At 44.4% G+C, this 71,619-nt stretch overlaps 2 protein-coding genes across 2 annotated transcripts; both read right to left on the bottom strand.

The window, feature by feature from the left end:
• Positions 1–7,874: 7,874 nt before the first annotated feature.
• LOC131409625 (olfactory receptor 2V2) lies at positions 7,875–10,470 on the bottom strand. Its single transcript, XM_058547154.1, is given in 4 exon segments — positions 7,875–8,463; positions 8,466–8,838; positions 8,840–8,917; positions 10,394–10,470. Coding segments are annotated over 3 exon segments (945 nt in total). The 5' UTR covers positions 8,894–8,917; positions 10,394–10,470; the 3' UTR covers positions 7,875–7,945.
• A 26,066-nt stretch (positions 10,471–36,536) lies between these two features.
• LOC131410304 (butyrophilin-like protein 9) lies at positions 36,537–57,702 on the bottom strand. The gene is made up of 11 exons (XM_058548399.1): positions 57,362–57,702; positions 52,935–53,066; positions 50,799–51,158; positions 49,172–49,453; positions 46,532–46,660; positions 46,377–46,409; positions 46,083–46,103; positions 44,694–44,714; positions 44,445–44,471; positions 41,477–41,503; positions 36,537–40,633 (listed from the first exon to the last, which is right to left on the bottom strand). The coding sequence occupies exons 2-11, from the start codon at positions 53,044–53,046 to the stop codon at positions 40,002–40,004; spliced, it is 1,644 nt and encodes a 547-aa protein (XP_058404382.1). The 5' UTR covers positions 53,047–53,066; positions 57,362–57,702; the 3' UTR covers positions 36,537–40,001.
• Positions 57,703–71,619: the final 13,917 nt, after the last annotated feature.

The following is a 71,619-nucleotide window of genomic DNA, read 5'->3' as shown; positions in this document are numbered from 1 at the left end:
GATGCCTCTGCAGTGCCCCTGCAGGCATTGCTCCTCCTATCTAGTTACAGGAGCCCTTGGCCTGGGCCTAGGACACAGCAGGAGTTCAGAGGGGGAGCTGTCTGTCATCAGAGATGTCCCAACCACTGGCCCCCTACTCCGAGCTGGGACAAAGCTGGCCATTGTCTCAGAAGGACCCACTTGGGTGTCCCTGGGAGGTTTTGGGAGACTGGGCCCTCCACCCACTCCTATTAGGACACAATCTGAGTGAGTTTGCCAGGAAAGTCCTTCTCATCACCTAGTCCTCCAAGGCAAGAATTCAAGGAGCAAAAGTGCAGTTGACTGGTGTGAAGTGCGCAGTGAGCACAGCAGGGGCCTCAGAGGTTGTATTTCAAATGCCCACAGCATCGCCTGCCTCCAGTTTTCACAAGTGGGGAAACCAAGAGTAGAATGCTAGGCTGATCCCAGACCGCCTCTCTCCTCCAGTCTCTGGGAGGACAGCGGGGGAGATGGTCCTCATCTGACCCTCTTTCCTTCCTGATCTCCTGCCTCCAGGCCCTGATTAAGAAACACTGGTTTGGGACTTGAGGTCCAGAGCTGAACAGACTCCTCAGTTCATTTTTGTTCTGTGCAAGATTGGTCTGTGCAAGGCCCTTCTCTAGTCTTTAAATTTATTTATTTCATTAAATTCATTTATTTCATCTCTGTTATACCATGGCCCACTCCCCGTACCAGACATTCTGTGTGCTAGCAGGTCCGTATACTGGCCCAGGGTGCTTGGATTTGTAATAAGCCATCCAAACTTGGATTTGTAACAATGGCATCGTACCTTCAATCTCATCCCATTTCTCCTTTTCCCTTGTGTGTCTTTCAGCTCATCCACGTGACTGTCTGCTCCCAATGACCTTGATCATCCTGGTCCCCGCCCCACCCTGCAGAGTTTCTTGGGAACACATACCCTGGAGAGCGTTTGCTGGGCCTTGGCTGACCTCTCACTGCCTACTGTGAAGCCTGCGCTCATTTTTCCTGACCCGATGTTCCGGCGCCTGGTTCCTGCTCCCGTCCCAGCCAGCTGCACCTCCGCACATCCAGAACCTCAGCTGACAGACCACTCACCTCCTACTCACCATTCTCTTGACCACTTCCCCTCCTTCTGGAATGGCCTCCCCACTCCTTGCCCCGCATGTGGGTTTGGCCAAAGCCTCTACACCCTTTTGGGTTTAGGGACTCTCAGGGACGGAAGCCTTCGTGGGCGCCCTCACCCCACCTCCTCCCTGCAGCTGTCTTCGTCGGGTGCTGTGAGCTGCTGAGGGCAACGGTGATGTTCATTTTATTTTGTGTAATATGTAGAGGTTTGTGTGTCACCCTCAGGTGCTAGCTCAGGACAACACACAGAAAGAATCAAATGAGTGGAGGTGGGGACTGCTGGGGGCGAATTTGCCTGCTCCTCAGAGAAGCCTGGAATTGCCTTGCCTGGGGGGGGGCCCAAGTGGAGGTCGCCAGCCCTGTGGGTCTCTGACAGCTCCCACAGTGGGTCTTTAGGAGGTAAATGGCCATGCCGCAGTCCCAGGAAACCTAGGAATGGTGGTGGCTGCTGGGTAGAGAGAGGAGCACCTCAGCCCATTAGGACACCCTCAGCAGCCTTTGGCAGCTTCCCCGTTCCAGCCTCTTTCTCTCCAGTGTATGCTGTCCAGACTCCTTCCTCAGTCTGGTTCTTGAGGTCCCCACAATGGTGATCCATCCTCTGTGCCTGCTTGGGTTTCCTATTCCCCTCCAAAGTGCCCATTCCACCCAGTCCTCCCAGCCCCTTCCTCACAGTGTGACTTCACTGAGATTAATAACAAGAAGCTATAATATATAATAAACTATAACTATAGGTTAGATATAGGAACTGATACCTCATCTTGCTATGGGCCCAGCCTGTGCTTACCTTCAAGACTTGACTCATTTACTGACACAACAGCCTTCTGAAGTAGGTACTACTATCCTCGTCTTACAGGTGAGGATACCAAGGCACAGAGGGGCTAGGACTCTTGTCAAAAACAGCAGATAGGAAGGAGGGGAGAGTCTAGACTCCTGTCTCCTTTCTGTTCCATCAAACATTAGATCTGTCTTTCCAGGCCCAGCTCAAATCGCTGTGAAATCTTCCCTGGCTAGTTCAGACCAGTGTAATAACACTTGTAGCATTTTAATAACAGCTTAAAAACCCCCAACAACTCTACTACTCGTGTCTAATCTTACCTTCACCTTTTTGAGGTGAATAAATGCCTTGCATTTATTCAAGAAAAAAACAAAAACACACACAGTGTCCACCCCTTATTGCCCCTGGTGGTCAGGCTCCTGGCTCTCTGCTGCTCTCCTGGGCCTGTTTGTTTTCCTGGGCAGGGAAAGATCATCTCTGATGCCACCTCATTCACAGTGGCAGACGCTGGCGTTAAGAGGGTCAGACTGTGGGACACTGTATGAATACAACAGATACGGTCTCATTGTTTAATAAACTACTTTAATAAACTACACAAACACATACACAGTTTTTGCAACTGCAAGTGTAATGCAATTTTACATATTTGTTAAAAAAATTGACCTACCTGATTATAATAGAGATTTGCCACATGCATGCACAAAAATCCCCAATGGAAATTTGGCGGGAAAAGATTTAATAAGGCAGTTGGCAAAACCCAGTGGCTTGTGAGCATTTTTAATTGTTTATTATAGAAAATTTCAAGCCAGGAAAGTCCTTCAAATACACAAAAGTTAAACAAGTATTACCAATGCCCACGTCTGTCCTCCTCGGCCAGATTCCTGCTTCTTCTATTCCCCTATTCTCTCATGCATATTCTCTCTCTATTACTTTATTTTAGCAAATTTCTCAGTTTGGAGTTGTGCACAGTGAGACTAGTTATGAGATGATCACAACTCTTGTTTCCTAAGGAGCATCAGTTAACTAAACTGTGTGCCTGGGCATGAGGCAGTGCTGTGGGACCCTGTGGGCCAGCACTCCCCACAGGTCTGTGCACTAGCAGGTGCTCGGTGGATATTTGTCACCTGAAAACCCAGTCCTTGTCCAAGGAAATGAATTAAGGGCACAAAGTCTATGCCAAAAATATGCAGATGAAATGAAATAGGAATTCCCCCATCACTGGGCTAATTAAGAAAAAGACTGGTAAAACTTGTGTTTGGGTGATTGTAGTGCAAATTCCTGCATCTTTGGACTTGGCTGGATTAAGTCTCCTCTGAATTTTCTTCCGATCCAGCAGCTCAGTGGTTATAGATAAAGAATTCTGGTTGAAGCACTCAAGATACTTATGGATTGAGGGGAGTAGAATCCTGGAGAGATCTGAGTGGGCAAGGATTTAAACAGAGAATGCTTCCTGGAAGAGGAGACTTTGGACTGAACTGAAATTTGGACAAGGCAAAAATGGGAGATAAGAATGAGGAGACTAACCAGAGAGAGATTGAATATTTTGGAGCTTAAAATTAATTTGGTAGATGGGGCACTATGTATCAGGAGGGGATCAGTAAAATAAACTATGGCCCATTCACACATGGAAAACATTGCAGTCTTTGAAAAGAATGAGGGAAATTTGTAATAGTGGTTGCTTTGAACTTGAACTAGGTAGCAAGAGGAAGAGGTGAAAAGAAGACGTACTTTCACTATGTATATATGTTTTGCATTTATTACCTTTTAAAAATTTGCTTTGGGGCTGGCCCCGTGGCATAGTGGTTAAGTTTCCATGCTCCGCTTCAGCGGCCCAGGTTCGAGGGTTCAGATCCCGGGTTTGGACCTATTCCACTCATCAAGCCATGCTGTGGTGGCGTCCCACATACAAAATAGAGGAAGATGGGCACAGATGTTAGCTCAGGGCTAATCTTCCTCACCAAGAAAAAAAAATTGCATTAATAGTTAATTTGGAGAAATGTGGGCAGAGAATGGCAGGTTTCATAGACAAAGCAAAGACTCTTCTGTCTCTGCAACTATTCCCTAGGTGATTGTCAAAGACAAAATGCACCAGACAGTTAAAGAGATGATTTCATTCAGGCTATTGTAACAGGAAGGACATTTGCTAATGAGGAAAGTCTCAAAGAAGAGGAAGAAAGCAGGAGGTTTATAAAACAAGGGGGTCATTGAGGAGAGATGGAGGCAGGTCTTATCTTAGACTGTGCGAGAGCAGGGTGGTCTTTTGTGGTTAGCCTGTTGGCCCTTTCTGGGAACACAAAAGGGCCGGGGGGATTTCTTAACCATTCCTGTTTTCAGACAACTCAAGGCTCATAAGCTATCTCATCCAGTCTCAGGGCTTTAAATTTCATCTGTACTCTGAGTTAAGAAAAGTTATCCAAAATTTGGAAATAAAGCTGAAGGATGAATGCATATCCTTTCAATGTCATTGTTTCACAGACTCAACCAAGGGTTATAAATACTCTAGGAGAATATACCTATGTTTGACTTTGCTACTTACCATTTGATTAGAGCTCAGACACTGTGAGATTACACCATTAACTTGTAAATTTCTGTTTGATGAAAAAAATATTTCCACATATTTAATATACTATCTTGTAGGTCATTAACCAGTTTTGTACCTAACTTGGATTTTTATTCTATCCTTCCTTTATTAGATTGCTTATAAATTCTCACTCCTCAAGTGCTCTTTGAACCAGTTTAACCATCCTATTCGTTGCTTCATTAATTACTATAAGTTGAATAAAATCTTTGACACGTTTATTTTATATTTATTTGAGCATCAGGTTTTTACCTTTCAAAAATTATAGTTTGATGGCTTTAGATGTCCTTCCCAGTTGCTTGGGTGGACTCACCTCAGGGAGCAAGTCAACTTTGCTGAAGAAGTGTACGTCATGGCTGCTTAAACCCAAGTGCGTGTCATCCTGGTTCCCAGAATGATTCCCGAAGGGCTAAGGACTCTATATTATTGAGTCTCTAGTTTTTTTTTTTTTTTTTTGGTGTTCTGAGTTTGTGTCTTTGTTTTTGTTTCTGGTTCTTGGGCAAGTGCAGTTCTGGCTCTGTGCTGCAGACAGCAAAGAATTACACCTCATTGGCGGCAGCCGTGATGAGAATCATGGTCTGACCGTTCAGCGATGCCTGTCAGATGGATGGTGGGGAAGAATTATCCTCTGTGTTTGAATTTGCAATTTACTGTTTGATTTGAGCCTAGGCACTGTGAAGTTCCATGTTAACTTGCAGATTTATGTCCAGTAGAAAACATGACTGTAAGGTGGTGGTTTTACCGCCTTATAAGACATTAATCATTTTTGTATCCTAGAAATCTTTTTCTAACATTCTTTGACTTTTAAAATAAATTTTCTGGAGCCAGCCCTGATGGCCTAGTGGTTAAAGTTCAGCGCTCTCACTGCTTCAGTGGCCCAGGTTCGTTTCCTGGTCGCAGAACCACACCACCTCTCTGTCAGTTGCCACGCTGTGCCAGCGGCTCACATAGAACTAGAAGGACTTACAACTAGGATATACAAACATGCGCTGGGGCTTTGGGGAGGGGAAAAAAAAGAGGAATATTGGAAACAGATGTTAACTCAGGGTGAATCTTTCCCTGCCAAAAAAATTAAAAAATTAAAAAAAAATAAATTCTCTGATGGCCTATATAAAAGCTATCGCTCTAAGAACTAGCTTAACTGTCTGATTTCCTCATTAATTAATGAGTGACATTGAATGAGAGTTGTGTTTTTAACTGTAAAAAAATGAAACTTTGACAAGCTCATATAGAAAAGGGATATATGATCAGTCCTTCCCTTTATTTATCAGTTTTTATGATAATGAATTATGAACAAACATTTTTAAATGTCTGATGACAGAGATAGTAAATGATCATATTCAGAAAGGAAAAATGTTAACAGAAACATCCCAATTAATGACACCAGGAAGGGCTGGAGAGTCAGGGGGCACATCCCAGTCTGAAGCCCTGTGTTCTTGGTGAACAGACTCCACCACCCAGGAAGGGCTGCTCTGATCAGTCAGTTGGGTCAACAATGGGGTCTCTCTCAGTGCAGGGAAGCCAGTGCACCTCCATCTCTTTGAAGGAAATGGGCCTGAAATGGAAGCAGGAGGGACCTAGGAACTGTAGAGAAGAGAAAGAAAGGCTTTTGTGTTCAGAACTATTCTGGAATCTCCTCCTATCCTGTGAAAATAGGAGTTGACTGAGGTGCTTGGAGCATTCCCCATCCACAGGGAGGAAATACAGAATGCCTTCCATGAGTGCTGTGGGAAGGTTTTCAAGAAATGCATTAGGATTGGTTAAAATGGAAAGAAAATGTGTTCTGAAGGAAAAAACAAAGAAAAACCTGGAAGAGAAAGCTCCTTGTTAAAACCCTGTCAGAATCTTTAGGGGTTAAGAAAAAGCCTTCCAGAAACAAAAATTAAACCACAGAGGCATTGTATATCCTTCGTCTATAAAGAGAGCAAGGAAGGAGTGGGCTAGACCAGGAGGGGACGGGTTTCTTGCTGGGAGCCAGTAGGGAGGTCTTATCTGTGGAAGAGACCCCTCACTGGGTCAGGGCCAGTACCAGGGTGAGGGGTTTTATTTCTGCCACTCCTCACTCCACCACTGTTCTCTCCTCTGCTGTGACTAAGGGAAGTTGCTTCTATTTTCACAAATCCTTGGAGACTCCTCTGCAGCCACACCTCTGTCCCTAGTCTCTGGCAATTAAAATTCAAGGGAAGGGAGCCTCCTGAAAAGTTCTCTGCTCATCTCAGCTCCACCAACAAAAAAATTTTCTCCTAAGGGGAGGTGTAGAGGAGAACTGGGGAGTGAGGGCAAGGGACGTAACTAGTCTGAGCCCCAGGGTCCTCATCTGTAAAAGGGACATACTGATGTTCACCACAAAAATGTTAGTAGTGAGAATAAAGCTGAACAGACAATCTAAAGTCATCTTCCCATGGTAGGTCCTAAGAATCAGAGCTGCTATTAGTGCTTCTGCCCTCTGTTCTCTCCAAGCCTGAAAACAGAGGAAACACCTTTCTGTGGTTTAGTCCAACTTTCAGAACCTAATTCTGTCCTCTCTTTCTCTCTATCTTCAAGAAAGATTATTTTTTTCCAGGTAAAGATAGTTTTACTGCAAATGTGTACAAGATACTGGTCAGAGCTTAGATAGATGGAAACAAATACTATCAATAGTTCAAATACAAATATTTGAAAACATTTCAAATAACACCAAATTCTGTCATTTATGTTCCAATCCTAATCCAAACAGAAAAAGTATAACCAATTTTTCTGTTACAGAAACTGAAGAGATAAAAAGCGACTAATTTTGCTTGAGGATTGTATATACACAGAACTTTCATGTGTATTTCCCATGTGCCTGATACTGTGAATATGCAAACAAGCAAGTTTTTACCCCTATCCTTATGAATCTCAAAAACTGCATTTTATTCTTGGAAGAAGTCTTTATAGAGGGTGAAGGGTGAGCACTCTCTAAAGAGAATTTTACAAGCTTGTTTTTTGTCATCTGGAATCTTTTCACCTAAGACACTAGTGCAAGACATAATATATATAGGAGAAAAGTGATATCTATATATACACATAGAGAACATAGCATGGTGCTTAGCACATAGTAGGCTCTAAATAAATGGTAGAGATTAGCAATAAGAATTAAGAAGTTAAGCTTAGGGCATCCTCTGATAGTAGATGTAGTTCCAATTTTGAATAATAAGTAATAGCAATCCCAATGCGTTACTTCTGCACAGATCTTAAGTTCACAAAGTCCTGTATTCCATTTTAATGTATTTTACAAAAGAATTAGTCCAAAAAAGACTGGGGGGAAAAAGCTGGTTTTTCATCAGAGCTAGAGAGTACTGCTTTAGGGTTTAAAAAGACCTCTGCAAGCTTTGGGTGTCATAATCTTCATTATTAATGAGGAAACTGAAACTCACATAAAGTAGATTATTTACCCAACATCACATAGCCAGGAGGTGGCAGCACCGGGCACAGGATGCTCTGGACCTTCAGGCCTGCCTGCCAACCCTGCAATGGTCCAGCCCCTTCCTCGGGGTCCCCATCACCTCCCGGTTCCTCAAGCTATAAATGAGAGGATTGAGTATAGGAGTAAGGACCGTGTAGAAGATAGAGACCACCTTGTCATGGCTGGGGGCCCGGTAGCGCCTAGGCCTCAGGTAGATGAACATGGCTGCCCCATAGAAGAGGGAGACAGCTGTCAGGTGGGAGGTACAGGTGGCCAGAGCCTTTTCACCAGCCTGAGCAGAGTGCATCTGGAAAACAGCCCTCAGGATGCGAGCATAGGAGGCCAAGATGATGGAGAAGGGAAGGAACAGCATGAAGACACAGCAAGAAAATATCACATTCTCAAAAAGGGATGTGTCTATACAGGCCAGCTTCAACAAAGATAGCATCTCACAAAAGAAGTGGTCCGCCTCCCTCAAACCACAGTAGGGAAAGGTCATTACTACTACCATCTGGATCAAACTGTCTATTATCCCAAAGGCCCAGGAGCTCCCAACAATCCCAAACAGATTCTCTGACTCATGAGGATGGGATAGTGAAGTGGGTGGCTAATGGCCACACAGCGATCATAAGCCATGAGTCCCAGCAAGAGCCCCTCCGATCCCACAAGACAGACAAAGAGGCCAATTTGTATGCCACAACCCACAAAGGAGATGGACTTCCTGCCAGACAGGAAGTTGACTGCCATCTTTGGCGCATTGGTACAGACCAACATGAGGTCCATGAGGAAGAACTGACTGAGGAAGAAGTACGTGGGTGTATGAAGTCAAGCATCTGTGTAGGTTAGGAAGATGAGGAGGACATTCCCACAGAGGGCCACTGTGAAGACTATCATGATTGCTGAGAAAAGTACAAGGTCAGTTGGACTGTGGGAAAAAGATGCCCAAGGGGACAAAGTCATCTGTGGATGATTGGTTCAACCACGTCTCCATGGCTCAGTTGACGTTTCCGGTAACCTGTGAACACGGACAAAAAATATTGGTTTGACTGACATTTCTTTAACCTCTGCATTCCACATCTTCAGCTAGCTGTTTTGTTTGTAACTCGTGAGGCCTCAGCAACATAAGCTTTGGGACATAAAAGAGGACACTCCTTCATATCCCTATGACACAGCAATAGGAGTTCTCCCAGCTCATGGAATTGGACCACATATCTGGACTGGTGTGTATCCTTATCTAGATGAGTAGAAACTGAGTTATTTTATGTGTCATGGGACCTTTGGACAATCCCCTTTAGCAGGCAAAGTCTTGGCTTTATTGTATGATACAGAGTCTACTATCTGAGACCACATGGACTTGGTAAACTATCTTTAAGAGGGCTTAGGCCATTTCATTCCCATGAGATAATTTATGTGTTATAGAAAGGGAAGGGAATGAAGCATAATTTTCTCTTTAGTCTGTATATCTTTCTGTATGTGCTGAGAGTTTATCATGCTGGCCACTCTGTTATGTTTGTAATATCAATTATGGAAGTGCTCTCTAGTGCCCCACATGAGAAGGAAGAGCTGCAGTTGGATGCCATTGTTGTCAATATTGGGTTGACAAAAAGTCACAATCCAATGGGGAGCAACAGTGACTTGGTTCCCAAACCTCTTAAGAACAGTGAGGTCTTTAATTATGCTGAGACTTTTAAATAACTCCAGGATCAAGGCTTCAGTATAAGTGGGCTGGAATCAAGTACAGTTAATACCTACTTACAAAGTTACTTTTAGTAGAAATCAAAGAGCCTTCTTTATAAAAACCTTCTGACTGAAAACTTGCACCTGGCTTTCTGAACCTTTTACTCACTGCCTTATAAAAGTTTCAATCAATTTATTTGGAGCGTGTCACTGAAAAGGGATTTTCCTTGATCTTTGGTCAAGAATTTTTTCTAAGCATGTTACTATGGAATGGAACAGGAGGCATGGCCTGATTTTATACGGACAAAGCTAAATCGAGAAATAAAAGTCATGCATATTAAAAAAGATAAAACTCCCTTGATGCTATGATAGTTGCAGTATCTGAACCCAAGGCAAATAACAGAATAAATAATTATAAGCAACTGAGTGGAAAACACTGCCATTATTCAGGCACAACTCTTTTATTGTTGTCCTCACACTCACCCAGTGAACCTTGTCTTCACTGTCTAAGGCCTTTACGGTTTTTATAGGATTCTCTCTCTTCTCTCTCATCAGCCTCCTTCTAATTTCACTTGTCTCATTATCCATCCAGGGCTGCACTATCAGGCATTTTCATGGTTCTGAAGGTAGCACAGCAGTGAATATTTTTTCCTTAAGTTTGTATTAGCTATCTACTGCTGTGGAACAAATAGCTCCAAAATTTAGCAACTTGGAATAAAACAGGGAACATTTGTTATCTCACAGTTTCTGTGCATCAGGAATGTGGGTGCAGCTTAGTTGTTTGCCTCTGGTGTTATGTCTCTCAGGAGGTTACCGTCAGCTGTTGGCCAGATGATAGTCCTCTCAGGGCTGGACTGGAGGAGGCTCCACTCCAAGATCACTCGTGCGGCTGTTGGCAGAGCTCAGGCCCTCTTCAAAGGCCCCTCACAGCATGGCAGTTGACTTCTCCCAGGGTGAGTGATGGAAGAGAGAGGGAGAGCAAGAGCACCCCACACAGAAGCCGTGGTCTTATAACCTGGAATTGGAAGTGACACTCTGTGAGCTCTGCTGAATTCTAGTCTTTAGAAATGAGTCGCTAAATCCAGCCCATGCTCACTGGGAAGGGAGCCCACGAGGGCATGAATACCAGGAAATGGGGACCAATGGGACCATCTTAGAGGCTGTCTGCACAGCCTTTCATGTTCTAGTCTCATACCCTGATTGCTGATATAAATAAATGGGACTCGGATTAATTTTAACAAGTGATCTTGTCATGTAAGAAAGATGGTGCCATGCAAGTTGCCTAGAAAACAAAGAATCAAAGATTTTGAGTTTGTCAGTCTGTTTCTCATCTGCCTGGTCTAGTGACAGGCAATACACAATCAGTAAAAATAATGTTTGACTTTTGCATCGCACAGTGCTCATACCTATTCCTCATTTGACCTCATAGTGATCCTGCAATGAAGGTACAGTGATTATTAAATTAGCCCCTCTTTTACAAATGAGGAAGTTGAGGCTCTGAGGAGCTGGCTGGATTGTCCAAGGTTACATGGTGAGTAAGTATGGGCCCCTTCCCAAAACTTGAGAAGGGGCCTTTGGAATGTAAGTTCCAGATACTTTATATCTGGCTGTTTGAGGGAAAAATATCTTTAGAAGGGCAAGCTACCTTATCTTGGAGAAATTCTCAGATAGGAAATTACAGTTCCCTTTCTGTAATTCTTAGCTCTCTCAGCAGGCTTCTGATCCATAATCTGTACTCTTAAACATTAGAGATCCTTTTACTAAAGGGCAGTACTGGTTTCCTTTCGGATGTAACTCTCATCACTGTTAAATTAATTAAACAAGGAGGCCAATAGGCTGAGTGGCTTTAATGCATTACTATCCTACCAAGCAAACCAAAACCTAAGCCTGTAAATGTCTCAAGACAAAGATATCAAAACCTAAGGACAATCAACCAAAAATAGCCAACTAGGATTTCCAATAAGTCAAATGCTTAAGTATAGCCAATCAGATAACTTCCTTGCTTTTCTTCTGCCTTTTCTCTATAAAAGTCTTTCCCTTGGTTCCTGTCAGTGGAGCACTCCTAACCACTTCCAGTTTGATGCTGCACAATTGGAATTGCTTTTTGCTCAAATAAACTCTTAAAATTTTTAATGTGCCTCAGTGTATCTTTTAACATCACAAATGAATACATGATCATTTATGGTTAAGTTTGTGTCTTTTGTGTTGGTTAGTAGAAGTGGAATTCATAATCATAGATGAAAATCACAATTACATTTCTGGCCCTGTGAAACTCAGGGAAAGATCTCAGGATAATGACCATGAGGCTGAGGTGGAGGAGTCAGAGAATCTTTCTGTCCTCCTGTCTCTCCAAATGAGACCAAAATCCCCATTGGATCCCAGACACCCCTCCCAAGCCTCAGCCCCAACCCCAACTTCCAATTGCCTGCGGAATATATGCAATCACATTTCTTGCTGACACATCAAACAGAAAACAATTTAAGCTTTAATTCTTACCAGCATATCCCAGAAAAACAATATTTCCCATTCCCATCTTATTTCTTTAAAATGATACCTATTGCCCCATTCAAGCTCAATAAGATCCATGCTGGCTACCCCATGTACCCCAAATCAAACACTCTCCTGGTCCTGTTGGTTTGTCTTAACACAGACTCTTGCTTCTTATAACCAGCCCTCTGTTTTCATCCTTGGTGTCACCACTGTGTTCAGAGCATCACCGTTGCCAGCATGCATGTAATGGCCCTGACTGTGCCTCTCCTTGCGTACTGCAGTGTACTGCAGTGAGTACTGAGAGCCTCTCTGTGGGTCCCTTCACAGCTCAGACTTTGAGCCCACGTCCACCTCTAACGGATTGAAGTTCCCATGTGGTCCCACTCTCCCTTTTCAGCTTTTCAACCCCAACTCCCTCTAAACAAGCCCTATATTCCAAATGATCTGACACCTGCAGCTGCCAAATACAGCTTTTGTTTGACCTTTTTGGTTTGCTCATGCTGTTCCATTCACGTGGCATATCCTCCTCCAAAGTCCTCTAGTCCTCTGATCGGGTAAAACTTGATTGCATACAACCAAGAAACAGCTTTACTTTTAGCTAGGACCACCATAGAATCTCCTTCCCTACCAATTTTTTTTTTTTTTTTGCTTAAAGACACTTTATGTATATTTTAATATCTGATAAGTCTACTCGTCCTTCATAGTTTTTCTTTTTTAGTATTATTTTATTGAGGTCATATTGGTTATAACATTGTGTAAATTTCAAGTGTACATCATCATTATATTTCAGTTTCTGGGTAGACTGCATTGTGCTTACCACCAAGAGTCTAGTTCTTAATTCGTCACCATACATATGTGCCCCTTTACCTCTTTCACCCTCACCCCACCCCCTTCTCCTCTGGTAACCATGAGTATGTTCTCCTTATCTATGTGGTTGTCTATCTTCCACGTATGAGTGAAATTATATGGTATTTGTCTTTCTCTGTCTGACTTATTTTGCTTAGCATAATACCCTCAAGGTCCATCCATGTTGCCACAAAAGGCACAATTTTGTATTTTTTTTATGACTGAGTAGTATTTCATTGTGTATATATACCACATCTTCTTTATCCATTCATCGGTAGATGGACACTTGGGTTGCTTCCAAGTCTTGGCTATTGTGAATAATGCTGCGATGAACAAAGGAATGCATAAATCTCTATGAAATGTTGATTTCATGTTCTTTGAATAAATACTCAGAAGTGGGATAGCTGGATCATCTGATATTTCTTTTTCTTTCTTTCTTTTTTTTTTGAGAACTCTCCATACTGTTTTCCATAGTGGCTGCACCAGATTGCATTCCCATAAGCAGTGTGTGAGGGTTCCCTTTTCTCCACATCCTCTCCAACACTTGTTATTTCTTGTCTTCTTAATTAAAACCATTCTGATGGGTGTGAGGTGATATCTCATTGTAGTTTTGATTTGCATTTCCCTAATAATCAGTGATGTTGAACATTTTTTCATATGCCTATTGGCCATCTGTATATCTTCTTTGGAAAAATGTCTGTTCAGATCCTCTGGCCATTTTTTGACCAGGTTGTTCATCTTCCTGTTGTTGAGTTATAGAAGTTCTTTATATATTTCAGAGGTTAACCCCTTGTGGGACATATGATTTGTAAATATTTTCTTCCAGTTGATGGGTTGCCTTTTCATTTTGCTGATGGTTTCCTTTGCCTTGCAGAAGCTTTTTAGTCTGATGAAGTCCCATTTGTTTATTTTTTCTTTCGTTTCCCTTGACTGAGTAGACATGGTGTTTGAAAACATACTTCTAAGACCAGTGTCAGAAGTGTACTCCCTATATTTTCTCCTAAGAGTTTTATGGTTTCAGGTCTTACATTCAAGTCTTTAATCCACTTTGAGTTAATTTTTGTGTATGGTGTAAGATAATGGTCTACTTTCATTCTTTTTTTCATGTGGCTGTCCAGTTTTCCCAACACCATTTACTGAAGAGACTTTCCTTTCTACATTGTATGTTCTTGGCTCCTTTCTCAAAAATTAGCTGTCCATCAGTGTGTGGTTTTATTTCTGGGATCTCAGTTCTGTTCCATTGATCTATTTGTCCGTTTTTCTGCCAGTACCATGCTGTTTTGATTACTATAGCTTTGTATCATATTTTCAATTCAGGGAGTGTGATACATCTCACTTTTTTCTCAGGGTTGTTTTGGCTATTTGACGTCTTTTGTTATCCCATATAAATTTTAGGATTCTTTGTTCTATTTCCATGAAGAATGTCATTGGGATTCTGATTGGGATTGCACTGAATCTGTAGATTGCTTTAGGTAATATGGACATTTTAACTGTTTATTCTTCCAATCCATAAACGTGGAATATCTTTCCATTTCTTCATGTCTTCTTCAATTTCTTTCAGTAATGTCTTACAGTTTTCAGTGTATAGGTCTTTCACCTCCTTAATTAAGTTTATTCCTAGGTATTTTATTCTTTTTTTTTGCTATTATAAATGAGATTGTATTTTTGACTTCTCTTTCTGCTAGTTCATTATTAGTGTATAGAAATGCAACTGATTTTTGTATATTGATTTTTTACCCTGCAACTTTACTGTATTTATAGATTAAGTCTCATAGTTTTTTGGTGGATTCTTTAGAGTTTTTTATATTGAAAATCATGCCATCTGCAAATAGCGATAGTTTTACTTCTTGCTTTCCAATTCAATCCCTTTTATATCTTTTTCCTGCCTAATTGCTCTGGCTAAAACTTCCAATACTGTGTGGAATAAGGGTGGCAAGAGTGGGCACCTTGTTTTGTCCCTTATCTTTTTTTTTGAAGTCTGTTTTGTCTGATATAACTATGGCCATACCCACTTTCTTTTACTTGACATTTGCTTGAAGTTTCATCTTCCTTCCCTTCACTCTGAGCCTATGTTTGTCTTTAGAGCTGAGATGGGCCTCCTGGAGGCAGCCATTGTTCAGTCTTGTTTTTTCATCCATCCAGCCACTCTGTGTCTTTTGATTGGTGAGTTCAATCATTAACATTTAGAGTGATTGTTGATATATGAGGGCTTACTGCTGCCATTTTATCTTTTGTTTTCTGGTTGTTCTGTTTCCACTGTTTCTTTTTCCTTGTGTGTCTGTTGCCATTTCAGTTTGGTGGTTTTCTGTGATGCTTTTCTCAGTTTCCTCTTTACTTATAATTTGTGACTCTGCTCTGATTTTTTGTTTCATGGTTACCATGAGGTTTGTATGAAATATCTCATAGATGAGATAGTCCTTTTTCTGAGGATAGCATCTTATCTCCATTAGCCTATGCAGCTTCCATCCTTTTCTTCTTCCCTGTCTATTTTTCTTTTTCTTTTCTTTTCTTTTTTTTGCGAGGAAGATCAGCCCTGAGCTAAGATCTGTTGCCAATCCTCATCTTTTTGCTGAGGAAGATTGGCCCTGAGCTAACATCCATGCCCATCCTCCTCCACTTTACATGTGGGACACCTCCCACAGCCTCACTTGACAAGTGGTGCATAAGTCCATGCCCAGGACCTGAACCCATGAACCCTGGGTCACCGAGGCAGAGCATGCAAACTTATCCACTATGCCACCAGGCTGGCCCTGTTCTATGTTTTTCTTGTCACAAATTATCCTTTTTTGTATTGTGAGTTTGTTAGCAAATTGAAGTGGTTTTAGTTATTTTTGATGCTTTCTTTCTCTTTAGCCTTTATGTTATTATTAAGTGTTTACTAACCTATTCTGATATAGAGGTGCAATTTTCTGATTCTATCTATTTTCTTTTTTGTTTCAGTTCAGAGGGATCCTTTCAACATTGCTTGTAAGGCAGTTCTAGTGGTAATGAAATCCCTCAGCTTTTTTTTTTTTTGTCTGGGAAAGCCTTTTTTTCTCCTTCATATCTGAAGGATAAGTTTGCTGGATAGAGTCTTCTTGTCTGAAAGATTTTGTCTTTTGATATTTTGGATATATCATTCCATTCTCTCCTAGCCTGTAGAGTTTCTGCTGAGAAATCCACTCATAGCCTGATGGGAGTTCCTTTATTAGTTATTTTCTTCTCTCTTGCTGTCCTTAATATTTTTTCTTTGTCATTGACTTTTCATAATTTTAATATAATATGCCTTGGAGAAGGTCTTTTTGCATTGAGATAATTAGGAGTTGTATTAGTTTCAGGTACTTGTACATCCAGTTCCGTCTCCAGGTTTGAGAAGTCCTCAGCTATTATTTCTTTGAATAAGCTCGCTGCTCCTTTCTCTCTCTCTTCTCCTTCTGGGATATCTATTATCCTTATGCTAATTTTCCTAATTGAGTCAGATATTTCTTGTAGAATTTTTTTATTTTTTAAATCTTAGTTCTCTCTCCTCTTCCACCCAAATCATTTCTAGGTTTCTGTCTTTGAGCTCGCTAATTCTCTATTCCACATGGTCTGCTCTATTTTTAACACTTCCTACTTTATTTTTCATTTCATTGATTGTGTTCTTCATCTCCAGAATTTCTATTTGTGTTTTTACAGTTTCAATTTCTTTGGTGAAGTATTCCTTCTGTTCATTAATTTTATTCCTGAGCTCATTGAACTGTCTTTCTGAGTTTTATTGCAACTCAATGAGTTTCTTCATGACAGCTATTTTGAACTATCTGTCAGTTAGATTGTAATCTTTTTTGACTTCACATTTGGTTTCTGGAGAGTTGTCATTTTCTTTCTCTTCTGGTATATTACTGTAGTTCTTCATGGTATTTGATGAGTTGATCCTCTGCTGGTGCATTTGTGGTAGTAACCACCTTTCATAATTGAGGAAGGCTTTGGTTTCTTTGATTCTGAGCTGCTTCTGATTGTATTTGAGTGCCTGCACTTTACACCCTTCACGCCTCTGCCAGAGGATTCATTAGTGCCCTCCTTGTGCTGCATGTGCCTCTGAGGTTGCTGTTCCCGTGGTACTTACAATGCTGCCACAGTCTCAGGTGTCACCATTGGGGTCACCAGGCTGCTAGGAGTTCTGTTGCTTCCAGGGTTCTCTGGGTCTCGTGTTCCCCCACTGGCTCTCCCTGGGCTCTCCTTGGGTTTGGGTGCTGCTGCCCCATGTACCATTTGTGTTGCTGCTCCTGGGTTATCTGGGTGTGCTGTCAGCACAGGGGTGCTGAGTTCATGGGTGTCTCTTTCACTGCTGGGGGCTCAGGCCTCTGCTGCTGGTAGAGCCAGTGTCAGGAGTGCTGCCACTGGGGGCTGGGTCATGGGTTCTGCTGTGGCTCCTGAGGCTTCAGGTTGCAGGTGGCACCTGCCACTGTTTGGGTTGGGGCAAGGGCTAAGCTGAAAGTGCCATTGCTGCTCCTGTAGCCTCCTTTCACTGGCACCTGCTGAACTGCCTTTTGAAACCTCACATCAGGGCACCCCGCCCCTGACAGGGAAATCTGCATTTTGGATGCTGTCCCCACTTTTGGAAGGACCATCGCCACTACTGGAGGAGGGGGAGGGCACTGGACTGCTGGCACAGTCTGTGTCCTGAAGCCTCAGGAGGTGTGCACCACCCACCACCACTGGGGGGACAGGGGCTAAGCTGTGTCATTGCTGCTTCTCAGCTTCTGGTCACTGGCACCCACTGGTGAGCTCCTTAAAAATTCTGGTCGGGGCACCACTGCCCCAGCTGGAATCATCCATGTTTTGGATCGCTGTTGCCAGGGGAGGGAGAGGGAGCTGGGTTACTGGCACCACTGTGTGTCCTGAAGCCTCAGGTCATGTGCATCACTTGCTACTGCTGGGGGGGCAGGGGCTAAGCCACAAGTGTCATGTCTGCTCCTGTGGCCTTTGGCCACTGGCATGTGCTGGTGAGCTCCTTGAAACCTCAGTTCAGGGCACCATTGCCACTGCCAGGAGCACTTACATTTTGGATTGTTGACACTGGGGGATGGGAGGGGGCTGCTCCCCTAGTTCCACTGCCTCCCGGAGGTCCAGTCCACCCACCTTCAGATGTATAGATGTGTGGATCTCTCAGGCATCTTGTTGTGCTGTGTAAGGAATACTCTGTTGGTTAATGGATGTCCATTTAGTTGTAACTTAGAGAGGAGAGACAAAGAGAACAACTCACTCCACCATGATGCTGACATCACTCTCTCAGGAGGGAATTTTTCTTGGATCTTCACTCTGAGGACCTGGTGGAGCTCTTGGAGGTAAAACTCACAAAAGTGTGGGGCCCCCCCTATGACTGGAGTCCCCTGGAGTTTTTAACTCCCAGATTGTCCACACTGAGCCACCAGCAATTTGTCAATTACTGTTCAGGTTTGCCAACTCCAGTGCTGGTTCCTGAGGTTTCTGCTTGTGAGTTTTTGCTCTGGTAAATTGTAATCTCCAAATCTGCCCATCTGACTCCAATTCTGGAGCAGTGGTTTTCCCCGTGACCTCATTTATCTGAAAGATCTAAGAAGAGTTTTTGATTTCACAGTTTGTTCAGTTTTTTACTTGTTGTTAGGATGGAGTGATGACTTCCAAGCTCCTTACATGCCAGACTGTAAACCACAAGTCTAACCTGGTTCTCTCTAGTCAGGGGAGACATCAGCACCAAGGGTGAACCTCAGGGAGACCTGAAGGTGAGGTGAGCAGGGCCTGGGAAGTTGGAGCATCCAATGGACCTTGCTTCCCCCCAGGCCAGGCTGTAACAGGTTTTGTGAGCACACTTGTGTGTGTGTGGAGGGGGAATGGGGTATCCTAAGGGGTGTGTGCAAGAGGAGTCTTTATTTTTATTTTTTTGGCAAGTTTTAAAAACTAGTCCTCATACAAGTGAACAACAAAACAAACAAACAACGTGATCAAAAAATGGGCAGAGGATATGAACAGACATTTTTCCAAGGAAGATATACAGATGGCCAATAGGCACACAAAAAGGTGTTCAACATCACTAATCATCAGGGAAATGCAAATCAAAACCACACTAAGATATCATCTTACACCCATTGGAATGGCTATAATCACCAAGACAAAAAATAACAAATGTTGGAGAGGCTGTGGAGAAATAGGAACCCTCATTCACTGCTGGTGGGAAGGCAAACTGGTGTGGCCTCTATGGAAAACAGCATGGAGATTCCCCAAAAAATTAAAAATAGAACTACCATATGACCCAGCTATCCCTTTACTGGGTGTTTATCCAAAGAACCTGAAATCAACAATCCAAAGAGGCTTATGTTCACTGCAGCATTATTCACTATAGCCGAGAAGTGGAAGCAACCCAAGTCTCCATCAACAGATGACTGGATAAAGAAGATGTGGTGTATATATACAATGGAATACTAATTAGCCATAAAAAGACAAAATTGTCCCATTTGCAACAACATGGATGGACCTGGAGGGTTTTATGTTAAGTGAAAAGCCAGACAGAGAAAGACAAACAAACACTGTATGACATCACTCATATGTGGAATATAAACTAACACATGGACAGAGAGAACAGTTTGCTGGTTACCAGGGGGAAGGGGGTTTGGGAGTGGGCAGAAGGGGTGAAGGCAGGCATTTATATGGTGACTGATAAACAATAATGTACAACTAATATTTCACAATGTTATAAACTATTATGACATCAATAACAAAAAAAAAAGTCGGCCTCATGTACCCTTGTTATTTCCCTTTCACACATCACAATCCTGAAGGAGTTTGTCATCAGGAGGGGGATTTTTTTGCCCCTTTTGCAGTCATATCTCATGTACCCAGTCCAGAGCCTGACGTAGAGGAAGAGATCTGAATGTTTGCTGAATAGATGTTGAATCAAGTATGATGCCAGTGTTAGGATAGATTGTAATTGAAAAATATCTTGAAAAACTAGAAATGGAACTGAGAATATGCAGGATCTTAGTGTATGCTAGGAAAGCACTGTCAGAATCCTTCTGCCAGTAATTGAACAAGTTGAGTGTATTGCTCATTGCAATGAGGAAGAACTCACCTCCCAGGGGCCGTGGAGCGTCTCTAAGAGGGTGTTAGAATGGATTTATCATGGGATTGGGACTCTCGTTAGTGATTCTGAGTAGTGTTGAAGGAAGCAGGACTTTGCTTGGCATTGCCTTCTGTTGGGAAGCAGGGTTGATTCTAGGACAGGCATTGTAATAAATCCTCTCCAGAAGGAGGACAAGGCTAAAGCCATAACTGGTGAAGGGCAGCAGTCACTGACATTGGCCAGCAGAACGGGGGGCATGGTGTTGTGGTTTGCACAGGGATCTTGTTTCTGCCTGCGCTCAGACAAGATTAGAGTATCTTGCTTTTCCTCACTTCATCCCAGTATCAACGGCCTTGTCTGATGTTGCAGTTCTGTGAAATTGCTGTGAGCGGGCTGATCATGCCAGGCCAATTGTGAGTTGTCAGCAGCTGCTTTTCTCTTTCCTGGTATTTCTCAGCATAATAAATGTTAAAATAATTTGTTTACTAATAGGAAATAAGCAAACCTCTTTACTTACCATATTCCAAAATGAAGAATAAGGAGTTAAAAGTAAGCAAGTAAGCTGACACCTTTCAAATGACAAGGGAAAAGTCTTTCTAACTTCAACAAAAAAAGAAATCACACAGATTTGTACTTGAGTATAATATCTGTTTATTAAGATATTCGTGTATAAAACAGATAAATGACAAATTGGAAATATTGTCAACTTTTGACCAAGAGACAGATTGATTAACATTGCCAACATATAAAGAGGGCTACTAAATAGAGACATACACTTTCACAGAATCATGGACAAAACCTCTGAACAGCAATTCAGGCAAGAAATTGAAATGGCCCATAAGGATGAAAAACTAGTATATTTATTGATTACTTTTTATTTTTTTGGTGAGGAAGATTGACCCTGAGCTAACATCTGTGCCCATCTTCCTCTATTTTGTATATGGGATGCTGCCACACATGGCCTGATGAGTGGTGTGTAGGTCTGTGCCTGGATCTGTACCCGCAAACCCCTGGCCACCAAAGCGGAGTATGCAAACTTAACCACTACACCACCGGGCCAGCCCCTGATTACTTTTTACTGTGAGATAACCAACCTTCCACTTAGCAATTCTTTCAGATTGAAAAACTAATTCTCCCTGGAGATGGAGAGGGGATGCAGCTGGCTGTTGTTCTGACGGGAGGACGGGACACAGCGCGTCTGGGGCCGGCTGAGAGTCTGCATTCATAACAGGCTCCCAGCAGATGCTGCTGCTCCTGAAAGTGATGAATGGAAGCAGTGAATCAGGTAGTGAGTGACCATCACCAACAGAAAGCACAGCTGTTTACAGATTTCATTGCTGTTGTTGCGGACCCCTCAAAATATTAAGTTTATCACTTTGAAATTATGTCATTTATTAGACCTACTGCTATATCTTGTTATTTACTGTATAATGAGTTCATATTACTATTTGGTTGAACTATATGAAATTACCATTGTCAGACTATTTTTGACATAGAAAAATGCCCCACCTAATAGAACACATTTGTTTAATTTTTGATAACCATATGTTAATATAACGGCTTCCCTTTGTAACACTATGTATTTTGTGTTTTTACAAACATTCTGAGAAGGGCTCTATGGTACAAAAAGGGTTAAGACTGCTGCTTTAGTGCAATGGTGCTCCTCCTTGGCTGCCCAGTAAAGTCACCTGCAAGCCTTAAATGCTTTTATCTGGGTCCCAACTGGGGGCTTTCAAATTAATCGGTCTAGGATAGGGCCAAGGCAACATTTAAAAGATCCCTATGTGACTCTGATAGGCAGCTAAAGTGTGGAACCATTGCTTGCAATGACCTCTTCCCACTCCCTCAAATCCTGGAGCAGGGAAAATAAATTGAGATGACCCATGAGTTCAACTGGGAAAGCAGCAGAGTGCCTACAGCCCTCTCCCCAACACCCAGTCAGCAAACTCGAGAAAGGCCCACACAGACTCTGGGCCTTGATCAGTGGGTCTCTCCGAGGTAACTGTGCTTAAAAGTCATCCAGGTTGCTTGTTGATGGTACTGACTTGGGGTCTATCTGCAGAGGTTCTGATTCAGTGCGTCAAGTGTGGGCTCAGTGGGGAGCTGGTGGTGCAGGTGAGCCACCCACACTTGGAGACACGCCACATCGGGGAGTTGTTCTTTCTCTTGGGCTTAGCTCAGGCCCCTCCCCTCTGCAAAGCCTGCCCCAGTGCCTCCTGCTCACTTAGCACCTCACACCTGTCACCCCTGGAAGCCCAGTTCCTCCCGGCCATGCTGACTTAGTTGTCTCCCAACAGCTTTCTGCTGCCTTGGGGTTGTGGGCACCTGGAGAAAGGAAAGGTACCAGCACCAGAGGGAAAAGCCCCACTGACCACCCATTACTTCTAGGAATAGCTGAGGAAGGAACAAAACCAAATTCTTCTGTCTTCTGTCCTCTTCCTAGCTCACCCTACCAGCCTCTTGTCCCTGGCCCCCAGCCCCTCCCGTCTCCTTCTCCAGCCCTCTGCTCAGGGACCTCCACCCCACCCTCTTCCCTGAGGCCCTGTGTTCTGCCCTCTCCTGCCTTCCCTGTAACTGGCCCCTGTCTTTCTCCAGCAGTGCAGGTCTCATCCTGCATTCCCAGTGCACGTGTCAGCAAGCTTGGTTTCTGCTGCCTTTATCTCACCTTCCTCCTGCTGACTGCACACCCTCATTGCCCCTGCCGACCAGCAGGAACAGTGAGTGTCTTCCCTAACTGTTTCTTTTGTTTATTGCAGTAACATTGGTTTATAACAGTGTATAAGTTCCAGGTGTACATCATTATACTTCTAATTCTGCATAGATTACATCATGTTCACCACCCAAATACGAATTACAACCCATCACCACGCACATGTGCCGAATTATCCCTTTCGCCCACCTCCCTCCCCCCTTCCCCTCTGGTAACCACCAATCCAATCTCTGTCTCTATGTATTTGTTTATTGTTGTTGTTATCTACTACTTAATGAAGGAAATCATACGGTATTTGACCTTCTCCCTCTGACTTATTTCACTTTGCATAATACCCTCAATGTCCATCCATGTTGTCACAAATGGCTGGATTTCATCGTTTCTTATGGCTGAATAGTATTCCATTGTGTATATATAGCACATCTTCTTTATCCATTCATCCCTTGATGGGCACTTAGGTTGCTTCCAAGTCTTGGCTATTGTGAATAACGCTGCAATGAACACAGGGGTGCATGTATCTTCACGCATTGGTGTTTTCAAGTTCTTTGGATAAATACCCAGCAGTGGAATAGCTGGATCATATGATAGTTCTATCCTTGATTTTTTGAGGAATCTCCATACTGGTTTCCATAGTGGCTGCACCAGTTTGCACTCCCACCAGCAGTGTATGAGAGTTCCCTTCTCTCCACATCCTCTCCAACACATGTTGTTTCCTGTCTTGTTAATTATAGCCGTTCTGACGGGCATGAGGTGATATCTCATTGTAGTTTTGATTTGCATTTACCGGATAGTTAATGATTTTGAACATCTTTTCATTTGCCTGTTGGCCATCTGTATATCTTCTTTGGAGAAATGTCTGTTCAGGTCTTTTGCCCATTTTTTAATTGGGTTGTTAGATTTTTTGTTGTTGAGATGCATCAGTTCTTTGTATATTTTGGAGATTAAGCCCTTATCAGATATATGGTTTGCAAATATCTTCTCCCAATTGTTAGGTTGTCTTTTCGTTTTGTTGACGGCTTCCTTTGCTGTGCAGAAGCTTTTTAGTTTGATGTAGTCCCATTTGTTTACTTTTTCTATTGTTTCTCTTGCCCGGTCAGACATGGTGCTTGAAAATATGTTGCTAAGACCAATGTCGAAGAGCGTACTGCCTACGTTTTCTTCTAGAAGTTTCATAGTTTCAGGTCTTACATTCAAGTCTTTAATCCATTTTGAGTTAATTTTTGTGTATGGTGTAAGGTAAGGGTCTACTTTCATTTTTTTGCATGGCTGTCCAGTTTTTCCAACACCGTTTGTTGAAGACACTTTCTTTTCTCCATTGTATGTTCTTGGCTCCTTTGTCAAAGATTAGCTGTCCATAGATGTGTGGGTTTATTTCTGGGCTTTGGATTCTATTCTGTTGATCTGTGTGTCTATTTTTGTGCCAGTACCATGCTGTTTTGGTTGCTATAGCTTTGTAGTATATTTTGAAATCAGGGAGTGTGATACCTCCAGCTTTGTTCTTTTTTCTCAGGATTCCTTTACTTATTTGGGGTCTTTTGTTGTTCCAAATAAATTTTAGGATTCTTTGTTCTATTTCTGTGAAAAATGTTGTTGGAACTTTGATAGGGATTGCACTGAATCTATAGATGGCTTTAGGAAGTATGGACATCTTAACTATGTTAATTCTTCCAATTCAAGAGCACGGAATATCTTTCAATTTCTTTGTGTCTTCTTCAATTTCTTTCAGCAATGTTTTATAGCTTTCCATGTACAGCTCTTTCACCTCTTTGGTTAAGTTTATTCTTAGGTATTTTATTATTTTTGTTGCAATTGTAAATGGGATGGTATTCTTAATTTCTCTTTCTGCTACTTCGTTACTAGTGTATAGAAATGCAACTGATTTTTGTACGTTGATTTTGTATCCTGCAAATTTACCATATTCGTTTATTACTTCTAAAAGTTTTCTGGTGGATTCTTTAGGGTTTTCTATATATAAAATCATGTCATCTGCAAATAGTGACAGTTTCACTTCTTCCTTTCCAATTTGGATCCCTTTTATTTCTTTCTCTTACCTGATTGCTCTGGCTAGGACTTCCAGTACTATGTTAAATAGGAGTGGTGACAGTGGGCATCCTTGTCTGGTTCCTGTTCTTAGAGGGATAGTTTTCAGTTTTTCACCATTGAGGATGATATTAGCTGTGGGTTTCTCATATATGGTCTTTATTATGTTGAGGTACTTTCCTTCTATACCCATTTTATTTAGAGTTTTTATCATAAATGGATGCTGTATCTTGTCAAATGCTTTCTCTGCATCTATTGAGATGATCATGTGATTTTTATTCTTCATTTTATTGCATAAGCCTCTTTGGATTGTTGATTTCAGGTTCCTTGGATAGATTCCCAGTAATGGGATGGCTGGGTCATAGGGCATCTCTATTTTTAATTCTTTGAGGAATCTCCATACCGTTTTCCATAGAGGCTGCACCAGTTGGCATTCCCACCAGCTGTGTATGAGGGTTCCTGTTTCTCCACATCCTCTACAGCACTTCTTGTTTTTTGTCTTGGTGATTATAGCCATTCTAACAGGCGTGAGGTGATATCTTAGTGGTGCTTTGATTTGCATTTCCCTGATGATTAGTGATGTTGAACATCTTTTCATGTGCCTGTTGGTCATCTGTATATCTTTTTTGGAGAAGTGTCTGTTCATTTCCTCTGCCCATTTTTTGATTGGGTTGTTTGCTTTTGGTTGTTCAGTTGTGTGAGTTCTTTATATATTATAGAGATCAACTCCTTGTCAGATGTATGTTTTGCAAATATTCTCTCCCAGCTGGTGGGTTGTCTGTTCATCTTGATTCTGGTTTCGTTTGTCTTGTGGAAGCTCTTTAATCTGATAAAGTCCCACTTGCTTATTTTTTCTTTAGTTTCCCTAGTCTGGGTAGGCATGTCATCCGAAAAGATTCCTTTATGACCAATGTCAAATAGTGTGTTGCCTATATTTTCTTCTATGAGTTTTATTGTTTCAGGTCTCACCTTCAGGTCTTTGATCCATTTTGAGTTAATTTTTGTGAATGGCAATAGCAGATGGTCCACTTTCATTCTTTTGCATGTGGCTGTCCAGTTTTCCTAACACCATTTATTGAAGAGATTTTCCTTTCTCCATTGTATGTTCTTAGCACCTTTGTCGAAAATTAGCTGTCCATATATGTGCAGTTTTATTTCTGGGCTTTCAATTCCGTTCCATTGATCTGTGTGTCTGTTTTTTTACCAGTACCATGCTGTTTTGATTACTATTGCTTTGTAGTATGTTTTGAAGTCAGGGATTGTGATGCCTCCTGCTTTGTTCTTTTTTCTCAGGATTGCTTTAGCTATTCGGGGTCTTTTGTTGCCCCATATAAATTTTATTATTCCTTTTTCTATTTCTGTGAAGAATGTCATTGGGATTCTGATTGGGATTGCATTGAATCTGTAGATTGCTTTAGGTAATATAGACATTTTAACTATGTTTATTCTTCCAACCCACGTGCATGGGATATCTTTCCATTTCTTTATGTCATCATGGATTTCTTTCAATAATGTCTTGTAGTTTTCATTGTATAGGTCCTTCACCTCCTTGGTAAGATTTATTCCTAGGTATTTTATTCTTTGTGATGCAATTGTAAATGGTATTCTCTTTTTGAGCTCTCTTTCTGTTAGTTCATTATTAGCATACAGAAATGGAACTGATTTTTGTAGATTGATTTCGTACCCTGCGACTTTGCTGTAGTTGTTGATTATTTCTAGTAGTTTTCCAATGGATTATTTAGGGTTTTCTATATATAAAATCAAGTCATCTGCAAATAGTGAGAGTTTCACTTCTTTGTTGCCTATTTGGATTCCTTTTATTCCTTTTTCTTGCCTAATTGCTCTGGCCAAAACCTCCAGTACTATGTTGAACAGGAGTGGTGAGAGTGGGCAGCCCTGCCTCATTCCTGTTCTCAGAGGAATGGCTTTCAGTCTTTCCACATTGAGTATGATGTTGGCTGTGGGTTTGTCATAAATATACTTTATTATGTTGAGGTACTTTCCTTCTATACCCATTTTGTTGAGAGTTTTTATCATAAAAGGATGTTGTATCTTGTCAAATGCCTTCTCTGCGTCCATTGAGATGACCGTGTGGTTTTTATTCTTTGTTTTGTTGATGTGATGTATCACGTTGATTGATTTGCAGATGTTGAACCATCCCTGCGTCCCTGGTATAAATCCCACTTGATCGTGGTGTATGATCTTTCTAATGTATTGCTGTATTCGGTTTGCCGATATTTTGTTGAGGATTTTTGCATCTATGTTCATCAGCGATATTGGCCTGTAATTTTCTTTCTTTGTATTGTCTTTGTCTGGCTTTGGTATCAGGGTGATGTTGGCCTCATAGAATGATTTAGGAAGTGTTCCATCTTCCTCTATTTTTTGGAATAGTTTGAGAAGGATGGGTATCAAATCTTCTTTGAATTTTTGGTAAAATTCACTGGAGAAGCCATCTGGTCCTGGACTTTTATTTTTTGGGAGGTTTTTTGATTACTATTTCAATCTCTTTATTTGTGATTGATCTATTCAGATTCTCCATTTCTTCTTGGTTCAGTTTTGGGAGGTTGTATGAGTCTAAGAATTTATCCATTTCTTCTAGATTGTTCAATTTGTTGGCATATAATTTCTCATAGTACTCTCTTACAATCCTCTGTATTTCCGTGGTATCCATTGTAATTTCTCCTCTTTCATTTCTAATTTTATTTACTTGAGCCTTTTCCCTTTTTTTCTTAGTAAGCCTGGCTAAGTGTTTGTTGATTTTGTTTATCTTCTCAAAGAACCAACTCTTTGTTTCATTAATCCTTTCTACTGTTTTTTTGGTCTCAATTTCATTTATTTTTGCTCTGATTTTTATTATTTCTCTCCTTCTGCTGACTTTGGGCTTTGTTTGTTCTTCTTTTTCTAGTTCTGTTAGGTGTAATTTAAGGTTGCCTATTTGGGCTTTTTCTTGTTTGTTAAGGTGGGCTTGTATCGCTATGAGTTTCCCTCTCAGGACCACTTTTGCTGCATCCCATATGGTTTGGTATGGCATATTTTCATTTTTGTTTGTTTCCAGATAGTTTTTGATTTCTCCTTTAATTTCATCAATGATCCATTGGTTGTTCAGTAGCATCCTGTTTAATCTCCACATTTTTGTCACGTTCCCAGATTTTTTTCATGGTTCATTTCCAGTTTCATAACATTATGGTCTGAAAAGATGCTTGTTATGATTTCAATCTTCTTAAATTTATTGAGGCTTGCTTTGTCTCCCAACATATGGTCTATCCTTGAGAATGTTCCATGCACGCTTGAGAAGAATGTGTAGTCAGCTGTTTTTGGATGGAGTGCTCTGTATATGTCTACTAGGTCCATCTCATCCAGTTTTTCATTTAAGTCTACTATTTCTTTATTGACTTTTTGTCTGGATGATCTATCCATTGATGTAAGTGGGGTATTAAGATCCCCTACTATTATTGTATTGTTGTTAATGTCTCCTTTTAGGTTTGTTAATAGTTACTTTATGTACATTGGTGCTTCTATGTTGGGTGCATATATATTTATAAGTGATATGTCTTCTTGGTGGAGTGTCCCTTTTATTATTATATATTTCCCTTCTTTGTCTCTCTTAACCTGTTTTATCTTGAAGTCTACTTTGTCTGATATGAGTATGGCAACACCTGCTTTCTTTTGTTTGCCATTAGCTTGAAGTATCGTCTTCCGTCCTTTCACTCTGAGCCTGTGCTTGGCTTTAGTTCTGAGATGTGTTTCCTGGAGGCAGCATATTGTTGGGTCTTGCTTTTTAATCCATCCTGCCACTCTGTATCTTTTGATTGGAGAGTTCAATCCATTTACATTTAGGGTAATTATTGATATATGAGGGCTTAATGTTGCTGTTTTGTCACTTATTTTCTGGTTCTTTTGTGTTTCCTTTGTTTCTTGTCCCATTTGTTTCGGACTGCCAATTCAGTTTGGTTGTTCTGTCTTATGACTCTTCTAGTTTTCTCTTTGTTTATCATATGTGATTTTGTTTTGATTATTTGTTTAGTGGTTACCTTGAGGTTTGTGTAAAAAATCTTGTGTATGAGATATTCCATTATCTGATGGCCTCCTATTTCCTTATACTAAGTCAATTCAATCACTTTCCTCTTCCCCTTCTAAGTCGTTCTTGTTATACCTTATTTTATCTTGTGTTGTGGCTGTGTGTTTACAGTGATGAGGTTAAATTTATTTTTGGTGAATTCCTTCCTTTGACCTTGATTTTAGTATTTAAATGGTTGCTAACCTATTCCGGTAAAGATCTACTATTTTTCTGAGTTTGTCTACCTATTTTTCTCCTTGCTCCAAGCTTTGTATTCCCTTTCTCTTCTTTTTTTCATACCTGAGGGCCTTCTTGAGTATTTCTTGTAGTGGGGGTCTCGTGGCCATGAACTCCCTTAGCTTTTGTTTATCTGGGAGAGTTACTATTTCTCCATCATATTTGAAGGATATTTTTTCTGGATAGAGTATTCTTGGCTGAAAGTTTTTGTCTTTCAGTATTTTGAATATATCATTCCAGTCTCTCCTAGTCTGTAAAGTTTCTGTTGAGAAATCTGCTGAGAGTCTGATGGGAGTTCCTTTGCACATTATTTTTTGTTTTTGTCTAGCTGCCCTTAATATTGTTTCTTTGTCATTGACTCTGGCTAGGCTTACCACTAGGTGTTGTGGAGAGGGCCTTTGTCTGTTAATATATTTAGGTGACCTGTTGGCTTCGCTTACTGGTATTTCCTGCTCCTTCCCCAGATTTGGGAAATTCTCAGCTATTATTTCCTTGAATAGGCTCTCTGATCCTCTTTCCCTCTCTTCTTCCTCTGGAATACCTATAATTCTTATGTTACAGTTCCTAATAGAGTCAGATGTTTCTCAGAGACTTTCTTCATTTCTTTTTAGTCTTAGTTCTCTCTCCTCTTCCATCTGGACCATATCTGTATTCCTATCCTCTAAAATGCTAATTCTTTCCTCCATATTGTCAGCTCTGTTTTTTAAAGATCCAGAGACTCCTTTATCTACTCCATTGTGTTCTTCATCTCCATCAGCACTGATTGGTTTTTCTTTATGATTTCAATCTCTTTTGTGAAGAAACTCCTAATCTCATTGAATTGTTTGTCTGTGTTGTCTCGTATTTCATTGAGTGTTTTTATGATAGCTATTTTGAAATCTCTGTCATTTAGATTATGGATTTCTGTGTCTTCAGGGTTGGTTTCTGGGTGCTTGTCATTTTCCTTCTGGTCTGGTGATTTCATATATCTTTGCACTGTGGGTCCTGTGTTGGCTTTGTTTTTCCTCATCCTGGAAATCTCTGGTTGCAATTTCCACCTGCCACCACTGTGTGGTGGTAAAGGGCTGTGTAATCTAAGCCCCTGCACTCTGCCTCGGTTTTTCTGCTGAGATCCGTGGGTCAGATCGCTTGGTCTAGTCTGCCGCGGATTGCTTGGTCTGGTCTGGTCAGCTGAGCTGCAGGTTCCGGTTTGCGGGGAAGGGGTGGCTCTCTCTTTTGCCCTCTGGGTCCCTGGTGTGGGGGGCTTCTCATTTGCCCCTCATTATCCGCTCTCTGGGGTGCTCAGATGTTGATGGTAGCCCTGTGGCTCTTCTGAGTCCTCTCTCCCCACTTCCTCCAGGGGCCCAGCACGTTCCACTCTCAGATGTGCAGTAGTGTGGATCTTTCTGATCTAGCTTTTCACTGTCTTGGATTCCGTTGTTGGTCTGTGACTGTTCCTTTTTTGTATCTTATCGGGGGAAGAGTTCACAGGAAAACTCGCTCTGCCATAATGCTGACATCACTCTCCTAGCCTCTGTATTTTTTACCATTGATCTATTTGTCTATTTCTTTGCCAATACCATGCTGTCTTGATTACTGTAGCTTTATAGTAAGTCTTGAAGTCAGGTAGTGTCAGTCCTCCAACTTTGTTTTTCTTCAATACTGTGTTGGCTATTCTGAGTCTTTTGCCTCTTTTCCAGGTAAACTTAGAATTAGTTTGTTGATATTCACAAAAATAACTTGGTGGGATTTTGATTGGGATTGCATTGAATCCATAGATCAAAGTAGGAAGAACTGACATTTTAACAATATTGAGTCTTCCTATCCATGGACATGGAATATCTCTCCATTTATTGAGAATTTCTTTGATTTCTTTTATCAGAGTTATACAGATTTCTTCATATAGATCTTGTACCTATTTTCGTAGATTTATTCCTAAGTACTTCATTTTGTGCGGTGCTAATGTAAATGGTACTGTGTTGTTTTTAGTTTCAAATCCCAATTGTTCATTGCTGGTATATAGGAAAGCAATAGGCTTGTGTATGTTCACCTTGTATCCTGTAACCTTACTATAATCACTTCTTAGTTCCAGGAGTTTTTGTCAATTCTTTGGGATTTTCTACACAGATAAACATGTCATCTGTGAACAAGAACATTTTTATGTCTTCCTTCTCAATCTGTATGCCTTTTTTTAAAATAATTTTATTTATTTTCCCCCCAAAGCCACAGTAGATAGTTGTATGTCATAGCTGCATTCCTTCTAGTTGCTGTATGTGGGACGCGGCCTCAGCATGGCCGGAGAAGCAGTGAGTCGGTACGCACCTGGGATCCGAACCCGGGCCGCCAGCAGCGGAGCGCGCGAACTTAACCGCTAAGCCATGGGGCCGGCCCTCTGTATGCCTTTTATTTCTTTTTTCTTATCTTGTACTAGATAATTGCACTGGATACAGAATTTTAGGTTGACGATTTTTTTTCTTTCAACACTTTAAATATTTCACTTCATTCAATTCTTGCTTGCACGGAATTCTGATGAAATTCTTATCATTGTTCTTCTATAGGTAAGGTGTTTTTATCCTCTGCCTTCTTTCAAGATTTTTCTTTTGGTCTTTGTTTTCTGCAATTTGAATATGGTATGCCTAGGTGTAGATTTTTAGTTTTTTATCTTGCTTAGTGTTCTCTAAGCTTCCTGGATTTATGGTTTGCTGTCTGTTATTAATGTGGGGAAATTCTTAGTCATTATTACTTTAAATATTTTTTCTGTTCCTTTCTCTCTTTCTCTTCCTTTTGGTATTCTTATTATGTATATATTGTATCTTTTGTAATTGTCCTACAGTTCTTGAATGTTCTATTCTGTTTTGTTTTGTTTTCACTTTTTTCTCTTTGTATTTCAGTTTGGGAAGTTTCTATTGACATATCCTCAAGCTCAGAGATTTTTTCCTCAGCCATATCCAGTCTACTGGTCAGCCTAGCAAAGGCATTCTGCATTTCTGTTAAAGTGTTTTTGATTTCTAGTATTTCTTTTTGATTCCTAGTATTTCTTTTTGATTCTTTCTTAGAGTTTCAATCTCTCTCTTACATTATCCATTGTTATTGCAATGTTGTCCACTTTTTCCCTTAGAACCCTTAGCCTATTAATCATAGTTATTTTAAATTCCCAGTCTAATCATTCCAAAATCATTGCCATATTTGAATTTGGTTCTGCTGCTTTCTTTTTCCCTTCACACTGTTTTTCCTTGCCTTTTAGCATGCCTTGTAATTTTTGTTGAAAACTGGACATAACGCATTAGGTATTAGGAACCAAGGTAAACTGGCTGTGATTAAGTGTGATGACTTATGTTGACCTGGCTAGGAGTTACACTGTGTTTGCTGTGGCTGTAGCTCTCTGAGAGGTCAGGTTCCTCTCGTGTCCTTGTTTTTATCTACCCGAGAAAGTCCTCCATAAATAGAGTTTGAGCCTTGCAGTCTTTTCAACTGCAGTCTGCTGTTATTGTGCAGGGGTCCTGTTGCTGTGTGGTGAGGTGTTGGGAGGGGGAGTGGCCTATGGTTCTATGATTAGGTCTCAGTCTTCTTATGGGCCAGTGCCCCTGAGATATGACCTTCGCAAATGATTCTCAGCTTTTTTCCTGCCTTACATATGACAGGAAGGCTAGAGGTGGCTGGAGTTGGCTAATCGCTCTTCCCCAAGTCAGAGGAAATAGTTTCCCTTGAGTGCTGGCCTTTGTTACAGAGAACTGGAGGAAGAACAGGGTGCTCCAGCATATTTCAAAATGGTGGCATTTCCTCTGTCCCTGCTCATAGCAGGAGGGGATTTTCCTCCAGTCTTCACAGTGAGAACTTAGTGAGGCTCCTGGAGGTAAAACTCAAGAAAGTGTAGGAGTCCCCTGGAGTTTGGAACTCTCCAGCTAGTCCACAATCTGCCTCCAGCAGTTGAAAAACTACAGTTTGTGTTCCTGCTGGTACTGGGTCCACCAGCGGACTTCTCCACTTGGGCTCTGCTCCTGGTAACCTGTGATTCTCTGTATCCACCTCTCTCCAGTGTTCAGGGTAGTGGTCGGCCCTGTGACCTCAATTCTCTGACAGATCTAAGAGGAGATATTGTTTTTTAGTTTATTCAGTTGTTTTCTGTTGTAAGGATGGGAGTGATGCTTCTAAGCTTTTCATGTTGCAGAGCAGAAACCTGAAGTCTAGGTTACCTTTCTACTGTGCCTGAGGTTCTCTCTCATGCTGCCAACAAAGAGACCTAATTCCACTTAAATGACCCATTTCCTTGCATTGACTTGATTTTTTTCATGCTATTGGTCTCTTCTCTTGCTTCTTTGACCTACTGAAAGCAACTTGTCCAGCAAGAAGGTGACAGTTGAAATCGTGGTCAGTACCTGGCCCCACAATGAGGTTGTAAGCTTCCAGGTTACTAGAAGGCAGATGACAGCTGGGCCCCAGCTTGTGTGGGGCTTATCTTGTCAAAACCAGCTCCAGGCTGAGCAAAGACTCCGCCCAGCCCCCCCATCCTGCCCAGGTCACCTGCTGCTTCTCTGTTTCCCAGTCCTAGGGCTCTTGCTGACTCTTCTTCTATAAATCCACCCTCCAAGGGAGGTTTGGAGAGCATCCCAGGGAGGCAGCAGCAGTGAGAGATACACAGAGCCCCAGAAATGACATGGTTTTGGACCTTGGTCTACAAAGTCTTCCCAAATTGTTGCTGGGAAAGAGGAAGACTGTAAGAGTTCCTTGGCCTCATGTGGACTGTGGCAGCCAGTACACAGGGGTCCGCTGGCTGAAGGAAGAGTCTCCCAAGTCTTATCAGCGTGGGGGGTGGTTCCAGGACTGAGTTCCAGGCCAGGACTTTGGAAGTAGGCGTCACCACCAGACACGACATGGCCTGAAGTCAGTCCGGAGCTGCTAGTGGAAGAGCCCAGGAAGGAAGCAAGTGGAGTGTTGGAAGTAGGGTGAAGGCTGGGCCCAGGGCCACGGATGCCAAACCAGAGACGCCCATGCTGGAGGAATGTTGGGAGAACACCAGCATTATTAAGTTTGCAATAATTCTTTTAAATAATTTTTGAAAATACTTTAACCTTTAAGAATCAAAATGGTTACATTTGGAACACTATGTATCAGTCAGATTTTTGACGTTAGAAACGGGTAGACCATGGTCTTCAAGATGAAAAGCAAGCATTGCTGTCCTTTGAAACAGCTGGTGAATCTCGCGCTGCTGTGTGTGCATGCAAGAACCTGCTTTTATACTTGTATTTTTTGTGTTGAATATCTATTTTTAATTTGCATAATTATGTTTTGATTCTTCACGCTTTCTCATTTTGAGAAATAAGCTATAAATAAAAGAAATAAATGTGTGAAATAAGTGGCTAAAAGAGGAGCGGATTTCCTTTGATGAATGGGGGCGGGGTGGGAAGAAAACTGTAGATGGGGTGGATGTGGGGGTCTCCCAGGCCTTGGGAATGTAATGCTCATGAGAGGCAAGTTCCTGCCCTCCATGGAGAGGAGGGGGGTACTGCCACTCCCCTAAGCCAACCCTAAAAGAACATTAGGTAACTTTGGGGGATACCTGGAAGGAGAGCTTGGCATCTTATTTGATAAGACTGTTGATCTGCCCAAAGGAAAACTGGGGGTTTAGCCCTTGGAGAGAATCTGCCCAGCCCCCCAACAAGGCACACACAACAAGGTGTGAGTTTCCTGTGGGTCAAAGAACATCTGGAAAGCTGGCCATATTGAGCCATTTTGCTGCATCCTTCCTAAGCACGCTGTCTGCTCGGTGACAGGTCCAGCATCACAGGAGCATTGGGGTGTCCTGGAATGAAAAGGCAGAGCAGAGGTTAGGAGTTCAGCCAAACCTGCAGGAACAGAGGAATGGGGAGGACCCAGAGGAGGCTGTGTGCACGATGTTTCCCTCATCTCTCTCTCTCTTGCCTCTGGTGCTGAGGGAACAGCAAGAGCCTGTCAGAGGGAGGAAGGGGAGGTTTCTGGAGGCAGAACAATCCCTCCCCATTGCAGGCCCCCAACCTGTCAGGGGTCAGAACTGGATGTGAGTTCAGTGTTTGCAAACTGGACAGATCATTTAACAATTAAATTTATATGAACACTGTGGGTCCTGCCCAAGATGCTACTGAGGGACAAGAAAGAAGGATGCCACAGAGGCAAGCAAAGGTAGTGATGTGAAAACGCTAAAAGACATAAAAACATGTCATGTCACTACTTCGTAGTAAGACTGTTAAATCAGAAGGTTTCAACTGTACATTTTAAAAAGATTTTTTTGTGATTGTTTCCCATAGACATGAGGCAGAAAGAAAAGAAGCATTGACTTACTTTTTTAATTACAAAAGCAATACATGATCCCTGTAAAAATTTATGTACACCACAAAAATTTACAGTGCCACAGTACCCCATACTTTATTTATCTGGTTTCCTAGTAGCACGTAGGTAGTTTCCAACCTCACACTGCTGCAGTGAGCAGCCTCAGTAACTTTAGGTACTGGTGTGAATATTTCTGTAGAACAGATTCTGGGATGTGGAACTGTTGGGTCAGGAATGTTCACATTTATAAATTTGTTGACATTACCAAAATTGACCTCAATATGGCTGCACCAATTTAGATGCCTGCCAAAAATGTGTGGGAGTGCCTAATTCATGGGAATGTTTGTCTTCTCACGTAAGATTCCTGTGTGGCCAATGATGACTTGACTTGCACCTGCAGTGGAGGTTGAGGTCCTCTCTCAGCCTTTGTGAGTTAGTGTCCCCAGGCTGCCTCAAGCAGGAGAACCCTCACAAGCAGACTCGTCACAGGTGTGTTTGTTTACTGGACTGGGATCCACCCATAAGTGCTGGGTTCACCGGTTCCCAGTCTTGAGGGATAACGGCATGGAAAATGTGAACAGTAGGGAGGACTAAATATATCATGCCCTGTTTTTAGAAACTTGCAAAAGGGTCATGGGACATGGGCTGGAAGGAGATGGGTGTCTACTCTGAATGTTCTGGCCTCCTGAGTGACCTCCAGCACAGTCTTTGTGGCTCACAAAACATGTACCTGAATGTCTAAGATCCCTTCCAACTTTAAGGCCGGGCTTCCCATCATTTAAAATGTGCTGATGGAGCTACTGGTCATTTAAAAATGATTTAATGTTGCCTTTTGTATCAGCTATATGTTTGCTTTTCTCTTTTTTTTTTTCCTTTCTTTCTTCTTTTTTTTTTGTGAGAAAGATCAGCCCTGAGCTAACATCCATGCCAATCCTCCTCTTTTTGCTGAGGAAGACCGGCTCTGAGCTAACATCTATTGCCAATCCTCCTCCTTCCCCCCACCCCAAAGCCCCAGTAGATAGTTGTATGTCGTAGTTGTACATCCTGCTAGTTGCTGTATGTGGGATGCCACCTCAGCATGGCCGGACAAGCGGTGAGTCGGTGTGCGCCCGCGATCCGAACCCGGGCCGCCAGTAGCGGAGCACGCGCACTTAACTGCTAAGCCCCGGGGCCAGCCCCTGCTTTTCTTATTTAATGCACAAAAATGATCTCAAAGGAATAGATAATGGTCGCATAGAGTCAAGGAACATATCTTTAATGTTATCACAAAAACATTTGTGAGTAGGATCCCAAAATATTTGCAAACTAATGTAAATCATTACAGAAAATGAAACTTCATTTTTCTGAATATCATACACAATATGTTAATAAGGCTATAATTTTATCATAACAGGTGGCCGAGCATATTTTCCTAAGTTCAAAAATGCACTTATTTGATTTGTTAGAGAAACAAATGACAACAGATGGCCCAATGCCCTGTTTGGAATTGTATAAAACCAGTCCTGTGTGGGAGCTGGTGTCTTCCGAGAGCCAACCATCTGCATCTCCTTCCAACTCCACTAGCAATGTCACATTGGCAGCCAGAGGTCAGCCACGGTGGGACTACTTACACCACGGAAATCAGCAAATGCTACAGACTTTTTTCCCCAGACAGGCAGTTATTAAACATTTTCCAGACACCACTGCATTCCTTTATCATTCTCTTTATATATTACTATATTTTGGAATGAACCATTTGAGAATAAGTTACAAACATCAGGTCCCATTACTCCTTAATACTTTTTGTGTGTGTGTGTGAGGAAGATCAGTCCTGAGATAACATCTGTTGCCAATCCTCCTGTTTTTGCTGAGGAAGATTGCCCCGGGCTAACATCTGTGCCCATCCTCCTCCACTTTATATGGGACGCCCACACAGCATGGCTTGACAAGCAGTGCGCCAGTGCGCGCCCAGGATCCTAACCTGCAAACCTTGGGCCACCGAAGCGGAGCGTGCGCACTTAACCATTGCAGCACCGGGCCAGCCCATTACTCCTTAAGAGTGTATTTTCTTAAAACAAGGGCATTCTCCTACATCAAAATCAGGAAGTTAACATTTGTCCAATATTACTATCTGATCCACAGCCATTTTTTAAAATGTCTCTTTTTCTCCAAATAATGTCTTCTATAGGTCTAGGGTCCCACCCAGGGTCACCTGTTGTGTTTACCATCACCTGTTGTGTTTACTCTTTCGTCTCCTTCAATCTGAAATAATTCCTTAACCTTGCCTTTGTTTTCTATGACCTTGACATTTTTGAAGAGTATCAGCCAGTTTGTCTGATGTTTCCTCATGATTTATGAATGTTGGGGGCAGGAATACCTCAAAAGTGATGCTGCTGTGTTTTTTTCACCGCATTGTATCAGGAGGCACGTAGTGTAAATTTATGTCATATCTGGTAATATTAACTTTCGTCACTTGGTTAATATGGTGCCTGCCAGACCCCTCCACTATAAAGTTGATTGATAAGTGTTTTGTACTTCTAAATTAATAAGTAAGTAATTAGTATTTTGTGGGGAAATATTTCAGACCTCTATTGTAGGGTAGAGCTTTCTCTTCTCCTTCATTTATTCATTCATTTATTTATGTATATCAGTGTAGATGTAGATACTCTTGGATTCCTATTTTCCTTAATCTGTAACCACCATTAATTATTTGATGTTCAAATTTGGCCAGTGGGAGTCCTATAAAGCTGACTTTTCTGTACAATTGACATCTCCCCATCATTCCTTGAACATTTCCTTACTTTCTGGTAGAGGATGTTGGAGACTCATTCCGGTATGTTCTTTTCAACACCACCAAGCTATTAACTCAATTCTGACACCATCTACCTAGAGATAGTGTCAGATCCAACAGGTGAAGGGCTCAGTCCTACAAGATTGCCCTCACTTCACACACCAACTGCAAGTCCAGGTTGTTACCTGTGCTTTTGACCAATGCACGATAAATCAGAGGTTTCCACAATCCACTCCTTGGGTTCAATTAATTTGCTAGAGCAGCTCACAGAACTCATAGAAACAGTTTACTTACTATAGTACTGGTTTATTATAAAAGGATATAACTCAGGAACAGCCAGATGGAAGAGATGCATAGGGCTAGGCATGTGGGATGGGGTGCAGAGCTTCCCTACTCTCTCCAAATGCCACTCTCCCTGCATCTCCAAGTGGTCACCAACCTGGAACCTCCTCTAACCCACTTCTTTTGGGTTTTACGGAGGCCTTATTACATAGGCATGACTGATTAAATCATTGGCCATCAGAGATTGAACTCCATCTCCAGCCCCTCACCCCTCCAGGGGAGGGGGGTGGGGCTAAATTACAACCCTCTAATCACATGGTTGCTTCCCCTGGCAACCAGCCCCATCCTTAGGGACTTTTCAGAAGTTATGGCATTAATTTAGACTCAGGTGTGGTTGAAAGGGGCTTGTTATGAATATGAAAAGACACCCTTATCACATAGGAAATTCCAAGGGTTTTGGGAGCTCTGTTCCAGAACTTAGGTTGAAGACGAAATATACATTTCTTCTTATAAATGAGAATATCACACCCATCTTTTCTCTGACCCAGCCCTGGAGTCCTTCATTTCCGTAAGGAGCCTTGGTTCCTTTCAGTGGAAAATACTACTAAAAACCAAGTTCTGGGTGCTAGGAGTGTTCATTGGTACAGGGGTATTGTTTCTAAGCTCTCAAAGCAGCTAGAGCTAGGAATCATCTGTATGCACACATATCCAACTCCCTATCTATCTATTTATCTATCATGCACCATCTATCTACCTATCAATCATCTAGCTATCTATCATGTGTGTGTTCCATCTATCTATACAAAGTAAAAACCACAAGGTCACAGAGTTATTCTTTCATTCTCTCCTTTCCTCTGTCTGTATTTTTTGTAATTTCCTTTCTCTGACAGAGAAACTTGACTCTCAGCACACTTGGTGAATTTTATTTGCTTGTTGAGCAATTCTTGTCATTCTTTACTTTAATGTTCAGATTGCCCCACAATTGATGAGTTGGAGCCTCTTCAGCCCAGCCTCTCTGTCCTCTTGCTAGACCCCATCAGTTATGAGCACATCTGTACTTTCTGGCACAAGATGCTCCAGATGCACACCGTGCTTTCTCTGCCCCAGCCCCGGGATCAGCTTTCTCCAAGTTCATTTTAGTGGGGACTGACATTTAAGACTAGGATCTGAGCCCTAGAATGAACTCACTGCTTAAGAAGTGACATTGCTTCTAGATGTTTGTAGAGCTAGAAAATATATACAAAAAATATACAAATTAACTGATACCTCTAATCCAATCCAATCAGGTTTCTCCCTTTTCCCCCCATTCCAGTTTCCTTCTCCATCTTCCACAGGAACACCCCGGCTCCTGGCAACATCAATCTATTTTTACTCTATTGTTCATTCCTACAATACACACAAACAAGCCTTGGAACTGCCTCTTTTTCTTAAAGAAGGTCACACACACACACACACACACACACACACACACGTCGACATGCGCACAGGCGCCTCTGCCCCCCTGCTGCGCTGAAGTCTTTAGCTTTTGCTGTCATTTTGGCGGGACACTCGGGTCGTGCACTAGGTCACTCTAGACAAAGCGGGAGAGCCAAGCGCTGGCAGGGCGTCCAGGAAGCTGCCCAGGACCCAGCCCTGCGGCCGCGAGAGCGCTTCACCACAGCCCCAGGGCGGGGTCTGAGGGCTCATAGGGCTGTAACCACGTGTCACTGTCGTCCTCTTCTGGGACGCGTATCCCTCTAACCGGCAACGGGCAGATGGTGAGGGGATCCGCGTGTTCACCGCCATCGTGACCTCTGGGCCTGAAATACGCGCAGAGCGAGCCCGAGAAGCTGTCTGTGAAGGTGAAGATGTGGGAGCTGTCGGACACATTGAAGAAGGAGAGCCGTCCCACCTCGCAGTCCAGGAAGACACCCACGCGCCGGGGCGGCACGCGCAGGGTGAGCGCGACGCGGTGCGGGTCCAGGACAAAGTACTCGCAGCGGTTCCACAGCCCCATCACCCAGTAGCCGCTGGCCGGACTCAGGCGCGCCGGCCCTGCGCGCGGCACTGCGGCCAGACACGCGCCCAGGAACCAGCGGCTGCGCCGGCCCACGTGCACCTCCCAGTAGTGGCGGCCGGCAGAGAAGCGCTCACGGCTTAGCACGCACGTCTGCTCCGAGAACCGCTGCAGACCGCCCGGCTCAGCGGCCAGGCCGGGGGCCGCCGCGCGGGAGGACACGCTCTTGCCATCCTCCGAGACCTCCAGGCTGGGATGCGCCGAGGCTGGATCCAGGGTCACGTCCACTGCGCAGAGGCGTGGGGTTAGTGCCTACAGAGGACGGTTCTGGGCCCCACCTGTCCCCTCCCCTGACAAGCAAACCTCTGATTCTCCTGGTAGAGCAATCCGTGGAATCCTCACACACGCACCCCTACCCCAAACACCCCCTGGTGCTGAACTGGCCTGCAAGTCACTCCCCAGCATTTGAAAGTGTTAAGAGGAATCCTATTTCCTGCCCAGACTGGAAGGTTCTTCAATTCCATACTAGGTGCCAAGGAGAGCAGAGATAGCAAACAAGGTAGATTCGTGGGGATAGAGGCGGGCTCACTTCCCCAAGTTCTGGTCAAGGAGGAGCTCAGGGCTGGTTCTAGTCCTGGCTGGTGCCACCACCCTATGTGACCTGGAGATCACCACGTGAGCTCTGGGCCTCGGTTTTATGGCAATATTAGGATTTTAAAACTGAAAGAGACTGCTGAGGTTATCTAGTCCAGTGCCAGGTAGTCCCCATCCCCCAAAACACACCCATCTGATGGATGGGAACCCCAGGGATCCTTCAGTCAGATGAGAGGTTCCTCACAAACTCTGTATTCTTTCCTGCAAACAGGCCCTAGTAGCAGCCTTCCAACAAGATGGAAACAAACCTAGTGTACTAAAACCCAGAAAGCAACATGCGTGCCTGTGGGAGCCTGTGAGTGCAATCACATGCATGCGTGCAATGCGTGTATGTGTAAATGTGTGCACACGCAGAAATATGTGTCATGTTGTGTGTCTGTGTGTGCAGGCCCCATACTTGGCTCTGGACAGGCCCTCTAATCTCAGATCTTTCCACCTCCCTTCTGTCTAAGTCACAGTTCCTTGGCTTCAGTTACCTGCATATTGTTGGGCTGCTCTCCACTCTGAAACCAAACAGAGAAGAAAAAGCAGGTCAGAGATCTGAGTCAGGAACTCTGGAACCTCGAGGAGGCTCAAGATGCATGAGGGGTGCCTGCAAACTGAAGAACCCCATTCTCACCATGACAGTTGGTTTGGATCCAAGCGGGTCTGGGCCCACCATGGAATTTCCCCGGGTATTTGCGATTGGGTAGGGGGCGCATGTCAGTGCTGGGTTATACCAAGGCTGCACACAGGCTGAAGTTGTGCTGGGCAAAGCAGGAGAACACAGCATGTGGGCAAAGAGAACCAATACATGCGGCTGGGATGCCCTGAAGGACAGAAATGAAGCCTCAGCTCTGACCAGTTCAGTCCCCAGGAGACTCAGCTGAGCATGGCTCCAGTCTTAAGATGTCCTTTAGATATCCTGTCTTGCCTCCTTTCTTAACGTGAGCCATTCTAAGTGGATTTCTGTTTCATTTTATCTTGTTCTGTGTTGGGGCCAGCCCCGTGGCTTAGCGGTTAAGTGCGCGCGCTCCGCTGCTGGTGGCCGGGGTTCGGATCCCGGGCGCGCACCGATGCACCGCTTCTCCGGTCATGCTGAGGCTGCGTCCCACATACAGCAACTAGAAGGATGTGCAGCTATGACATACAACTATCTACTGGGGCTTTGGGGGAAAAATAAATAAATAAAAAAATTTTATCTTCTTCTGTGTTACAATAGAGAGATCACCAAGTTGTAAAATATAGTCATGCACCACACAACGTTTTGGTCAATGAGAAACCGCATATATGACGGTGGTCCCAAAACATTAGTACCACATGGCTTAGGTCTGTAGTAGGCTATACCATCTAGGTTTGTGTAAATATACTCTACGATGTTCACACAATGACAAAATCACCTAATGAGGCATTTCTCAGAATGTATCCCTGTTCTTAAACAACATGTAGCAAAAGCAATAGAAGATGCTTTCAGAGCTCCATAAATTTACAGCAAGGCCTTCCAACCCTGCTTTTGCATCAGAATAACCAGTAGACTTTAAAAACATATAGCCCTTGCATAGAATAACTCAATTCTATAAAGATGCTGATTCTCCCTAACTTTATCTATAAATTCAAAGCAATTCCATGTAAAACTACATTTAGATTTTTTTTAGGAACTTCATAAATTTATCCTAAAAGTTCTATTTTAAGGAGGTCCATTAACCTTAAAAAGAAAGCGGAAATGGAGGAGAACTTGTACTTGCAGGTACTATAAAAGCCACAGCAGTACAAACAGTGCAGTGCTAGGTGGCCAATGGACAGACTCTTCTCGACATGGGAACCGAGTATGCACTGAAGGTGACCCCACATCAGTGGGGGGATCACAGACGGCAGAGCAGCTGGCCTTGGGAAAACTGACTCACCATATGGAGAAAAATCACTGGAGTCTCACCTAACACCAAATAAAATGGTGAATTTCAGATGGATTAAAGACCTACACATAACACACATAAAGTGAGTAAAAGAAAGTGTAAGAGAATATCTTTGTGACCTAAGAGTGAGGAAGGTCCTCTTCAACAAAACATCAAAAACACAGGGTACAAATTTGATGAATTAGATTTTATCGAAATTAATGACTTCTTTTCAATAAGGGGCAACACGGACAAAGCAAATAGCAATGACAGAATAGAAGAAGGAATTCACAATGTTTAATATCAATGAGGGATTAATATCCTGTGTGTGTGTGTGTGTATATATATATATATAAAAGAACTCATGTGAATCAATAAGAAAGAGACAGCATCCCATAGGAAAAAAGGGCAAAGGCCACAAACTGGCAATTTTCAGAAGACGAAGCCCCAAAACTAGCATATAAAGAGAGGTCCAGACTTCTTAGTGTTCAGAGGAGTGCAGACTAAAAGCACAACGAGAAATCACTCATCCTCATTGACTGGCTAACTTAGAAAACAGGCTCATGTGGCATGTGGGCACGTGGAGCCTCAAGGCACTGCCAATGGCAGGATAATGGTGCTGCCTTCAGAGGGTCCCTCTACTCCACTTGTGACACATCCCCCATGGGCCACCAACTCCCCTCCTGGGCATACATCCCAGAGAAATCTCCACACATAGCCAGAAGGCTACACAGTTGAGGCTACTCATTCAGCGTTGTTTGTGGTGGTGTGGAGCGAGAGGCAGGCTTGAGGTCTCCAGGAGAGTGGCTGGCTAAAATGGGTGCTCTGCAGCAGGAAGGAGAAACAGATCAGATGTACATGTGGAGGAAGGTAAAACACAGTGATGAGTGAGAAAAGCAAGGAACAGCATGAGACTATAAATGTTATTTACAGAAACTAAAATGTATGTGCACAAAACAGCAATTCACGTTTTGCAAGAATACAGTCATGCATCACTTAACCATGGGGATACGTTCTGAGAAATGCGTCATTAGACGATTTCATCATTGTGTGAACATCATAGCGTGTACACAAACCTAGATGGTACAGCCTACTACAAACCTAGGCTGTCTGGTACTAATCTTATGGGACCACCATCCTATACGCGGTCCATCGTTGACCGAAACGTCATTATGTGGTGTGTGACTGTATATACAAAATAAAGATACACATTAGACTGTATGCTGTATGGGGGGAAAGGAGGAAGGTACAGGGAGAAATAGTTACATACAGGGTAACATGCCCACTCCAGACCCATGAGTCAGAGTCTTTGAGAGTGGGCACCAGGAATCTAGATGACTCTGATGTGCAACCAGGATTGGCACCAACGATTTACAGTATGCTTACACCTCAGGACAATATAAAAGTAAATGCAGAAGTAAAACTCAGATATAACCTCTACCAAGTGACATAGATTAATACATGCCATGTGGCTGTGGAATAAACCAGAATGAAGCATGTTTGGTTAATCATAGCAATGACTTGGATGCTGAGATGTAAAGTGGACAGTGGGAGGGACATGAGCTTCACTCACCGGCCTGGCCTTCAGCTCTTCTCCAGTCTGAAGCAGCCAAGGGAAAATGGAATTAGAACACCAGGTCCCTGCAGCTTCCCTGCTCACATGATGCATTTTGCACCCACCCCTGCCCCTCTCCCCTTTCTCCTGCCACCCATACAGCCAGCAGGTTTCCAGCCTGGGCATCATACCTAGTTGGGAGATGAGAAGAACACACATGGATACCCAGATGCTAAAGAAGAAATAGTTCTAAGAACGGTCACTTACCAAGTTCTGTCTGAAGCTTCCCTGTAAGCAAAACGTAGGGAAAACATCAGCCTGGGGATAAATGGAGACACCTTCCCAAGGCAGTAAGGCCACTGGGAACCACTACTCACCCCAACCCCATCCTTGTCTCTGCATCACCCTAAAAAAAGAAGCCCATCTGCAGGATTCTTACGCCTCATCCTACTCCTTGCTCTAAAGCAGAGATCTGCACAGGCCCAGAAGGGAAACACTCTTGGTGCTCAGGAGCCTCTTCCCAGGGCTCATGGCTGGTTTGAAGGGGCTACTGCTCTTTTGCCCTGAAATCACATGCTTTCCTGGGGAGGAGGCCCTGCATGAGCCTCAGAGTGGCTTCCTGGGTACATTATTTGAAGGACTGGGAGGACATCACACACAATTATTTCCCCTGGCCAGATACCAAGACTGATATTTTGCCATTAAAAACGCATTCCTTTGATTTCTTCACGCTAGGTCCTCTTTTTTTTTCCTGAGGAAGATTGGCCCTGAGCTAACATCTGTGCCAGTCTTCCTCTTTTTTGTATGTGGGTTGCTGCCACAGCATGGCTGACCAGTGGTGTAGGTCCACACCGGGAACTGAACCCTCGAACCCTGCCAACCTAGGCCACCAAAGCAAAGCAGGCCAAACTTAACCACTACACCACCGGCCGGCCCCCCAGGTCCTCTTTTAAAACTAAATGCTCCTGGGAAAGGCAATACTATACACTAATTCCAACTACAGGTTAATGACTTATTATAGTTGGGTTTTTTGGGTTTCCTTTTTCCCCTTCAGGACTGAGTAGGCTGCAAGACAAACTTCTCCAACCTCACAATTTTGTCTGGAGTTTTACTGGAGCCGGCAAGGTGGTTCCTTAGGTCTTCCCCCTACCCATAGCGGCCTTCTCCATTCCCCTTCCTTTGGATTCACTCTCCCCTCCTCTGTACACACACACACACACACACACACACACACACACACGCATGCACCATGGTTTCAAGGTGCTAAGTCCCTGTAGGTAGAAAAATGAATCTGATAATTCACTCCACTTTGGTGCAAATTAAAGGCGTTCCTTGCCAGTGGCACTTGTATTCAAGAGAGAAGGACATTCCAGGACGATGAACAGGAGGGAGTAGACGTGTAATTGTAACTGAAGCGTATAATTTGCAGGGGAGGGGCTGGCAGGGTCTGTCCACAGGGTCTCAGGCCAGACCTCCTTGGCAGCTGCGCTCCAGGCTGGGAGTGGAGAGGTGGGAGGCACAGAGGGATGGGTCGTTGCCATCCATCGCTCTCCAAAGGGAGCCTAAACTCATTGAACTCTTTCTTCCACTGTGCGCAAGCAGGGTTACCCCACTAGCCCGCAGGCCAGCACCGTGTGCGCGGCACCCAGAGCTTACCCAGTTCCGCTGTGAGTTTCCCTGGAGAAGAAATGAAGAAAAGAGGGAAATCTCGACGATGAACACCGAAGCCTCGTTCCCCAAAGTGCACAGCCTCGGCCCCGGCGTTCTGGGGAGCAGGCTGGGGTGGACGCGAGGGAGGGGCGGGCCCCGAGGCTAAGGAAGCGGAAGAGCACCCCTCGGCCGCCCCCTATCTGCCCCGCCCGAGGGTCTGCAGTACCGGCCTTCTGGACCCACCGCCCTCCCTTCTGCTGTCAGGGCTGGGAGCGAAGAGCGCGCCTCTCCCCTGGTTACCTTTGTCCTTCTCCGCCTGCTCCTTCAGCTTTTCTGCAAAGAGGAAGAAAGGAGAGAGGACGTGAGTGCGCGCTCCCGCCTGTCCCCTCCCGCCTCAGCCCCGCCCGCGGGGGGACGGCGCGCCCACCGACCCTCCCGGCAGGGCCGCCTCGTACCTCGGGCCCTCCGCTGCTTGCGAGAGAGGTGCAGCGCCAGCGCCGTGAGGAGAGCCGGGAGGAGCGGCAGCGCCACCAGAGTCCCGAGGAAAGCTCTCTTCCAGGGGGAGGTTCCGGGTAAAAATACGTCTGGAAAACACCCCACAGGGAGTTGTCTCGATTTAGGCGCCACTAAGACACTAAATGACGACACTGTTCCGGCCCCTGCGTGCCGGAAAACCTTCCGAGGGACCTGTTGGCGCATTCAACCCCCTTGGCCCCACCGAAGCCATCTGTAAAGTGGGACTGGGACCTGCTCTCCAGGGGTGGATCCCGAGGAAGAGCGGCGAACTTCAAGCTGCTCGGCGGAAAGGGGAAAGTGCTGCCAACTGCAGGACGTGCAAGAACAGGGGCTGAGCGGCCGCCCACTCCCCCGGCTTGACGCCCCTGTGACCAGGGCCCTGGCCTCCTCCGCTTCTACTCTCGCCCTGCACCTGAAGATCAGGAGAATCCGAGGCGTTTTGTTGATATCTGGAGCCCAGTGAATTATTGCTCTCTACCCTCACCTTCGAATCCACAAGCCATCCGCCTGCTCCTTGCAAATACTTGGCTTCTACTTTTCTTCACACCGTTGGAAGAACTGATAGCAAAGCCCCTCTGTCCTCTCCAGGCTACCTAGGGAGGATCTGCCCAGAGGCAGGATGTGGCTCAGGGCAGATCCACAGTGGCTACACAGTAAAGAGATAGGTGCAAAAATGGAGAGTAACCCTTTAGAAATTCTTGTGGCATTTTAAGATAATAATTTTGTGTCTATTGAAGACAATTATAAAAAATTGGTGCTTTTATCTCAGTGGTCTTTTTAAAAAATATATTTTCCTTTTTTATTGTGGTAAAATATACATAACATAAAAACTACCATCTTAACCATTTTTAAGCTTACAGTTCAGTGGCATTAAGTACATTCACATTATGCATCCATCACCATCAGAACTTTTTTCATTTTCTGAAACTGAAACTCTGTCCCCTTTGGCTGTAACTCCGCATTCCTTCCTCCCCCAGCCCCTGGTAACTTCTCTTCTTTCTGTCTCTATGAATTGACTGTTCTAGGTGCCTCATATAAGTGGAATTATACAGTATTTGTCCTTTTGTGTCTTATTTCACTTAGCACAACATATTCTTTTGTTTTTAATTTTATTTTTCTAGCAATGCATTTTTATTGTCTTGTACAGAAGTATTGGGCCACAATGGATTGGTCTTTCACCACAAATGGTTTGCAAAGCACTGACCTAAGAGTTAAGAGCTAGGACTCAGAGTCAGATGCCACCCTGACCTGAAATCTCAACATTGTCCCTCTGTCCAGCCTCTCCTGCCTCCTCCCTGCTCCTCCAATAGCCACCCACATTCCCATCCCAGGACCTTTGCACTTGCTATTCCCTCTACCTTAATGACCTCCTTGCAGATATCTGTGTGACTCACACCCTTTCTAAAGGATAAACACAAATCTAAGAAGGAAAAAACCGGATTTTCTCTGGTGCAAAAAGGGAAAGATACTCCCTCTTTTCCTTTTCTTAGAGTATTTCCTTTAAAAAAACTTGTAAATCCTTTCTCTACCCCTTTGAGATTGTATGTAAATCCTTTTGAAAGCTGAATAAGCCTCTGGCCAGCACAACCTAGAATTTTTTTTTTTTTTTTAAGGAGCTCAGAGCCATTTCTTTGAAATGTAAACATCCCAGGAGAAAGTGTCCCTAGCTCCATGCCATAAGTTTTACTTCCTAGCCAGGTTCCAAGTTGTAACTACTGTGCTTGTCATAGAGATGTAAGGTGTTTTATTTTTCCTTTGGATAAAAACAATTAGCTAACACAGATGGCCACCCCAGTTACTAGGTGAATTTCAGATGAACTATGTGTAACACATGGTGTTGTCAAGTCCTCTTCCCTGAGGTCAAGTTATCGCTTATAAGGGTGAGGTTTCTTTCTTATGATAATGTAACTATTGATTTAGACCAGTGTGAAAAATAGCTCATAGGTTAGGTTTACCCTCAAGATTTAAAATAATTGGAGCCATGAACATTAGACCCTTCAGTGCGTCTCATAATAACACTTTGATCCTAGATAATGGCCTCACCTTGAACTTACTGCCCAAGCAATTTCTTTCCTGACCCATCAATCCACATACACACCCCACCACGCCTTCCAGCCCTCCCTGCTCCGTTGTTCTCTATACACCAAACACCCTCTAAGCTATGATGTAATTCACTCTTTTGCTTGTTTCCGCCACTGGAATAGGTCAGCTTGAGGGCAAGGGTTCTGCGTACACTGTGGTTTTGGGTACTCAATAAATATTGTTTGAGGGATGACATTAGGAACACATGGGCTCTCATGATGACCTCTAATGAGGAGAGTTATTTCAGGGTCTTATGGCACGGCCTTTGGTACATAAATGTTGGCTCTCTGGGGCCTCGCCCATTAACTCTTTGGGTTATCAGTTGTACTCTTAGTAGGTTCCTGATATCCAAATTGCTGACTTGTTAGGTGTCAAGGTCAGCCCACCCCCAACACGGCCAGGACCTAGTACCACTGTGTCCTTAAAGATGGCCTTTGGGACAATGGACATGGAGGACATGACAACTGCGAGGATAGGGTGAGCCAGCATCCACTGACCTGCTATCTGGACCACGAACTCTTTCTTCTGGATCAGGAGGGGGTTCTGGATGGAGCAGGACACGTTGCTGTGGGCCCCCTCTCGGACGACCACATATGTTTCCAGACTGAACATGCCCTGGGCGTCCTGGATGATGGCTTCCGTCTCTGGAGGCAGGCACTGTCCTTGATGGTCTCTCCATTGAGCCTTGGGCTTGGGGTACCAGCCACTGGAGCTGCACCTCAGCTGAATGCCTCCCTCCTTGAAGCCCTCAAGGGAGATATGAGGGTCTGAGCCCAGCCCTGGGAGAGGCAGGAGGAGTGGGAAAGATCAGGCTCCTTCCCAGAACTTGTACGTGAAGTTCATGCCACGACTCAGCATTTGCAGTCACCGTAAGGCATCACAAACTGTGACTGCTCTTAACACACATGTGGGCTCACAGCCCCCACCCATGGACTGTAATAACAGTCTAAATCAGTTGTGCTGTGTGGGACATGGGGACAGTACTACCCTTGAGGGGCATTTGGAAATATGAGGGGGGCCATTTGGCAGGGAAGGACTACTGGCATTTAGTCATATTATGCATGGGACAGTCCCTTAGAATGAAGAATAGCCTCACCCCAAATTTCAATAGCTTGTTTTCTGTCTCTTGGATCCCACCAGAGCTCAAGGGCTTGTGTCATATGCATTCCTTTATCTCCCCATCCTTGTGGAGTTAGCCTTCTATTTTGAATTTGCAAAACATTAATATGGTTTAAACATCAATACTGTAAAAAATGTATATCGAGACAGCCCCAGACCTTTCTCCATCTTTTCATCCCATTGCACCCCCCTTCTTAGGGCAGCAGTTTCGTTCGTTTTTAGTTTATCCTTCCTGTGTTTCTTTTGTGCAATGTTTCTCCATCATCCTTACACAAAAGTGTACATGCTAGAGAACCTCTTTTGCAATTTGCTTTTTTATCTTAACAACATCTTAGAAATCACTCCACACTGGTTCATGGAGCCCCTCCTCATTTTTCCAGCTGCACAGCATGACTCACTCCGTTGTGTGATGGACCATACTCAGCGCCTGTGCCTGGACATTTCAGTCATTTCCACTGTTTAACAATTACAAATAAGGCTACAAAGTGAAACTTGTACATCCTCCTCTTTCACATTGGAAGTGTGGGAGGTGTATGTTCAGCGTAAACTCCTAGAGGTGGGACTGCTGTCCAGAGGGTAGATGTGCAGACAGTCCTGTTAGCTATTGCCAAACTCCCCGGCACCAGAGCGTCTGAACTTTGAACTCTGTCCATGTCTTCAGAGCAGAGGGCCTACTTCCCAACAGCTCCACCAAAATGTGTGGTCCAGCTGTTGAATTTTTGCCAATCTGATAAGTAAAATAACTGCGTCTCAGCTTTGATTTGCCTTTCCTTCATTATGAGTAAAAGTGATCATCTTTTCATGTGTTTAAGGGCCATTTGTGTATCTTTTTAATGAACAATTCTTTCATTCGTTTTCTAATGAATCTTTCTTTTTAATCTTTTTTTTTTTTTAATTAGAGATATTTTTCCTTTTCACTGTGACTCTCTACTCCTGAGCAAAGCAGCTCTGTCCAAATGGACCCCTCCTCCCTCTTCCCTGCTGGGGCTTGGCCGGGTCACGCACCTGCTACCTCCAGCTCCCAGACCGCTACCCCAGAGAAGTCGCTGGAGAAGAACTGGCACCCATATGGGCCCTGGTCTGCGGGGACGACGCCGCGGAGCTGCAGGATCACGCTGCCATCGGCGATCTCGTCCGTGACGAGTTGGGTCCTGTTCTGGAACTGCGCCATCTGCCGATCGTGGAGCTCCTGCCCGTCCTGGTACAGGTGCACCACGTCGGAGGGGCCGCTCCGGAACCAGCGGATCTCCATGTGCTGGGCGTCCAGGTACGGCGACAGGTGGCACGAGAACTCCACCTCCTCCCCGACAAGCGCCAGGATGGATTCCTCGGGGCCTACCACCTTGACCTCCTCGTCGAGCGCCTCTAGGACGAGAAGCCAGAACAACGGACAAAATCAGCCCTCCTCAAACATGTTTTTATCACGCCCCTTTGCAGCTCAGGAATTGACAGTAAACCCTTCAAATGAGGAAGATGAGACACACTACAGGACGACTGGTTCGGTTTCTTGAACAAGTAATTGTCATGGAAAATGTGAATGTGCCAGATTAAGAAATACACAAGGGACTTTACAAACAGATACAATGTGTGGTATTGGACTGGTTATTGGTTTGAACCAACCAGCTGCAAATGCTACTTTGGGGACAATTACATAAAAGTGGCCAGGGCATTCGATGAAATGGAATCTTTGACCAAAAAAAACCAAATGTCAAAAAAATGTTACTATTCTCTTATTTGACTAAAAAAATACATATTTGCATAAATATGCAGAGAAAAAGATCTGAAAGGAGATATACCAAATTGTTGATGGTGGTAACTTCTGCATGATGGGAATAGATGTTTTCTTCTTTTTCCTTTGTCTGATTTCCTAATTTTTGTATAATGCATAAGTACAGCTTCTGTGATAACAAAGGGTATTAGAAATAATCTGTGGGCTCCCTGCCTCATGGGTTTTCCTATCTAAAGGCTAAATCCTGCCTTGGGGAGTTCTGTTTATGAGGATCTTTCATTTGGTCGTCGCCTTCGATGGTGTCTCCATGTGGCCCTTCTACTCCCCCAAGATAGTTTGTTTTCTGCAGTTTCCATGGGTGTTGCCATTCCTGCAGCAGCTCCTTTGCACGTGCTGTTCCCTGCCACCCGGCATGCCCTCGCTCTTTTCTCTGGTTTCTGTGCACTTCATTTCCTTCCTTTGAAGTTCAGCTAAAACCCCATCCCCAAGTTCTCCCTTCATGGATCCCACAGATCATGGAGGTGCATTTCTGTGTTCACGCCATTTGGGACCCCTTGCTGCCCACTGGCATAGCCCATCACTCTTCCTACCAGCTTCCCTCTCCGGCTTCTCTCAAGCTGTCTGTCCCCCACACCTGATGCCCGGCCCTCTCCTTGGGCACACCCTGCCTCAGTTTCCCCCCCATCTGTCATCTTGCTGGAAATGTGCTTCCTGGAAGGCTCTGCTCAAACACTACCTCCTCTCCATGACTCTTCTTGGCTTTCTGGAAAAAACAAATTGCTCTCTTAGCTGTGCTCCCAAATCCTTGGATAAGTTTCTCGTGCAGCCCTGGTCACACAGCTGGACAGCCAGCTGTTGATATCACGTCCTTCTCCCTCTCTTGACCACAAGCTGCTTGAGGAGCTGGGCTGTGCCCAGTCACCTTGGTATCCCTGGTTCCCAGCTCAGGGAATTAGGGAATTGCATTTGCATAATTAGTTGATACTCTGTGTTGGCTGCTTCTTTCATGAGAGATGGTAGTCCCGAGGTCCTTCCTGCCCTTTGAAAGCTATGGCTTATATGCAGGAGTGGAGTTAAAAATATTTACCAACTGGTTCAGCCCAAGCACAGACCAGCAAGAATTTCTTTGTACCCTCTTGCTACACCCCTGCCATGCCTGTGAGCTGTAGGGTCGTGGACAGTGTGTAAGGGGTGCCAGGTGGCTGGAGAGATGGTAGAGGAATACTCTGGGGCTGGATGGCGCTCAGGGCCAGTGGCTCTTTAACAACTGGAATGGAGATCTTGTATTTTAGCTACTGGTGTGGTGTGGTACAAGGCTACAAGATCTTAGCCTGGGAGCAGCTGGCAGGAGGGCTGGGCAGAAGCAGATGTGCTCTCGTCCTGGCTAGCTGGGCTGCAGATCAGACACCTACCTGAGTTCAGCTCCCCAGGCTGGAGGAGAAGGAGGAGGTTGGTGAGGAAGAAGAGGCTGCTGGGCAGAGGTGCTCGCTGGGACGAGTCCAGGGAGACTGGGAAATCCACCATCTCCTCAGCAGTGGGGCCACCTCGAGAAGGACAAAGAGACAGTGGAATGACGCTGGAGAGCTGGCACTCAGCCCGTCAGGCCTGAGGTCTGTTGATGCCTCAATTATTTTTTGTTTAATTCTTACCAGGCCCAGTGACTGGCTTCTTTTAAGCCACAGTCAGATGTGGGAACTCCTTCTGATTTTACCAGGCAGCACTGCTACCGGCGTCGCTGGCCTTGCAGGACTCACGCAGCTGTGAAGGGACAAGGCTAAAGGGTCCCAAAGGAGGCGGCTCTGAGCTTCGCATTGTTTAGAGCCAAGAATAGAGCCACACATTGTGTGTGGGCTCAGCTAAGATTCAGTGGCTTTCCCCAAACAAAGGGAAATCTACAAGGACTCTCAGATGCATTTTCATTCTCCCTGCCCCACCTTGCTCCCATTTCCCTTTGGCCTGGAACATCAGGTCCACAAAACAGAAGAACAAACACAGAGCTCTGATCTTTCGGAAGTGGTATGCGTACCTGGAAGCTGCCTGTCAACTCCAGCCACATCTGGGACGCCTTCCTCCAGTCCTGGGACCTTAGGTGGAGTCTCTAGAAGGTCAGCTGGTAAGTGCCACTCCATCTACAGCATCTTAGAGGCCACAGGGATGGGGTGGTCCCTCTAGCCATGCCCCCCGATCTGTGGTCCAGGAGACCCAGCCCCAGCACAGGCAGGGGCGTCCACTCACACCCCTGATGCCCCCTGGGCCCTGTGGTCATGCCTGGCAGGCTGACAGCCAGGGCGTGGGGGTGGCTGACACATTGTGGGAGGTACGGAATCCTCTCCACATTTCTCCTCTGTTTAGATGTGCCACATTGGGCAGATTTTTTAACTGGCTAAACCTCAGTTTCTTTGCTGGAACAGTGGAAGAAAACACTGCCCACTCAGAAGGCTGTTAAGCCTCCCTCGGGCTGGCTGGGTGCTCTTTATAATAAAAGCCAGCACCTCCTCCCTCGTCCTCCACCTTCCAGACATCTGCTCTCTGTCTTCTTTCAGCGACTGCACCCCTCTCCTTTCACTCCATCGGAGACCCCCCCATTCTACTCTCCAGTACCTCAGTCTCCCCTCTCCCTCCTTCTGCCCCCCACCCCTTTGCTTGATTTTCCTTCTCCTGCAGACCTGCCACATGGCACATGTTCCTGAGGTCCTGTGGCTGCAGACCCCCCAAGATGCCATCAGCAATACCACCAGCAGGGAGTGGACAAAGGACTTTAAAAGCTGCTGGGTCATGCAGGAGAAGAGTGGTCAGAGGAGGTGTGAGAGTTAGTTAAGCGACGGGCGTGGGGTCCCTGAGTGACTGTGAGCTGGAAGGCCCCGGGCTGGTGGAAATACAGCCGGAGGGAGGGGCAAGGGCCTGCGAGGCAAGTGGCCAGTGTCTGGGGGCCCTGCCCTCTTGTAGGCCAAGGGACAAGTTGGGTGGCTCCATTTGTTTTTCAGGAAGAGCCCCTTTAGGGGAGGAGGCAGGAGTCTCCTCTGGGGAGACTTGGCCATTTTGATGGCTGGAAGCTATTGGAACCACTGTTTACCCAATAGCCAGCATAACAGAAGCCTTGGGTCGGAGTCCAGGCTCTGGCCCAACAGTCCAGCCTCTTGCTCTTTTGGTTGATGGTAGGAATGTGTCTGTGACAGGCCTGGAAATCGGCAACAAAGGACTCCAGAGCAGGGGTGCACGCGGCTTTGCATTTTCTCTCCGTCTCCCTGTCCCCTTCTCTTTTGTGTCCCAGTCTTTTTTCTGGACTCTCACATGGAGCCCAGGAGGGCACAGCCATCAGGGCTATATCAGCACCAGCTAACGCCTTCCAAAACAAACAGGGCTCACATGGATCCATTTGGATCAGCTAGATTCTCAGGAATCAGTCAAGACTTGTGTTAGGTGGTACTCGGGTCCTCCCACAAGGCAACGAGGGGGCGTTAGGCCTCATGGCTGGGGTTGGGGGTGCCTCACAGGAGGAGCACGTGCTCCAACTTCCCTGGGCCGGGGGATGGTGCCCCCTCCTGGGGGGCAGTCAGTGTGTTCCAGACCGTGGAATTACTAATGGGACTGCAGTGCTCTGTTGTGATACACTTGTGTGATTTCCATCACTAACGTGCAGGGCGAGGAGGTTGTAAACACAGGCACACGCATACGTGTGCACATGCCCACAGCAATAAAAACTAACATGAACTGAGCGCTTACTATCTACCAGGTGCTTACCTATACCAGAAGTATTAATATTATTATTACTAATAGATCCAAATTACAGACAAGGAAACTGAGGCCAGGGAGGCTAAGTGACTTGCCCTGAATACACAGCTAGGAGGTGGTGGAGTGGGGGTTCCTCTCAAGCTCAGCGCTTCTCTGGACACAGAGTCCTCAGCAGCTGTGCCGTGTGTCAGGGCTGGGTGCATTCTCAGTCCTCCAGCCCCCAAACCATGACCCTGTTAGGGACTGCCTGGCCACAGACCCTGACGCAACACTCACCCTGATGGCATCTCACATGCTCTGAAGAAGTGGCTTGAGTCCACAGGTGTCAGCCACGAGACCAACCAACCAACCAACCATCAAATGAATAAAAATCTAAAAACCCCACCACTGATAATACAACTTAAAACTGGAATCTCTCTCAGACCTGTCAACAGCATCTTCTTGGATAGGAGACAAATGCCCCATGGTCCCTTTCTCCCAACACACAAGGACACGGCCTTGAAAGCCTTTAATCGGAAGGAGACAGTCTGGCAATTTCCTGAAGTGACTTCAGAGGGGCTGAATGCCCTTCTTGCCCTCCTTCCCACATGCTGCCTGAAGTTACCCCTCTTCCAACCTCACCCTGAGGTTTAAAGGCTCTGATCCTTATCAAACAAGTACCCTTGTGAATGGAAACACTGTAAATGGATTTCAGAGTCTATTTCTGGTGGAGAAAGGTGAGAGACTGGACATGCTGGATATTTGGGGAAGAAGGAGGGCCCAGTGAGGAGAGGGACAGCCAGAAAGGGGGTCTCAGACTGGAGCTAAGCTTTGCTGGTGGGGTATGTTCTCCCTGCTTTCTGGGGGCCTCTAGGTTGTTTCCTCCTGAAGACACAGAGGAAGGAATAAGGGTTGTGCACACTAATGCTGAAGAGATCCAGGGGAAGCCCATTTCTCCTCTTCCTCCTCATTTTCTCCCTGGCCCCACTCCAACCCCATTCGGTTTTCTCCTTCTGCAGCTGCAATTCCTAAACAACGCTTGACGTTCTCTTGATTTCCAGCCCTTCAGCTCCTGGACGTCTCTTTATTTATTTATTTTTTTGTGAGGAAGATCAGCCCTGAGCTAACATCTGCCAATCCTCCTCTTTTTTTGCTGAGGAAGACTGGCCCTGGGCTAACATCTGTGCCCATCTTCCTCTACTTTATATGGGACACCGCCACAGCATGCCCTGACAAGCAGTGCCTCGGCGCGCCGGGAATCCAAACCCGGGCCGCTAGCAGCGGAGCACGTGTGCTTAACTGCTACGCCACGGGGCTGGCCCCTGGGTGTCTCTTTAAAGATTATTATTTTTTTGCTTTTGCTACTTGGTGAGCTTGGGCTGCATAACAGTGGTGTGCATTGCCCTCCTCCCATTCCCCACGTCCGAAGCTGTAAGCTCCAACGGGTAGGGCTTCTGCACTCTTGCACCTTCTCCCCATCCAGCGCCAGCTGCGATGCTTTGCCCCCGAAAAACTGTCAGTTAATGCCCACTGGCTTGTTTTTGTTTGATTTCAATAGGCCCACAAGAGGATTTCCACCCCTAGTCTCCTCTAAGAAAGATGAACCACTCCAAGAAGGAACCCTCAGGGCCGGCCCGGTGGCCTAGCGGTTAAGTGCGTGCGCTCTGCTGCGGTGGCCTAGGGTTCGCAGATTCGGATCCCGGGCGTGCATATCGAAGCAAGGTTTGTCAAGCCATGTTGCGGTGGCGCTCCCATATAAAGTGGAGGAAGATGGGCACGGATGTTAGCTCAGGGCCAATATTCCTCGGCAAAAGGAGGAGGAATGGCTCAGGTGTTAGCTCAGGGCTGATCTTCCTCACAAAAAAAAAAAAAAAAAGGAACCCTCAGTGAGGCTTGAAATGGCTTGAGGTGGAAATGGGATGTGTCTGAATCCTGCCTCCTCAGTGGAACTGCCTGAATGGGCATCTCCCCGTGGCCACACTTGAAACACCCTGTCCTGCAGCCAGGCTCAGCTGACAAGAAGGTGCCAACCCATCTTGTGCTCTCTCCAAAACCTCCTACTGTCACTTTCTGCTTTCCATTTCTGAAAGGTGGACATTTAGATAGGCAGTGAGAATGAGCCACATACCTGACAGGTAGCAGCGAAGGGTCTGAAATGGCAGATGAGTCCTGGTGATCTCAACTCCCCTGCAAAGGAGACAACTGTTGTAAGTGTCTTGGTCTCAGATGCTAAGATCCCCTAGACACAGGCTGACAGTCGAGTCAGCTCTGTCACAGAGGGGCCAGCTCGTCTGTGACAGAATTATCCGCCCACCTTCCACCTTAAGACACACAATGCTTGCTCTGTCCTTTGCTATAGAAATCGAGATGGAGAGAACAAAGTGAGGAAGTCCCTGTCACATCCTGTCTCTGTGAGGCAAATCATGAATTGAATTTCCATGGAAAGTGTCCTGCCAAAGTTTTAGAAGGAGAGCAGAGGTATCTGGGGGCTTTGTAGAAACTGCAAACTGCAGAGGCTCAGAGCAGGAAGAAAATGCTCCAGCTGGCTTCCCAGGATCTCTGGGATCCAGGGAGGCAGGATGGCCATCCCTGACTAGCCCTTCTCTCTTAACCATCACAGGGAAAGACACAGAGACTGGACTGGAATATACTAACTAAGGGTTGGGAAAGGGCTGATGCCCAACTCTTAACTTGCCATACCCTCCCCTGCAGGGCAAGAGCAGGAAGGAAGATAGCCTGGGAGCATTGCCATAAGTAAAACCCACAAGAGCTGTTCACACACAACTTGGAAATACAGTGGGGCACTGTATTGGGATTACTCTAATGGAGTGGAACTCAAAAAAGAAGAAGCAACCACTACCCTAACCCACCCCATTTTGACATAGGCCTCGGTGCAACTTTGATATTAGTGGGAGAGAAGTACAGTGGACCAAGGTGCCAGCGACCTGGCTGCACCCCACACTGACACCCTCCCTAGGGGACAGATCAGAGCTGTGGCACAGGGTAGCTCAAGCACATGCAGGACACCCCCAGAGACTCCCAGAAATGCCTGATGTTTGGGGTGGGGCCTGGCAGGTGCTCAGGCTCTGGGTGAGCAGGTGGAGGTGAGAACAGTGAGCTATGGGGCACTGACTTGAAGGTGACCCTCTATGTTCAGGCAGGCTGGTGCATATATCCTGGGCTTATGCATGCATAAAGATGTCCTAGACAGTAAAGGGGGCGAAGTGGTGAGCTCAAATAGTGGGTGCAGGTCCTTGGGGCTGGGGAGACACAGGATGGCTCAGGGACAGATTGAACTTAAAATGGACACTGAACAGGATCAGGGAAACAGGAGGGTGAGGGGAGGGGGACAGACATTCTGAGGGAGAGGGGGCGTTGCTGTGTGGAGATGAAAAGTCTACGGGCTTGCTGAGAGAGTTTATGAAACGCACCAGTGGAAGGGAAAGCTAGACAAAAATAGATAGGACCCAATTCCAAAGGACCTTTCATGCCACACAGGGAAGTGGAGCGACGTCCTGGGCAGCCGAGAGCCATCTGGGAGTTCAAAGGATCTGAAGTGATTCAGGCTACAGAAGGAAAATGGCAGCTGTACCAAGGGGCTATTTGGAAACGTTAATCCTGGCTTTTCATTGCCCTTTACCTGAGGTCCTCCACACTGCCTGGGGAGAAGTGAGACTGTCACAGCAGGAATGCAAAGGCAGCAGGCAGAGCCCACTTCTGTGATCCCAGGCACAGCCCTGCTGGGATGTGGGAGGGAGACCCCACCTAGCACTGCCTGCACACCAGGGTGCTCACCCAGCAGGAACAGGACCCCATGGCCGTCTCACCAGCTGTATATGGGCACCTCCAGTCCAAGGCCTCAGGAAAGGTACAAAGTCCTGTACTCAAAAAAAGAGTGAGCGCTGGACTCCTGGTGGGTTATAAGTGAGACAGGAGAAGGACCCTCACCTGTCCTTGGACAGTGAAGAACCCATCACGCTTCAGCCTCTCCATCAGGTCCGTTAGGACAATTCTGCTTGGTGGACACCAGCCCTCACCATGACACGGTCTGAGGGAATTCCCGGGCAGAGGAGCGGGAGAGTCCCTTCCTCAACACAAAGGCCATTCTCACACACAGCATGGGACACCAGAGGAGATGGAATGAAAGTCATATCCAACTCACAGGTAGGTGGATTAATCCTTCTCTTCTGCCAAGGAAGGACGGCAAAAGACAGCAGTAAGGGTGGCTTAAGATAAACTTGTGAGCACAGAGGCAGGCTTGAGAGGGAGGGGAGTCATTTCCCCTCCTGAGTTTGAAAATAAAATGTTTCCCTCATCCTCAGAGTCCATGCAGGAATTTGTGTCACCTCTATCTCCCCACTCAGTGACCATCGTAGCTTTCGAGCCTTCTCTCTTTTTATTCTTGGCCCCTAATCTTAACCAGCCCAGCACGTGCAGCCTTCACATCCACGCCCATGCTTTTGCATGTGGTGTCCTGCTCACTTCTTCTCTCTGCCAATCCATGTTCTCTTTCGCCAAGGTCCTCACAACACTTCTTCTTCCAATGTCTTCATGGTTGAACTCTGTGTACAACCTCTTCCTTGTCACTCTTCAAGTTGCTACCTATAGTTTGGACTTGTGAAAATGTCTCATGAGGCACATTTGCAAATGTCTTTATGTGACTGTATTTTCTTTTCACTTACAGTTTGGACCCCTGGAGTTCAGGGATCAAGTCTCCTTGGCCCTTGGCATATTCTCAGGCACCAGCAGATTCCACCTGGCATAGGTGAGTCGCATGGGTTGACTCACAAAGGAAGAGACAGTCATTAAGGGAGATGGTTTTTGGTCTACACTGCTCAGGGGCTGTCTTGACATGAGTACAGCCATGTTTGCCTGCTCTATTTACCTACAGCCACCAGCACACAAAGAAATATAAAGCTGCTTTCTGTGTGGTGGGGACTGGCCTTTTCCCAGGAACTGGCCTTCTCCCATGGAGAGAGTTGCAAATTGTAACATTTCAAGGCTCTTGGAGCATCGTAGCACGGGATGGACTGGCCATCTGTGCTGGGCTAGGACCATAACCAAAGAGAACAATGCACATACACAATTACTGGGCTGGGACATTAGCCAGGGGGCTCAATGCACGCACGCCACTGATAACCATTTGTGCATGGAAACACTAAATGCTTGCTCTGCAAACTCTGTAATTGCTTACTCAAAAAATTATTGATGGTATGAAAACTGCTGGAAACTGAGACCTAGTGAGAGTTCCACCTATGGAAGGGACGTCTTGCCCAGGACGTGTGATCCTTGCCCAGCCGTGTTGATTGACAGGACTCTCCCGGCAGTGGGGTGTGAGTATTGTGAGTAATTGATTTGATGTGAAGTAATTGATTTGATGTGAAGTAACTGATCTGATGTGTTCTCTTTTTGGTCAACCTGGTGTTTCTCTTTCCGGTTGATTTGTGTCATTTCTCTTCCGCTGATGTGGATCTTTTCCCTTTCCAGTCGAGCTGATGTTTTTTCCCTCTTAATATTTGACCTATTCAGATCTGTTTGCAGACTATCGCCTTTACTATCCTCTATATAATAAAATATACCTTCAGTCCATTTGTTTGGAGTGGAAAGTGTCTTTTACGTCTCCGATCGAATCCCCGAACCTCTCGTAACAGGGGCAGAAAGAATGGATTGGATAATTTCCCATCAACCTCCCCCCCAGCCCAAAGCATTGCTCCCGAACCTTCCTCATTACATACTTTCCTTCGTTTTTCTCCAAGGAACTCATACTGAAAATTCCTGTGCCACCATTGTGCTTTTGTCACACACGCAGCGAAGCACACACACACTGAGAGAGAGGGAGAAGCACATTGCTCTCTGAGCTGCAGGCACTCATCTTTAGCTGGTTCCCGGGGGATGTCAGGGGCTGCAGGGGCTGCACATACTCTTCCACTGCCCAACCAGCCTGAAGTCTCCAAGGTCTACAGGCATTTCTGGGGTAACTTGTAAAGTGCTACCCAAAGGCATCAGCATTGGGCACTCCCACCTCAGAGGAATTCCTGTGCAGTAAAGAATTAGCCAGCATCCTCTCCTAGCATGCAGAGCCGTATAGAATGAGAGTTGGTTGTGAAGGAGCCACCAGTTCAATGCAGGCCCTGTGAGAACAGTGCTCCCATGAGTGCCATCCATTTGGAGAGGCAGTGGATGGGCTCTGGTGGATGTATCTTCATTATGCTTTTTCAGAGAGCCAGCCCAAACTTAGAGTTTGACAGAGATTGAGTTACGAAAAGATTGTAATGAAAGAAAAAGTGATAAGGCTGTTTCTTAAAGATGGTGCTCCACGCCCATGGGCATCAAACCTGTGCTTCCTTCCCCAGCATGGGCGGGCTGCACAGTGTCGTCCACAACCTCTCCTGGCTCCTCTGGCGAACAAACAGTACCTGTTTGTTCTGTTCGGGGGAACCCATTTTAAGGAAAATTATTTACAATTTCTGAATAAGGCCAAAAAGTGGCCAACATGTCCTTCCAATGTCATATGGGGGCACTGGCACAATAAGGATTAATTATTTATTAGGGCACTTGGTTTGACTATTGTTTACTATTACTTGAAGGTCCCAGACTTAGTGCACTTGCATATTTAACTTGTAGATTTTGTCCAACAGAGTTGCGAGTAATTTCTGTCTGATGGAGAAAATAGTCTCAAAGGTATGGTGTCCCAAAAGGTGGGACATTAACCACTTCATATATAAGCTGGTAATCTTATCCCAACATTGCTATATTAAGCTGCCTCGATGTACCTAACTTTTCAAATGCTCTTTGAACCACTCTTTACCATATTATTGATTCCCTCAAGAACTAATGGGTTGAATAAAATCTTTGACACAAGTTCATTTATATTTGAATGATTCGTGTTTAAAATTTTTTAAAATTATACTTTGTTCATGTTTTAAAAATTATGAGAAAATAAAAACACATTTATTATTGTTTTAAAAATTATACCTTGACAAGTCATTAGCCTAGAAACAGCTTTTCTGGAAAGTGCCCTGACCCTGGCCCTAAATGAGCAGTAACTGGCAGGACCATCCGCCCGGCCTCCTCAGCACCGTGCACTCCTCACTGTCATGATGAGCCCCAGTCCATCCCTGATGGAGCCCAGATAAAATGGGATCATCTGGAAAACATTGCCAGAAAAATCAGCTTCAACAGTGTCTTCTCCCAAATACTAGAGGTCCTTGTAGGAGACCCTTCTGTCTTCCTCTTTGTCCTTTCAGGATTAGGTTTCTAAATGTCTAAGTAAAAATGACAATATCATTACAAAGACTTTTAAAAAGGAACATTCACAGCCTTAGTTGTGAGAACATCCACTCACTGCTGTACTTACATCATTGGGCCTAGGAACTAGTAAGGATGCAAATCCCCAGCTAAAATTGAGCAGCTATGTTCCCATCACAGGGCCCAAGAGGGCAAATAGTGGCCCCTTCTGAAGTTTGAAACTAAGAATCAAGCTGTTTTCAGTAATTGCCTGAGGGAGAAATAGGGGGGTAACATGGTTCAGAGTTGACCTCTGGTGACTACTAAAATGTTTGTCCAATATTGGGCTGGGGGAGGGGAGGGGCTGCTGGGAGGTAGAGAAGCCTGCAGTGGATTTGATGGCCAGCCAGGGCCCTTCCACTGCACATGGGCCACTGTCCTCAACAACCACAGTTGGGACAACACACCAACTCCCAGGAGGAAAACGGAGGCGGCAACAAAGAGACTAGAAATAGAGGTGAGCTCCTCCACAGATGGAAGAACACGGTGAGACCTTAGGGATCATCTCGCCCAAGGCCCTCATTGCGCAATCCAGAACCAGAAGCCCCGGAGTGTGAGGGACTCCACTGACCTAACAGGGAGGCAGAGCTTCTAGGACACCACACATCCTACGGCCGAGTGCAGCTCTGAGAACCTGCCCCAGATGGGCCGAGAGCTAGTCATGGACACAGTGTCCCTGTTCAGACTTGGTTCTGAAGTCTGCAAGGGACGCTCCACAGGGCCCCACTCCCATTGCTCTGTGCACTGTTTCCATCTTGTCCATCTTGGCATCTGATATGTAGAAATTCATTGTTACAAAAAATGCTTCGGTGAATGTGTTCTGTGCATTTGTGTAATTATGTCCTTAGAACAGAAGAAGATTGCTAGATAACAGGGAACATGCATTTAAGGTTTTGATGGCTACCCTGCAAAAATGCTGTGCCTATCAGTACTTCTAGAAGCAGGGTACGATGGTGCCCATCTTTGTACACGCTTTTTAATAAACATTGATGTTACAAATCATTTGCATTTTGCTAAATTTATTTTACTGCACCTTTTCCTATCCTGGTGAAGTTGTGCATCTTTTCATGTTTATGGTCTGCTTGTATTTCAGGTCTGTGAGTTGTCTGTTCTATCTCATGCTTATATTTATACTCGACTGTTTGCCTTTTCTTATCCATTTGTAGGCATTCTTTAGATATTTTGGATATTGACCAGAATTATTGTCTGTAATCATTAAGGCAGATATTTTACCCATTGCTTGTGTTTTTACTTTATTTATGGTATCTTTCATCTTAGAGAGATGAAAAATTTAATGTAGATAAATATGCCAATAATTTATTTTATGGCTTCTGGGGTCTGTGTCATGATTGAACATAAATTTAGTTTTAAATGATTAACATATGGTACAAATATTTCTAGGATCTTCTTCTAATAATTCTATAGGTTTTGTTTTGTTTATATTCATTAGGAGTGTGTGTGTGGTGGGGGAATATAAAGTCTCCCATGCGAAGCAAATATCATATCGCCTGTTAGAGAAAACCCCAGTTTCCTCGACTGAAGCGGCCTCTTCATACTTACTGCATTTCCGTACATTGTTAGGTCTGTTTCTAGAGGCTCTGTTCTGTTCCATTGACCTACTTATCTCTTCCCATATCAGTAACACACTGTTTTAGTGACAATTTGATATCTGAAGGGCATCTCACTTCTGATTATACTTTCTTTTCTAAAGTGTTTGAGCTATATTTACGTATTTGCTCCTCCATATGAACTTCAGAATCATCTCCTGTATTTTTCAAAATCAATATCTTGGGGTTTGGATTGGAGTAACTGACACCTTATAACATGTTAGTCTCCCACCCAAGAATATAGTCCACTTTTTGTCATTCAACACAGTCTTTTAGTTTTCTTCTTCAGCCACATTAGTTGTTGAGACTTTTTTCCTGGATTTTATTTCACAGATCATGTGCTATTATGAAAGGGATTTTAAAGAGTGTTCTAATTTGTTATTGCTAGTGTCTGGGGAAAATCATTGCCCTGTTGTTTATATCTTGTACCTGATCACCCTTTAAAGCTCTCTTATCAGTTCGAATAGTTTTTCGGTTTATTCTCTTGGGTTTTCTAGGCAAACAATTTTATCATCTGCAAGAAATACATTCTTTCTTTTGTATTTCAATATTTATGCTTTTAAAAATTGCATTGTTGGGGTTCTCAAGAACACTTGTAAGTAATAGCATTGATAGCAGACATTCTTGTGTTATTCTGGATTTTAAAGCTAATACTGCTGGTGTTTAATATTAACTGTGGTGTTTGCTACATGTTTTCTAAAAGATACACTATCGAGTCTTTTCTTTCTATTCCTAGGTTACTGAGAGGAATTTAAAAATATGGAATGGTTGTCTAATTTACCAATTGCTTGTTAAACATCTATTAACTTGATAGTTAATAATTTTTGTCCTTAGTGAAATGAGTTTCATTAATAGAATTCCCAATGCTGAACCATTCTTGTATTCCTACAATAAATTCTACTCAGTCATGGGTATTACTCTTTTAATATTCTGCTCTGTTTGTATACTAATATTTAATTTAGGGTTTGTCTTCCATATTCATGAATGAGATAGGTATATAATTTTCTTTCATTTATCTTTCTTTTTTTCTCCCTCAGTGTTTTCTTTATCCAATTTGGAATAAAGATTGTGCAGTCATCTTAGAAAAAGTAAGAAAGCTTTCCATCTTCCTGCTAAGTTTTTTAAATATCACAGAACTGTTTGTTTGATCGAGTAACTTAGAGAACCATCTGGACAAGCCCTTTGGGAGAAGCAGATGTGTAACCACTGTAGAAGTGTATTCTATTCAGGTTCTCTGCCTAGACAAACTTGCCAATTTTGGTCCTTTAGGTTTTCTGGAAATTATTCATTTCATTTATGTTTTCATATATTCATATTTATTGGTTTAAACTATGCATGATAATCTCATAATTTTTAGCCTCTATATCTGGTGGTATATTCCTTTTATTGTTTATGTTATTACTTATGTGTTCCTCCTTTTCTTCCTCCCTTCCTTCCTTCTTTCTTTTGAAGTCTTGCTAAAAATAGTTTATTTTTTTACCATTTGAAAGAAAAAGCTATTGTTTTTGTTTAACAAATCTATGTATTTTCCTAGTTCTTTGATATCTGCTTTTGTCTTTTAGATTTTTCCTTCTACTCTTTTAGAGGTCATTTTATTATTCTGTTTTGGCATCTGATTGACATGCCTACGGCCTCATTTCCTTTGTGTCACTCTAACAAATTCTCTCTAACAGAGTCTTTAAGGTTCATCCTTATTCACTGTGTATCCCCTAGAGCCCATCCCATGTAAGGTTTATTTATTATTATTTCCAAGTAGTCTGTCATTTTAGTTTCATTTTCCTCTTAATGAAAGAATGACTTAGAAGAATACTTTTTGTGTGCTTGATCACATCCCTTTGTTACAAACCTTCTCTGTGATCTTGTTTTAGATATATCTCTAGATAAATAAGTGTCTATATATAAAGCATTTAGAACGGTGTCTGGCATATAGTTGGTGTTTGCTCCTTTCATCATTATTGTAATCTATTATAAGAAGCATAAGACTTTTTTTCTGCCACAAGATAAAGTTTCTATATTTTAATAAGAGAATGTAATTTGTCACATTTTTTGTGGTTACTGATTTGCTTTGCTTTGACTTCTTCTTCTCCTAACTTTATGTTCCTATGAAAAGTGATTTCTTTTTCTTGTATGTTTTCTTTTCTGACTGGGTGGATTGTACAGTTTTCTTTCTTTGTGTGCCCTCTAGTGGTTTGAAAGTTCTATAACCCAATCCATTCCCCTTAGCAATTCATGAACCTGCACTTTCTCTCAGTGGCTAGACGTGCTGGTCACTTCTGAATGAGACACAATGTTGAGTTTGCTTTCACATCTCTTCCTTTCTACTCTTCCCTCCAAACTCCCAGGTTTAGCGGAAATCATCTGGACGTTTTGTTTCAGATGCTTTTACACACGAGTTTTCCTTCTTCTATTCTAGGAAGTATTCTCTGGAAATGGTATTAGAAATCACAGGTGCATTAGCAGCAGTCATCACAACAATCACCACTTTTGGCAACTTTGTGGCTCCTCACTGTCTCCTGTGTGACATGTCTCATCGCTTTCTCTTTTCTTGGGGTCATTTTGCTTGAAAGATCCTCCAGCATTTCATCTCATTAAATGTCCTTCGGTAGTCTAATTTCTCTGACTCCCTTCATTTCTGAAGATTTTCTTGTACTTTCTCAGTTGAAAGATAATTGTTCAAAAATGTAAATATGACCACGGGAGGCAATGGGATTGTAACAGAGTCACGTGGGAAGAGCGGGTAAGGACGTAGAGGGTGGTGTAAATGAGTTAATCCTGATCCCTCAGCGCAGGGAGTCAACAGAGGGTGATGGTGATATAAACACAGGATTCAGACATCAGGAAGTAACTACACAAAAACCAAACCCAAAGTCACAAAGTTCTCCCTCGGGCAACAAGACTGGGGTGGGGAGGGAGGAGATGAAGAAGGGAGGGAGATTAGGGGGCTGTTGCTTTTTATTACAATGCTTTTTGTTCAGTTTTACTCTTTAAACATGAACCTGCTTTACTTTGATGAGGATATATGTATTTTAAATATAAGGGGCTTTTTAGTTCTGACCAGATCTGAGATGTAAAGTCAGGTTTTATGTGAGTAATTCAGCTATTTTTCTGGGCATATAAAGAGAGATTAAACCGCATAGGAGCTCACAAAATGAATCTCTCTTTCTCCTGCTATGTCACACACACACACACACACACACACACACACACACACACACACCCTCTATGTGTGGGTGAGTGGCTATGTTCATGTGTGTAGCCAGGCCCTCCCTGGTTGTCCCAGCCCCTCGCTGGCTCTCTCTCTCCTTACCTCCCAGGAGGTAAATTTCTGATATCTCCTTCCACAGTGTCCTCTGGGCTGACCTCTGTTTCTAGACAACAACCCCTTGACCCAGCCCACCACGTATCCCTCATGACGGTCCTCTGCCAGTTCTTGGCTTCATATTTCTTACTCCCTTCAGGACACACAGGGAACCAGCCCTCACATGTGCCACTCACCCAGTGCTCTGAGACCCCCTGCTCCCTCTGGCCCCCTGGACTCCGTCCATCTTCTGCAACCCAGTCTGTGTCCTCTCCTTAAGGCTCCTCAGGAGACATGCCTCCTCCCCAGGCACAGTCGGTGGGCCTCGCTGCTGACTCAGGACCTCCAGCGCTGCCCCCCACCACTGTCCTGAGGCGGGAAAGCTCAGAAGGCTGCCGCAGAAGGCAAGGTCTCCTGAGCCTCCAGCAGCCGAGGTCTGCGGTGGCTGGACACTGACACCATCCTGGGCTCCAGTAATAGCCCCTGGGGCCTGCCGTCCTTTCCATGGCTGCTGGTTTTGTTTTATTCATTTTTATTATGAAAAGCATGTGGTGGTTGGGATTTTTGGGGGGAGATGCACATTAGCACCCATTTTTCTAATCTGACTACCATGTTGCATTGATGTTAACTTTTTCACCTATTCATATGAAGTTTTGACAAAGATTCCTGGACAAAAATCAGGTTCCTTTGAGCCCTATTCTTCACTACCATCAACCTTGGCCTATAAAGACTGTAGTTTCCCAGCACAAATGATTTCTTTTACCACCCTACCTAAGAGACTTGAACAAACTCTAGCATCATTTCTAACAACTCAAGGCTGTGTCCCTGGGATGACCCATTCTCCTTTGAAGTTGCTACCTGGGAAAACTCAGAGCTCACAAAGGAATTTACCATTTGTGTCAGCCAACACTTGAAGATAGGGTCCCTGTCTCCCAGTCTCTCTAGGAGAGTGGGAGCCAGTTCCCACAAGCAGTTAGCAAACTCAGATAGCCTAGTCATATGGACCAATCCTCCTTCCTGCTTTTTGTAAATTTCACCTTCCCTGCTTTCTCTCCCCATTCCCTCATCCTCCCTTTAAAACATGTAGTTACCTCTGCACTAGTTGAATTTGGGCTGAACTTACACTAGACTCTCTTCTGTCAACTTAAAAAGGAAATTTGCCTGTTATTTTATCTAAAAATGAATTTATTTGGGAATAGCCAAAAGAATTGCAATTTGGAATCTGCATGCTATGGCAAACCGTAGGCAAATCCAGAAAACACAAAAGGCGAGCTACTTTTATAGAGAAAATGGGGGCAGTAGGGAGGGGCTATTGTAAAGGAAAGTCCATTAGGGGAGAGTAACAGTTCAGGGCAGCAATGGCTTCTCATTGGCGGAGCTGTGGCATTTCTCATTGGCTGGGCTGTTGCCAGGTGGGGAGAGAAATGTTCCTTCAATAGTAAAGTAGTTTTACTTGCTGTCCAATATGCAAACATCTCTTCCTGTTTGGTTTAATTGAGGATGTGTGATAGGGTGTGAGAGCTCCCCCTACAGGCCTTAACACCGATTGTGTTAAGATTTCTACTATTAATTTCCACACTTCCATACTGCAATAGTTATTACTGAATAAAATCTGTCTTGGTTGCTTGGGCTTCTTATGAACCCATGCAGAAGCTCCCTGATGGGCATCTGAAACCATCAATTCATGGCCTAAAATGAAAATACCCACTACCTGAGAACCTAGAACTTGCCCTTTCAAAGCCGCCTTTCCCTCTATCTCCTCAGTCTAGCCATGCTGCCGTCTCTTACCATAAATCCTCCCTCTGGACCCCCAGGACATCCAGCTTACCTCAGAGTGCTCCTTGGACCCTCAGACTAGCTGAATAACCCATACCTTTGGCAGGCCTCTTAGAGCCACTGCTCCATGCCACTGTTATCAAAAGGAGAAAACATCACACTGGAAGGCCCAACTCCTACATTATACAGACAGGAAACTCAGCCACACAGGCACAGCCCCAATTCTGTGCAGAGAGGATTCAAAAGAGCATAATAGCTACAGATATTATGTAGATGTACTACAGTACATCTTTCTGGAGCGTCAATTTTACTATAAGATTTGGAAGAAACAAAGCTATTTAGAGTTCTAGGCAGCTCCCACAAATCCATCAGTGTCGGCTACAAGATCAAAACTGTCCTCAGATAGCAGAGTGGAAACTGGCACCAGCAGCTGAAATGGGAAAAATGGCTCTCAAGAAGAATAGATGATCCACCTATGCCCTTGCATTCTCCTGAAACCTCTTTTTTGAGCTGTAGGAAGATTACTGTACCCTATGATAGACTACCAGAAATGCTTGTGACTCCTACTCTTCAGCAACCAAATGCTCTTTTGGACTCTTGAAGCTTGGAGGCTGAACACAGCTGAAACCTGCTGCTGCACATGGAGCTGCTGTGAATGCAGAACCAGAGTCAGCTGTTGAAAGTCCTTGGTGAAGCTAACTCCCTTCCAGCTCTTCCCTAAGGCCGAGGAGTAGTGAGTCCTTCCCCTGTGGGGTCATTCCACTGTGTCCTCTCAGTTGGCTGGCAGGAAACCCTGAACAATCTCCTCTCACCCATAAACACGGAAGAAAAGAGGGACAAGTGTAGGAGAAGGGAAAAGGAAAAACAACTTAGTCTCTGAAGTTTTGCCCAGGTGAGGGTGGAGGGGCTGGCCTGCACCTAGGTCCAATGGACCTCTCCTCTTATCTTCCAAGTGGATCCTGGCCATCCTTTAAGCTCAGCAGTTATTTTGGACACAATGCTTTTGAAGGCCATGGAGGTGCCAGATAGCATCTTAGTCTGAAAACCATGGAGAGAATGTCACAATATTTGTACACCTCCATCCTCCACTGTACAAAGTCCTCTCAGCTGGGCTTGCCATGCACAAACAGCAGCATATATTTCTTGCACTGCTTCTACCCACACTATTTGCGTCCCACACCTGGTCGACTTCCTGCACCATGTTGTTGGGCTCCATGGAGCTTATGATAGTCATGCTCCACAAAGTACAGGAAGCATGGCTTGAATTCCCCACACTGTTTCTTGTCTTAGCTGACCACCATTGGATGTTTGATAGCTTCACTCTCTTTGAGCTTCCTGCCTGGTCTTTCCGGCTGACCTGAAACACAGATGTCTGCCTATGAAGGCCACTGATTTTCTGAAAAGTGACGCTGATGAACTTCAGCCCTGACTCCTGGCCCTCCCCAGGCTGTTGATTTTCTGTGTTGCTTCTCTTATAGTAGCCAGCCCTGGTGGGCTAGTGGTTAAGATTTGGTGCACCACCATGGCTCATATTTGTTTCCCAGTCAGGGAACCCAGCACCCGTCTGTCAATTGTCATACTGTGGTGGCTGGGTGTTGCTGCAATCCTGAAAGCTATGCCACCAGTATTTCAAATATCAACAGGGTCACCCATGATGGACAGGCTTCAGCAAAGCTTCTAGATGAAGAGAAACTAGGAAGAAGGGCCTGGCCACCCACCTCTCAAAAAATTGGCCATGAAAACCCTATGAACAGCAGTGGAGCATTGGCTGATATAGCTCCAGAAGGCGAGAGTAGGGTGTAAAAAGACCAGGCAGGGTTCTGCTCTGCTGTACACAGGGTTATTAGGAGTCGGAATCCATTCAACATCACTAACAAACTCTTATAGTAGGAATTAAAGGTGGAAATAGCTTAAACTCTCTGCTTTGGATTTGCAGACACCCTATGCTGTGGCTTGCAGGATGGGAAGGACTGCAGCTGTTGGTTGGCCCAGCTGATGGCAGGGGTTTTATGGTGATGGTATAGCCCTCCAGCTCCAGTCTTTTGTAGCCCAGGAGCAGATAAGTGGCCATCACTTCATCATACTTCTGGCCCATCAACGAGTCCTGGATCTCATCTCATGTGTAGCCCATAGACACCATTGTGGAAATTAATTAATGGAAACCTCATTACAATGGAGTCAGGAGGTCAAAAGGGGGAGCTCTCACACCCTATGTTGATAGCAGAGCCCAATAGGAAGAAAAGAAACTTCCTTTCTTGACTGGCAAGAAGCTCAGCCAGTGAGAGACTGTCACAACTCAGCCACTACACTTCACACTCCCAGTCTCCTCCAATGGACTCTTTGTCTACAATAGACCTCCCAACTTCTTTTTCCCCTCTATACAAGTTTCTCCTCCCTTTGCTGCTGGAGTCTTGAACA

The sequence above is a fragment of the Diceros bicornis genome, chromosome 1 (genome assembly GCF_020826845.1).
Source record: "Diceros bicornis minor isolate mBicDic1 chromosome 1, mDicBic1.mat.cur, whole genome shotgun sequence".
NCBI lineage: Eukaryota > Metazoa > Chordata > Mammalia > Perissodactyla > Rhinocerotidae > Diceros > Diceros bicornis.
The sequence above is the reverse complement of the archived record's forward strand: the minus strand, read 5'-3'. Positions and strand labels throughout refer to the sequence as shown.

Bases quoted from the DNA above. Each gene is read 5' to 3' on its own strand.
- LOC131410304 (XM_058548399.1), bottom strand. From the start codon at position 53,046: ATGGTGGATTTCCCAGTCTCCCTGGACTCGTCCCAGCGAGCACCTCTG. The intron at 49,454-50,798 runs GTGCGTGACCCG...TGCCTCTCCCAG, and splicing joins CTGGGAGCTGGAGGTAGCAG to GGCTGGGCTCAGACCCTCAT. The intron at 44,715-46,082 runs GTAAGCTCTGGG...TTTTGCTTACAG, and splicing joins GAAACTCACAGCGGAACTGG to GGAAGCTTCAGACAGAACTT.